The following is a 51,721-nucleotide window of genomic DNA, read 5'->3' as shown; positions in this document are numbered from 1 at the left end:
GCTCTTGGCTCAACTCCCTCACCGGGGACGGCCGCCACCGCGCGGGGCGCGCGGCACCTGCGCGCACAGGTGCAGCCCTCGGCGGCGCTCTGGCGGGCGCTGGGCGGGCGCTGGGCGGGCGCTGGAGCGGCGGGCCGCGGCGATGGGCGGAGCCCGGGCCGCGGCGGGAGGGGCGGGGCCGGGCCGTGGGCGGTGGGCGGGGCCGGGCCCGCGAGCGGCGGGCGGCGGGCGGCGGGGGGCGGGGCCGGGCGGCGGCGCGCAGTGGGCGGGGCGGCGTGACGCGCGCCGACGCCGATCCCGGAAGCGGTGTCAGATGCTGGGGAGCCGGGCGGGCGGGCTGGCGGCGGGCGGCGGGGGGGACTTGTTGTTCTTCGCGAAGTCGGAGCCCCAGCGCGCGGCGGAGGCGGCGGCCGAGGGGAGCGCGAGAGTGAGCGCGAGCGCGAGGAGAGCGCGTGCCCGCGAGGAGCCGCCGCGCGCCCGCGCCCCCCGCGCGACGCCAGGTGAGGAGCGGCCGGGCCGGGCCGGGCCGGGCCGAGTGGGCCGGGGCCGGGGCCGGGCCGGGGCCGGGGCCGGGCCGGCCGGGGGCGGGCCGGGGGCGGGCGGGGCCGCGCGCCGCTGAGTCACGGCGGCCTCGGCGCGGCCGCGAAGTTGGGCGGGACCCGGAGACCCCGGCCCGCGCACCTGCCGTCAGGTGCCGCGCGGGCCGGGACGCCTGCCCCTGGGGCCCCGGAGCGCTCTCCCGATCCCCGGGCCGCCCCGAGCCCGAGCCCGAGCCCGAGCGGGAGGCTGGGGGCCCCGCGGGGGGGAGCCCGGGGCGTGCGGGCGGGCCCGGCGCTCCGCGTCCAGCCCTCTCCGCCGGCGGTGCCTTGGGCCCCGAGATCCGCTCGGAGGCGGGAAGGCGGGGGCGAAAATACAGGCCACGTGCAGGGGAGCGCGTGGTGGCGCGGGGCCGACCCGGCCGGTGCCGCCCTGCCAGGCGGAGGCTGCCCACCCGCGCTGGGGGCGGGGGCGACAGGACGAGGGGACTCATGACCGCTGTCACGTTCGGAGCAGCTGACCTGCCAGGGGTTCCCCGGAGGCAGGCCTTGGGGTGGGAGCTCTGCGTGGGGAGGGGGACACTTCCCCCAAACCCCGCGGCCTCACCTTCCTCGTCTGCGAATGGGGGTCTCCGTCCCTCCCAGGTCCGCCTACCCGCGTCCACTGCCCCCGCCCCCGCCCCCGCCCCGGGAACCTCGGAGGGCTACGGGGTGGGGGAGGGTCCCCCCTACCTGGGTCTACCTTAGGCAGAGCTGATGGCTTTGCCTTGGGCGTCTCGTGCTGTTGTGGCCAGCCACGTGCTGTGGGGTGCTTTCACAAAGCAGAACACAGCCGTGGAGCGTTGATGTTTTGGGGTGCTGGAAGTTCCCTGCTCTGTTCTGCGTTAATGATTATGCTCTTGTTTACGTTTCCCGCTGCTCTCTGGTCGGGCAGCCCTGCTTCCCCGCTGGATGGTTAGTGCGGAAGATCCCTACACGCAGATGGGGTCCGTGGCTTCCTGGGTCGGTGTGACTTGGACGCCCTCCCCTCCCCCCCTCCCCTCCCCTTTATGGGCACTGGAGATTTTGCTGTTACAGCCCTCCCAGCACAGGTATATCTCGGCAGAGTGCCGCTCTCCACCGTGTGCGCTGGGCCTCTCCAAGCACCATGCCTTCTGGGATGGGGCTCCTTAAAGAGTGTCTGTCCACTCGGGTGGGAGGGGTCTGAGAAGTGGAAGGTGGGCTGTGCAGGTGGGTGAGGCACACCTAAACCTCTCTTGCGTTGTGGGTAGTTGACATCTTTTGCAGAACTTCCCTCAGGAGGTAACCCAGTAGCAGTGTTTTGAGTTTGAGCTGGGGGGAGGGGGGGAGGAGGGAGGTCTGCTTTTAGAACTTAACCCCCGTCCTCCTGTGGTTCCAAAATAAAGTTTACTGACCCAGGAACACAAAGCAAGACTTCTCTTTGGAGTGCCTTTGCGTCTGTGTTTGAGCATAGCTGGACTTTAAGGGATGTGGTCCAAGTTCAGCCCCACTCACTTTCAAGGTGGTTGCTAAAAATGGGAGTCGAATTGGGGCTACTGGGGAAGTCACTGCTGTGGCTTGCTTCGTTCCAGCCCTGTCTCCAGGGCCCGGCAGGGCTGCAGTGAGGTGGCTTTCCCAACCCACCTTCGTCCGCCCAAGTGTCTGCTGCCCCATACGCGGGCTCTCTTGGAGCTCCAATAGCTGGAGAGTCTGTTTACTGTCTCAGGAGCCGAGCAGAAGGCCTGCCTGGTCCCGAGTCTAAAGGTTTCTGGAGTGGACTTTCTGGCTTTAGGGTCCAGTCCACACGGGAAATGGAACCCGGGCAGCTGTGAGCGTTCTCTGTGTGGCTGCTCCTCAGAGCAGTAAACAGTGACTCACCCTCCCCTCTGCTCCCCGCCTCCCTGCTCCCTGCCGATGGAAGATGCATTGCTCCCGTGTTTACTTTTGCTTTTTGTAAGTCCCAGACTTGTCATGTTTCCTCTTTCTTGCAGTTTCAGGAAATTGAAAGTGTTGTCTTAAAATCATAGAACTTTAGAACAGGTAGAGATACATGGTAGGGATCATGCAGTCCACGCCCCACCCTCACCCCCTCCCACTTAGATGAGGACCCCAAGCCTGAAGCCTCCTCACCTGGCCTATAGCGCCAGAGTCTGACACCCGGGGTCTGGGGTAGCACCCTGCCTGCTTCTCTGTGTCACGTGGGCTGCCCTGGACGAGGGGTGCCCCAGAGCCCCCTCCCTTCAGTGCACTGCTCATGTGTGGTTAGGCAGCATGCTTCTCACTTGCTGGAAGTTGAGGGGAACAGGTGTAGTTAAGAACATCCCCTGCTCTCCTTCCAGCGAGGGGAGCAAGCCTCGGACAGAGAGACCAGGACCAAGTCTTGGGCTCAGCCCTTGATTTATGCTCACCAGAGGGTGCCCGCCTCTGCCACAGGGAGGGCAGGAGGGGGCTTTCTGGTGCAGTAGGGGTTGAGGGAGGAGGGCAGGAGCACTGATGGTGGGGGCCCTAGAAGGCAGAGCTGGAGGCCTGGAAGGCGACAGGTAGCCAGGGAGCAAGGGGCTCAGGAGGGCCTTTGGGCAGGTGGTTCTTCTTCCTATCCTGGGGCCTACATTGGAGGGACCAAGGTCCAGATGGAAGAAGCCGAGGCCTGAGCCAGGTGCTGCTGGAGGGCTGGAGCATCTGCAGGGAGGCGGGCTGAGGCCAGCAGGTGGACGTGGAAGGAGCAGTGAGGCCTTGGGGACATGAATTGCATGCTGGGACATCACCTGAGCTGGAGACTGGGAAGCAGGGCAGGTGTGGGGACAGGGTGCATCTCTGGGGCTTGTCGGACACACTGGCTCTTTAACCTTGGCTGGACATGGAGGTTGGGGCTGGTTGACCCCCTGGGCAGCTGTGGAGCGAACAGAAGAGCAGAGGGGAGCCTGGAGACAGGACGACCACCCAGAGGGGTACCAGGGCAGCGAGGGGCCAGGGCGTGGTCCAGGAGGCGAGGCATTCGGCCTGCTGTCAGCTTAGCAGCTGCCTGAGTCACCTCTGGACAGAGCCAGGATGACACAGCTTCCTCAAACTGCAAACGCAAGGTGACCAGACGTCCTCCGAGCCAGGCAGACAGTCATGTCTTGCCGGAGGGCGGCCAGCCAGGGCCAGCCTGCAGGCTGGGTGTGGGCCGGGCTGGTGGGGTGCACCCCACATTGAGGGGAGTCCAGCGGGAGGTGTGCGCCCTCCTGGTCCTGGGACCCATCTTCAGTTGGTTGAGGCATCTGCTTGGGGGGCAAGCTGGCTGTGTTAACCTGTGTTCATGGGACAGTTGACTCCTGTGCCCCACTGTGCAGCTGGGAGCTTAGCTTTGGGCCCCCTGTGGGAAGGGCCCCAGCCCTCCAGGACACAGGCAGTCACGTCACGGTGACTTCGGGCTTTGGGGTTTGCAGCCACCCAGGGAGTCAGGTGCTGTTTTGCTGCTCAGAGTGGAGATCTGCTCGAGGACAGAACCCCTTTCCTCCCTCCCTGGACCTGACAGCCACAGAGCCCTGGGAACACAGGCTCAGAACAGCTGGGGTGCTGAATGGGGGCAGGCACGAGGAGCGGCAGTAGCCTTCACTCCACACTGAGCAGGAGCAAGTGTTTTGAGACCCCACTCTGCTGGAGGCCAGAGATTCGGCTTCCTGCACATGAGGCTTACAGTGTAGGTGGGTCTCACCAAGGGGAGCATTAGAACCCTGTGAGACTCCAAAGCCCCAGGCCATTGTGCCCATTAGCCACCCGGCTTTACTGGTGGAGCAAACGTTCCCCTGGGGCCCTGAATCTGGGTCCAGTGCAGAAAGGGCCAGAGCACCCTGGGGCCAGCCTGGACTGCAGTCGCCCCAGGTGAGCAGAATGGGACAGTGGGCAAGCAGTAGACATATGCTGGGGGCATGGAGGGTCTGAGGCCCTGGCCTCCAGCTCACCTGCCCCTGGAAGGGCTGTCCTGGACTGTTGAACCTGGACGACCTGCCTATTCTTGGTGGGGCCCAGAAGGGAGGGCAGGCTCTGGCTCCCTAACTTGTTCCAAACTGCCATCCCCAGACTTGACGTACATCTAGGCTGCTGGTATGTCTGTTTTTGTTTGTTTTAAGGGCAAACGGTCTTTCCCTGGACTTTGTGTAGATAGACACGAGAATAGAGTTTCCGGCTTTGGGTTGAAGACTAAGCTCTTCAGTTAGAAAAGCAGTCACCGGAAAGGTGTTCCAAATTATAATACAGCGCAGCCTTCCTTGACCAGCAGCGTCTCAAGGGCTGCGGGACATGGGCGTCCTTACCCTCACTTGCTGGGCAGGCATGTGCGCCACAGAGGTTCAGACCCGCCTCCCGGGATCCCTGCCTGGCTCTGGCCATTGGGCTGCTCAGGTGACTTTACTGGAATTCAGAAAAGCCTGTGGAGAGAGATGAGCACTCCATCCACTCATGGCGGGTTTTGTTAGTTAGCAGTGACGGGAGATGATGGCCGGAGTGTCATCCTGTGCAGCTGTCAGAGAGTCGTGGGGTGGTCCTGGTCCTGACCTGTTGCTGGTGCGGTGGCACTGGTATCGAGCCTGCTGTGGAAAGGAAGGAGGGCCACCTCACCAGCGCTCCGCCCGGCCTGGCCTATCAGGGCCGAGGTCTCTAACTCTGGCTGGGGTCCAGCCCAAGACCAGAACACAGTCCCTCCTGCGCTCTGGTGGCCATGAGGTTGCCTGAGGTTCAGTCATTTATAAATACATGTTTTAGGGCAGTTGTTTTAAAATCAGTTGTTTTACAAACTTGCACAGGTATGAAACCTCTCTCTGAACCTATTGCCAAAAGCAAACTATTAGGGTTTTTTTTTTGCCTTTTGTGTTTGAAGTGACTTTAGTTCACTACTGCATATATGTTGTATAGCTTGGCAGAGGGGAGTGATGGTGCTTTGTTTGTCTGTATACTGAACTCACGAAAGCAGGGCAGTGCCTGGCCAGCCCTGTGCTCCTGGATCTGGGTCCCTGGCACTGTGGCCCTGAGACTGTGAGGTGCCTCTGGGGGCAGACTGCTGGGTGCTGGCAGGGCAGGCAGACAGTTGTGCTTTCCAGCAGCTGGAGGAGACTTCCAGTCGAGCGGGTGCCTCAGGAGGGGGCGGAGGCCAAGATTTGGTCCTCCTGAGGCAGTGGGGTTGTGTCTGCGAGCAGAAGGCCCTGGACAGTGTTTGCCCTTACCTGGGACTTGCCCACCTGTCCCCAAGTCTCTGGCTTCTCAGGGGTTTCCTGGTATGGACCCTAGCCCCCTGGGGGTTGAATGGAGCCCCCAGTCTCCTTGGCGTCCCCCACTCGGCCCAACTGAGGCCTCAGCGAGCTGGACAGAAGCCTGGGACCCCTGGTTCCGATCCCCTCATTTTCGGAAAAAGAGCCTGAGACCTACAGAGAGAAGAGCTTTACTGGGTTTTCCCCCAACCTTGTCTCAAGGCGATGATCACCTCCGCGTGTACTCTCCCGTTGAACAGGTGGTCTGAAACCAGCAGGGAGTCCCCAGGGGTCAGACCGCAGCGTGGCACCATCCCACAGAGAGGCGTCCCTTCTTGCTTGGACCCCAGGTGGGCTCGGGGCCACTCTTCTCCCACCTCTGCTGAGGCGCTCATCTGTATCCTGTTCCCAGAAGGCCAGGGAGGTGGGTGGGTGGGTTCAGAGCTGGTAGACATGGGGCTTTGCCCAGGTGACCTTGACCTTGCAGACAGCCAAGGGACCCTGAGGGGGCCTGTGCAGACAGAGAGGAGGGGCCGAGCCCTTGGAGCGCCGTGGCCCAGTCCTGTGCCCATCCTGGTTACCTGGACATCCCACCTTGCCTGTCATGGAGGGCAGGTCCCCAGAGGAGGTGTACCTGCCCTGACCAAAGCCCTGTGTGGCCCTGGGTGCTGGCTGAGCTGGCCCCTCACTGATGGTGAGGGAGAGAAGCCCCTGCTGGTCGGGGTCTGAGAGGAGGTGCCTCCTTTTCTGGGGCCTCCCTTTTCTCATCAGGCAGGCTGGGCGGTCCGTGCAGGGTGGGAGGGCTTTAGGTCTGTGGGAATGTGAGCTCCTCACTCTGTAAACAGCTGTGACTCACCGCACAGCTATGCCCTGGCGGCTCCAGGCCCTTGTGCGCTGACGTGTGCTGGAATGGCACCCGGCCACCCCTCCTGTGCCCGTGGAAAAGTTTCTCATGGCTCTCCCAGCTGCCTGGCTTCTGCTGGCCCTCCAGGTGGCTTCTCTAGCTCGGCTTTGACCCCAGCACCTGGAGGGAGGGACACTCGTTGTGCCCCACCCCAACACCACAGATACTGGGGGTCAGGCTGCTGTCAGGAAGCAGCTCCTGTGTCCCTGCCGGGATCACCCCATGCTGCTGTGTCTGCGTATCTGTTTCATGCACACGTGTGGGGGGTGCGGAGGAGCCCGGTGCCCCCAAGGGTGTGCCTGGTCTCAGCCCTGCTGCTGTCCTGCTCTCCATCATCCATTATTAGTGCCCGGGAGAGTGGCTGTGTTGCCAGGGCTGACTGGGGGTCCAGTGGCCTGGGTGCTGAGACCCTCTGGGAGCAGCAGGCAGGAGCAGTGGGGGGACAGGTCTAGGCTGTGCTGCACTCGGGGTCCCAGGGCCATGCGTGAAGGAAGGCGGGGTGGAGTCACCCACCGAGTCCCACTTGCCCTGGAGATGGAGGCTTTGGTGCGGCTCCTTCTCTGGGGCCTGCCCCCTCCCCCGCCATGCATTTTTCTCATGTTCTCTTTGCTCAGTTCACTTTACCTGGCGTTTGGAATGTGGACCCTGGTCCCTAACCCAGCAACAGAGTGTGCTGGCAACTCTAGAACCCCTTCCCCTCATCCTCCCCAGCCAGCCGCCAGGGCACACGGGTTTGTTTACTGTCCCACAACCTGTGATGTCTGCACCCGCCTGCCCAAAGCCATTGTTGCTGTGGGCTTCTCTGTTTCCATGACGACCATCAAGGGTTGGCTACTTCCCAAGGTCGCCATGGCAACTATCAGAGGGGAATCATGCTTGGGATGCTTTGGCTGGCTTTTTCATGAATGATTAGAATGTGTGACACAATGCAGACGCGAAAACTAGAAGGGCGGGCAGCGGTGGGGGCTGGCGGGCGCCGGGGAGGACTCCCGCCAGACAGTCGATGAGCTCGTGCGGTGGCAGCTCCCCACCTCCTGGATCCTGCCCTGGCCAGTGTAGGGAGCCCCGGCCCACCTCATGGGCCTCAGGTCATGGCTGTAGGGCAGCCCAGGTGGGGGTGGTGATGCCACAGCTGCAGTGCTCTCTGCGGAGGTAGGTCTGCTAGGGAGGGCGGGGCCCCGGCGGGTGGGGGCTCCACCCGTCCCTTGGGGTGTGCTCCCCGAAGGAGCCCTTCCTCTCTGGAGCCAGGCTAGGTCAGGGGTACTGGGGGCTCTTGCCAGGGCAGGGTGCCATCCTGGGGGCAGCAGTGCCCTTCAGGTGCTGGGTGTGGCTGTTCCCTGGTGGGAGCTTTGCTGCTGTGCACTTTGGCCCTTAAACGTGCAACCTGTGCATGGTGGGTGCAAGCGTCTCAGCTCAGAGGGAGTGAGGACAGGAAGCAACAGCTGCTCTGGTGCCCCCCGCCCCCAACCCTGGCAGCATAGGCCTGATGGGCAGGGGCGGCACAGGACAGCCGTGTAGCTGCCAGGCGCTGGGCCAAGGTGGGTCTGGGTGACTTGGTGGTCTGATGCTGGAGTGGGGGGTGTGGCCAGGATGCCGACCCTTCGGCAAGCCCCTCAGGCCTGGCTGGCTCCCATCTTTTGGGGTGACTCGGAACGAGGAGCTGAGCCTCCTTGGAGCATCTATACGGTGGGGATGTCCCCACCTCGGGTCACTTATGACGACAGCAGGTCCCATCCCTAGCCTGGCCAGAACCTAACCTTGCTCACTTTTGTGTTCTTATGTGATCTTGTAGTTCCAATTTCCAAGGCCTTCTGTTCGGGTGACGTGCCCAGGTTATGACGACTAATCCCAAACCAAACAAGGGGTTAAAGGTAAGTGGGACTAGGGGTGAGCAGACCCTGTTTCTGTCCTGGCTCAGACCCCAGCAGCCCCTCTTTCCCAGGATTGCCCTGAGTGTGAGGAAGGAAGTCCCACCCCCTGGAATAGAGTGTGTTTGTGGGGGCTGTTGGCTAGAGGAGATGTCACAGAGCGGTGGTGACAGAATTGAGGGTTGTGGCCATGGGAGATGCCAGCTCTGACATCCGGGGGATCACTCCTTGGGAGGGTGAGGTGTAGGAGCGGATCCCCGGATCTCTGTTGGCTTGGATGTGCTCATCACCCCGGCACCCGGGCGTGGGCAGCGTGGCCTCCATCCCCTAGAACCCCTGGCAAGGCAGCACGTGTGAAGGGTGACGCTCCAGCTCCCAGGGCCTGGCTCCGACTGTGCGCAGTGTGTGCTGCCTCCCAGGCCCACCCAGCTTCTGAGGCCGGTAGCCTGTGCTCTTGGTTGGCTGTCTCATCCTGGGAGCAGAGCTGGGTCTGGCACGAGAGGGAACTCTGAGCATTTGTGGTGAGCCGTGCACACCCACACCCCTTTTGAGGTCCCACTAGGTCGGAGGGGTGTGGAAGGATGGGCTGCCGTGCCTTCCTGCCCCTCACCTGCCTGTGTCCATCCCACCCCCCGGCACTGGAGCTTCACAGAGGGCGGCATGCACGTGGGCCATGGCCTTGCAGGGTCTGGGTAGCCAGTGGGAACCAGGTGAGGGTCAGGTGTAGCCAGTGACCCCCATCAGAGAGCCACCTGCATTCTACTGTGTGTGTGGTGTCAGGTGACCCCACAGGGACCACCCCCAATCCATGATGGAGGAGTGAAGGCCAGCCTGGGCGGCAGAGGCGGTGCTGCCAGGTTTTTCTGCTGCCCGGAACCAGGTTTTGTCCCAGCGTAGACACACTGAGCCAGCTCTGGGGGCCCGCTGTGGCAAGTCCTTCCTGCTGCCCCCCTACGGCACCCCGGTGTCCCTGTGCTGACCCCTGTGCTGTGGCCCCTGCAGGTCAAGAAGGAGGCGGGCGAGAACGCCCCGGTGCTCAGCGATGACGAGCTGGTGTCCATGTCGGTGCGGGAGCTGAACCAGCACCTGCGAGGCCTCACCAAGGAGGAGGTGGTCCGCCTGAAGCAGCGCCGGCGCACGCTCAAGAACCGCGGTTACGCCGCCAGCTGCCGCATCAAGCGCGTGACGCAGAAGGAGGAGCTGGAGCGGCAGCGGGTGGAGTTGCAGCAGGAAGTGGAGAAGCTGGCTCGAGAGAACAGCAGCATGAAGCTGGAGCTTGACGCGCTGCGCTCCAAGTACGAGGCCCTGCAGACCTTCGCCCGCACCGTGGCCCGCGGGCCTGTCACCCCCACCAAGGTGGCCACCACCAGCGTCATCACCATCGTCAAGTCTGCCGAGATTTCCTCCACCTCCGTGCCCTTCTCAGCCGCCTCCTAGTGCCTGACCAGGGGTTGGGCCTTGGGGTGCAGCAGCCCGGGTGCTGGGTGGGCAGGCGGACGGGTGGTGGGCATCCCTCTCATGCCCATCAGCGGTTCCCCTAGGGAGCAGACCCCCTAACACCTGAGCCCAAGTAGAGACTCGTGGCGGGGACGAGGGTGCTGGCTAAAGATGGGGTCTTGTGAGACCGTGTGCTGCACGCCTTCCCACATGCACACACATGCACACACGCACACACGCACCCACCTGGCCTTCCTCTGGGCCCTGCCAGCTCTCTCCAGACTGTCCTTTTCCAGGGGTGTGCGTCTTGTGCCACTGGGAGTCGGGGTGTGTGGAGGGAAGGTCCACAAGGTTCCTGGCCCCGTGGCCCTGATGGCAGGGCCTCTGTCTTCCACTGCCCCCAGGAGTGGCCTGCTGTCATCCACCAGCTGGTGCAGGAACCCCCTCGCTGCCCTGACTGAGCTCTGGTGCTCTAGGAGGAACCATTTGTCCCTGGTGACAAAAAGCACCATGACAGTGCTCTAGCCTTACTGGAGACGAAGGGAGGGCTGCGTGAGAGGCTGTGTGTGTGTGTGTGCCCCAGGACAGGCCTGCCATCACACCAGCCGTCACACCAGCACGCCAGCAGCACAAGGGCTGCAGGAGAGCGGCTTGGTGTGGCCTGTCACGTGTACCAGATTTCCGTGGGGGTTGCTGGCTTTCCCTCTGTTGGAGGGACCCCAGGGAGGTCCCTACTGAGGAGTAGTAGCTGCTGGGCGGGGAGCAGCCAGCTGGGGAAGGTGGAGCAGGTGGAGGAAGGGGTGGCGGGGTCTGGGGGTGGATGCGCAGGGGTTCTGTGTGGAATGGGGTGAGGTTGGCAGGGTCCTCGAGGGCAGGCTGTGGTTCTGCAGGAGGGGCTGGATGGTGTGACAAGGGAGTTGACACAGGCATGGGGCCACGTCCCAAGGACCTGGGTGGTGTGTTGGTACAGGGGACAAGGGGACACAGCCACCTTGGTGCTTCATCCTTACCTGGAACCTTCACCTGCTCTTTCTCCCCCCCTTGGCACCCCTCATGACCTTGGTGATCCCTGCTGGGGCTTCCCTCCCCTGCAAACCTCCTCCATTGATCATGGCTTCTGTGCTCCAAACTTGGACCGCCCCTTCCTGCCCCTGCTGGAGCGATGCCAGGGCTGCGGGGTTTGGGGGTGGTCGGTGAGTTCAAGCTCCCAGCTTCCTCCTGGCCCCGCCACCCACCACCTCCCGGAGGAAGAGGACATGTGGCCCCAACGGCTGCATCCTCCTCCTGTGTCTGCTGTCAGGGGCGGCCGGAAGACGTCTGGGGCTCTGCAGCAGCATTGCCTTGCGGCCTTGGCTTGGCCTTGTCCTGGGGGAGGGTGAAGGGTCTTGGGCATGCTGGATCCTGACAGAGCAAAAGGCCCAGTGTATTTAAAAAAAAAAAAAAAAAAAAGCTGTCAATACCATAGCCATGGTAGGTAATCCACATTGGATATCAATAAGGACCATGGGGAAATATTTAAAAGAGAGAAAAGTATATATATATATAAAATTATATACACATTTTATCGTACAGATTTTTCGTAACTTTTTTCCTGTTTTTACTGTAAATCCCTGATAGAGCAGAGCTGCAGTTTGGGTCGGGTGGGGGTGGGAGCCGATCACCCCCACCCCGGCTGCCTGCTGCTCCCCTCCACATCCCGCCTGCCCTGGGGCCCCCTGTGTGCCCGCTCCCCGGGGGGCTGGGGGCCAGGGACGGAAGACCGGAGCATTCTCGCGCTTTTCCTTTCAGCTCACTGAGATTCCATTGTCACACGTTTAATATATGGATTTTTTTTTATTTAAGAGAAAAGGCAAGGACCTCTGTCCCTTGGGTTTGTCCCCTTGTCTCCTGTGCTTCAGACACACGGGTCCTTCCCGAGGGGGGGCAGTGCCTTCATCCATCTGGGTGACAGGGCCTCCTGTGTCCTCGCCTCCGTTGCTCGGCTGTTCCATTTCAATATTTATTTTTGTGCTGCTTTTATGGTATAAATTATTGAGAAGAGACCCCACGTTGTGGTCCTTGTCCGTTTGACACGTGCCCTGCGCCTGCCCTGTCCCCTCACAGCCACCACCTAATTTATTGCTGTACATCTCTGCTGTGATGCTTTTGTACCTTTGCAATAAAGTCTTCTGGTTTCAGACCTGCCTGGTTTTGTGACTGGGGCTTTGGGTCAAGTCCCTGAGTGTGTGTATGTGGGGGGGGCATTGGATGTGCTAGGCCACTGCACCCCCCCTGCCCGTGTCCCGGCCCTCTGACACCATCCCACCTGCGGTGGGTCTCCTAGGTTTGGAGGGGGGTTGTCCATCAGGACAGCCTTGGGATGAGGAGGGGGTCAGGCAGGTGGACGCGGCTGAGCTGGCCTTCTGAATGGTGGGCGTGATTCCCGAGTGTCCCGTCTGCCCTGACCAGGAGCCCCTGGCCCTTGAATGCGGATTGCTCCCCCCACCCCCCGGGCGGTATGTGGCCCAGTCTCAGGTCAGGTCTTGCAGGAGGTGGGAGGAGGGAGAGGGAAGGTTGATCTGGGGTGAATGAGATGCCTAAAGTAAGGGGGCGCTCCTGGAAGCCAGAGCCGAGGGCCTTCCCCACCTACCATCCCTTCAAGGGGCAGATGGGTCAGCCTCTGAAGGATGGGCTTGCAGATGAGGTCTCACGGTTTCCAAGACCTGCTGGCCCTCCTGGCCCACCTCTGCCTAAGCTGATGGGACGGCCCCCGCCCTCCCTGTCCCTGTGGGGCAGGGTGGGGGGGCTTCAGTGCCAGGACCACTCCTGTCCTTGCTGTCCCTGATGGGTGGGAGAGGGGGGGCTTCAGTGGGTGGCGAGCTCTGGGACACCTGTCTCCCGCCTTCCAATCCACAGGTCCCTTGTGTGCAGTCCTGGGAGCAGACTGGCAGCATGGCAGGGTCACCCGGGCCCCCAGCTAAGCCAGACCTCCCCGAAGCCAGGCCTGCTCCACCTGCGAGAGCCCCGCATGGTGGCCCAGTGCCTGGGGCTGGCAGCGAGCCCGCAGGCGTGAGCTCGGGGAGGCATGGCCTCCAGCCTGTCAGGGCCCCTCTGCCCTGCCCCGGCCGTCCACCCCTCTCGGGGCTGCCTCCTTGGGTGCGGATTGCTGGGGCCATTTCCCAGATGAGAGCACGGGGACCTGCCTACCCTACCACTCCTGGCCCCCAGAACTGAGAGCCCACCTTGTCACCATCAATGGCCAGAGGTGCCTCCTCCCCTTCCTTCTCAAGAGTGCCCATGCTCCCCCCCAGAGGGGGGCGGCCAGTGAGGTGGGGGCAGTGACTTGGACCACATGAGGCTCTGTCCTACCTGTGGGTGGCAGGGGCACAGCTTTACTCTGTCGTGTCAGAAGGAGAAGCAGCACCTAGTCCCAGGCGGAGATGTCTGTGGGGGCCCGCATGAGGGCGAGTGGTGGCTTTTGTGGGGCTGATCCAATTCTCGAAAGTGGCTTAACCTCTCTGGGCCTCGGCCAACTTTCCCATAGCTGTGGTGAGGATGGAGTGTATGCCAGGGTCCTGGGCCCACCCTTAGCACACAGTGGACCCCCTGCCCCTGGCCCCAAAGTGCCAGGCTGACAAGGCCATCCCCAGTGCACAGACCTGACCTGAAGGCGCCCTTGCTGCCAGCAGCCCACACTGGGTGTGGCCTTTGGAAGGAGATCCCCATCCACTGACCCTGTGCACACGGCTTTGGGCAGCTGGGGCCTAAGGGGGTGGACATCCCCGGGCAGGGGCCTGCAGGGCAGCACGGCCCCATCACCCACAGTGCGGCTGGCACCGGGTCTTCCTGCGATTTCCATACAACCTTCTGCGGAGGTCGACAGATCTCAGAGGCACTGTGCCCACTCGCAAACCTGCTGACAGACCGCAGGGCCTGCGCGGGGCCAATCATGGCCCGCCAGCTGTGGAGGGCATGATAAGGCGGGTGGGTGGCTTATCTCGCAGGGCAGCCCATGTGGGCTCTTGGAGAGGCTGATGCCTTGAGTCCCAGGTCGCAAGGCCTCAGGGCCACCCTACTCTGGCCAGGACACCGTGGGTCAGTCCCTGCCCTGCTCAGTCTCTCCGAACCTTTGGGTCCTTTCCCCGGTGATGGGGTACAGGTGGCCAGGAGGGGTGGAGGTCATCGCTGGAGGGTGCCCACCAGGCTTTCCTGCCTGCTGCTCCCCACCCCCGCGGGCTCTCGGGCACACAGGCCCCTGCCCTCAGGAGGTGTCCCCATTCGGCTGGCTGCTGCTGGCATCTCTCCCGTGGTCCCATGCCACAAGGCCCCCTTGAAGCTTCTGGAGGGCAAGGTGAGTGTCTGGCATAGCATAGCCTGGCACATAGGCGAGAGGACGGGGAAGGCAGGCTCCAGCTGCGAGCCCCGTCTGCATGCTGTGCGCTCTCTGGGCTTGTGTCCGGGTCCTCCATGGACCCACTGCGGTCGAACCTGGCCAGGGACTCATTTTATGGGGGCAGCTGAGCTCCAAAAGGAAGGGGAGTGCTCTGGGTCTCCTGGGAGCACAGGGCAGGTCTACCTGTGAGCTCTGTGCTCCCTCTGCTTCAAGCGACAACCCAGACCCTTCCCCCAACACCAGACTTAGCATAGTGGGGCTCATCTGACAGCTCCGCTGCAGTCCCTTCCTCCCGGCACTGACCCTGCAGGAACAGAGACCACTGGAGTCACTAGAAAACCCAGGTGTTTATGTATAAATAAGTGTGATTCACCTAGAAGCCCCACAAGCTCCGTGAGCTGCCCGGGGCAAAGGTTCTGTGCAGGTGGCACCTCGGGGTGGGGGCTTTCTGAGAATCTCTACCGCCGGAGGGGGTATGCGGCGGCCCGGCAGGACCCAGCTGAGCTCCCCCGCTGCCTATGGCGCCTGCAGTGCCACACTCTCCCAACACCGTCCTGCCCTGCAGGGGCCCGGCCTGGGTTCCATCCATGCAGTGTGAGCCTGCTGGTGCCCGTCTCACAGCAGCCCCCTGAGCTGATGGCCACGGGAGCCCCGAGGGTCCCAGGCTCATCAGATAAGCTCAGGTGTCCCCTCCTGGGGCCAAGGGCCTGCCGGTGGGAGGGAGACTGGGAGGTGTCTCCACAGGCCTGGCAGGAGGGCTCCCAGGAGGGGCTTTGGCAAGAGGGCTGGTGGGTGAGGAGCCCTGTGCTTTCCCAGAGGCCTGGGCAGGTGGTCACAGCCAGGTGGCTGGTGATCCGTGGCCCTTCTACAGTTCCTCCGAGGGGATCAGCATCCGCTTTTCCACATTCCGACTCTTTCTGATGGCACCAGAGCCTCCTGCCATGCTGGGGTGGGTGCCGGGGCTTGGGGCCTCATGTGTGGCCTGCTGGGTATAGTGCTGGTAGGCAGGGGAGAAGTTGTGCACGGCGTCCTGCACGATGTCCTGTGGGCTCATGGTCTCCTTGAGGCCACTGGAGATGCTGTGCATGGGTGCCTCGGGGGCTGGGGGCAGACAACACGAGTGTGGGGTCGGGGTGTCCTGGACCTGTCCATTCCCCTTCGGACCCCAGCCCCGGGGATACGGCCCTGCTCCCACCCGCCTCCAGGCTGCTCAGGCCCTGGGCTCAGCCAGCAGGGGGTGACTTCCAGCCCTCAGGGCTTCAGAATCCCAGCCTGCTCCTCCCGCTGGGGCTATCCCAGCCCAGGGGACTCCTGGGGCCTACAGGGAGAGGCCGCCTTGGCCAGCTCTGGTCTTTTCTCCAGCTCGGAGTGAGCCCTTCATGCTTGGGGTAACCCAGGCTGCCAGAGCAGGTGCAGGTCATCGCCACCCAAATGAATCATTCACTAGGGATGCCCGGGGCCCCTGGGTGTGGTGGGCAGGGTACCCCAGGCTCGGGAAGCACCCCCCATCCCAGCAGGGGCTGTGGGGCCCAGACATCCAGTCTGGCCCCTCTCACTCAGAGCTCAGAGCCTGGGCCAGATGCAAGTGTGGGCCCTGTCCAGGGTTGGGTCCTCCAGTGTCCATGAGGTTGACATCCCCTGGGCCCATGTATGGGATGGCAGACAGAGCTGTGGTGCTGAGGGTGCCCCAAGGAAGACAGGGCTGGCCTCACTCTCCCAGGCCCCTGGCTGTGATATCGCCGCACACTCCACATGTCCCCACCCCCCACAGGGCCCAGCAGGCACACCTGGTGAATTCTCTTTCTTCTCTGCATACACCTGGCAGGTGAAGGCATAGCGCAGGGCAATGGAGGCAAACAGCATCTCGATGCAGATGATGAAATTTTGGTAGCCAGCAGCCACCGTGCCAGCCCCAACCTTGCTCCCATCGATGACCTGGACCTCAGGGATGACCCCACACTTTTCCAGGATGGCCAGCAGCATCCCTGGGGATGGTGACAGCTGCTCAGGCACCTGCCCTGCACAGGTCTTGTGAGCTGGTGGGGGTCCGCCAGGGAGGATGAGGTTCAGCAGAGTGGGTGCCTCCAAAGCCAGGGTCCCCGCACTGTGGGCACCTGGGAGCTCCTCATGTGTCTGCCCTGACCTCCCTGATCCCAGAGCTTAGGCCCACCCCTCCCCTGCAGGGTGGGGTCTGGAAGCGCTCCCAGCCTGGCCCTGGGGGCCTCTGCCTGTGTACTCCACCCACAACCACCCAGACCTGCTGGAAGGGGACTCGCCATTTCCCCTGCTCCAGGGGCTTTGTGGTGTCCGGCCAACGGGGTGGGGGTTCCGACCTGTGCTCCACCAGGGAAACTGAGGCCAGGCCTGAGGTCACACAGGGCCTGGGGATGGACGTGAGATGGGCTCTGGTCTCTGCCCCAACAACCCACCCACCCTGCCAGAAGGAGAGGAAGATGACGGCCTTGATGGTGAGGAATTTGAGGACGGGTTCAAAGGGCTGCAGGAGCTCCCTGGTGGCGAAGTAGAAGAGGAACAGGGCGTAGAGGGCCAGGCTGACGGAGACGTTGTAGATGAGGGTGACGTAGAGGTAGCCGCTGTGGATGCTGGGGCCAGAGCAGGTGCCGGGGGTTCAGGGCGTGCCCCCCGCCCTCCCCACTGCCCCAGCCTGGGTACCAACAGGGATGTGCACCTGAACCCTTCCCGCAGGGAGCCCTTGTGGGGAGTCCCAACACGGCTGTAAGGATGTAGCCCTTCTCCTGATGAAACCCCACTCCCCCTTCCCTGTCCACCCAGGCACAGCCTGAAGGGATGACCTCTGCATGTAGACACGGGTGGTGTGCGCCCATGTGTGAGCGTGTGGGTGATGTGAGTGAAACCTGTGGGCATGTTCACACATACACGGGAGCGTTGTGCTTGCATGAGCTTGCGAGTGGGTGTCTGTGTGTACGTGCGCATGAAAGCCTGCGTGTGCCTACTTGTGGGCGTGTGCTTGTGTGAGTGAGAATGCACACCTGTGAGCGTGTGTGTGCCCGCACACGCCATGTATTCCTGCGGACCCAGTGCAGGGCTCCCTCCCAGAGTGCCAGGGAGGCGCTGCCCACCTCCCTGTGCCCAATGGCTCCCTGGGCCTGAGTGCCCTCGTCCCCCTCACTCTCCCCCAGGTGGGCTGGCTGCAGGGTGGGGGCTGGGGGAGGGAGCCCCTGGACCTAGAGTGTGCAGCCCCACAACCCACAGACACGGGCCAGCTCTTCTGGGTCTGTTTGCTGCAGCCTCGCCCTGGCAGTCTCCCAAGAGGAGGGGAGGCCTGTTTGGCACCTCTGAGGACTCAGCCCGCTGCCTCTCCTCTCTGCCAGGCCCAGTGCCCACCCCCCAGCTAGCACAGCACCCTGGCCTTACTTGAAGTCTCCATCGTGGTATTTGCCAAATGCCTGCAGGACGATGGTGATCAAGGCCATGATGGGCTTCACGATGCAGAACTGCAGTGTGGCCTGGGGTGAGGGGGAAGCCAGGGGTGGTCAGGGGGTGGCTGCGAGGGGCAGGGCAGGGGCAGGCAAGACCCTTACTGACCTGCTTGCAGAAGCGCAGGAAGCTGATGGAGTAGGACATGCCCTGGAGGCAGCAGGTGCCATAGAAGCAGCTGGACCTGGGGTGTGGAAGTCCCTTAAGCAGGGCCCGGGAGGACATGTCTCCAGACCGGCCCTGACGCCTGGGGTGTGGAGGGGCCCCCGTGGGCTCTGGGGCGAGATGCTTACCGGATGGGCTTTCCCCGAATCTCAGCCATGATGGCGCTCTCACCCCCCAGGTACTGGAAGCAGAGGCTCAGGAAGCTGTAGATGACAAAGGCTGCAGAGCAGAGGGCCGGGATGCGCAGCAGTGAGCCTCGGCTCCCCGAGGACGCCCACACCAAGGACCCTCACACAGCAGAACCCTCCCCTCAGCTTCGCGACCACCCACCATCCCTGGTGACCCCTGGCCGTTGGCAGTCACTGTGGCCACGATGTCCCCACCCCCATTCCGACCAAGCTGGACTCGGCCCTGGAGGGTGGGGTTCCTGAGCTGACAAGTGGCCTCCCTGGATCTTGCTGGGGGTGCTCACCTTCATAGCAGTCACGCACCGAGTCGAAGTAGATGTAGTGCTGGTGGCCCCCCAGGAGGAGGAGGCTGAGCCAGGAGTCAAAGGCGTAGATGGGCACGATGAAGAGTAGGCGGATGATGTAGCGCTGCTCGTTGGGGACCGTGTAGGACCGCAGGTGCAGGTAAATCTGGGCAGGCAGAGCAAGGGCAGGCTTGGGGGGCGGCAGGCCGCATACAGCCCCCGTCGTGCAGGCCAGCGGGCAGTGTGGGAGGCAGTGTGAACTTCCCAGGGTGTGGCAGCCCCGTTCGTAGCAAATACTCTGCAGCGGGAATGCTCGCTCACTCATGTATGTGTTCATTCATTCCGAGAGAATCTTCCTGGGGGTGGGGGTGGGGGTGAGGGGCATCCATGGCCCCCGAGGGGGCATGGCCGCTCTGGAAGGCAGTTTGGCAACTCAATATTGTGGGGGGGCGGGGAGCATCCAAACAGCTGATACCCTCGACCCCTCCTGGGATTTTCCCCACGGAGCAGGTACATTCAGAAAGAAAGGGTTTGGGTATGAGGATGCCCATCACAGCGACCTGTGCGTGGCAGTGGGGCCGGGCTGGTCACGGCAGAGCCACCCCACACGGGAGCGTCCCAAGATGTGCACTTGGGGACCCGCTCTGAAGTAATGTGACATGTAAACATGAGATGACCCCACGCATGTTGGAAACACGGTAAAGAGGAAAAGACATCACTGTCTTATCCCTGGACGGTAGGAAAACACAGCTGATTACAGTTTGCCTAGAACACTTTCTTGATTTTCATGTCTTCTGCGAGGACATGGAGAAGCAGGGAGAGGGTCCAGAAGAGGAAGAGTCATTGGGGAGCCGGGCACACAGCACCCGGCTGTGGTTCACAGCACCTCTGGAGGGCTTCCTGGAGGAGGTGCCTTTAAGCGCAGGTGGAGAGAGGGCCGTGGGAGGGCAGGCTGTGTGTGGAGCTCCGCATGCACCCAGCTTGTAGGGCGCAGTGCAGGGAGTGGCGGGGGCAGGTTGGCGCCCAGAACAGACTCCTTATCTGTCCCTCACTCCCCGACGGTGCAGTGGGAGGGGCCTGGCCTGACCAGTCACTAGGAGACATGGATTCTCTCCTGGGGCTGGCACTGCCTGGCTGGGTGGCCTTGGCAGGCCCTCGCCGTCCTCTCCGGCCTTGCCTTCCCGTCTCTAAAGTGAGAGGCTGAATCCTTCTCTGTCCTTCTGGGCTCAGAGAGGGCAGAGTCTAGTTGCCCTTATGTCCCGGAGGGCCTGGCAGTGGGGGCGGGGGTAGGAGCTGCAGCCCCATCTGGGGGATGGACCCCAGGAGTCACAGACAGACACACACACACACACAGTTGCCGCAACTGCAGAAATTGGGGTCACACAGAGGGGAGTCCGAGACCCCGACTCCAGACTTTGGGGGCCTGCCCCTGTGGGTCCTTGCCCCATAAATCGCAGACAACCCCAGACCTAACACCCGTCCCGTCACCAGGGAGTAGGTGTGGCTGCCACAGAATGCGCATGCACCACACACCTGTTCAGTGGACCTGTCCAGAGGCCCAAGAGCAGCTTGGTAAGACTCTGTGCAAACACTGCCTCCTCCAGACAGCCCTCCCTGATGGCCCTTGCTGCTCTCAGCCGTGTTGTACTCAGCTGGCCCCCCTCACACACTTGTGTCTACCTTACATTGTGGTTGTGTGAGGCCACACAGCCCTCCCTGCCTGCCAGCCCCCTGCCCCAGGCTCACGCCGCCCTCCCCTCAGTGCCAGTTGAACCATCCCAAAGGCCAACTCTGCTCTCAGCTCCCCCCACAGCCGTCCCTCGCTCCCCACACCCTCTGGGGTGTGCTGCACCGACATTCAAGGTCCCTGTTCTATGTCCTGAGCGCCCTGTGCCCGACAGTCCTGTCCCTGGCCTGCACACTCACCTCCCATGGCCAGCATGTCGTCCTGGGCCCCTCTGGGTGTCAGTTCTGCTGCCCATACCCTGGCTCTTCCTTCCCTGGGCCTGGCCATTCCCCCTCTGAGGGGTGGGTCCATTTGCCTAATTGTCACCCCGTGGGGCTGGGGGCTTGTGGGGCTCAGGGCTGAGCATGTCGCTTCTCTCCTCTCCTTCCCTAGATCTGGGGGGCCAGCCCCTCTGGGGCTCCCAGCCAAGCTCTGTCCCTGGCAGAGAACTGCCATCCTCAGGCCTGGCTCCCACAGGCCGTGTTCTGGAGAAAGCCTCCTCTCTTGCCCCTGTGCCCTGGCATCATCCATCCAGGGCTCTGATGGCTGCCCCACAGCCATGGCCTGCGGTCCCAGATCCCAGCAGGGCCAGCCAGGGCCATGTCCCACAGAGAGCAGGGCCCAAAGAGAAGTGCAGAAGGGAGGGCTTACCTGGTGGCAGGTGAGCAACAGGGCAGTCCACACGAAGACCCCTGAGATGCCGCGGGCCAACGGGGTGGTGAGGAAGAGCTGGGAGGCGCCCTGGGAGCTGTTCCCCATGCGGTCCATCTGCGGCCCAGTGGGCACAGAGGGCATGGCAGGCACGGTGGGCATGGCCGGCAGGGGGCTGGGCTGTGGCCAGGTTGCTGACACCAGGGGGCCGCCGGCTGTTCCCAGGAGCCCTGAGACATTAGTCATCTGCAGAGGTGAGGGAGGACATGGGGAGGAGTGAGGGCAAAGGTGCACCCTGGCAGCTGGAAGCAGCCCCAGGGCCAGCAGGGGAGGAGGGAGTGGGGGCGGGGAGGGAGGGGCTCCTCCCCCAGGCCACCAGCAGGCCAGGGCTGCCCTGGGCATACCTCACCGTCCCTTGTGCGGACTTCGAGTCTGACCGTCTTGCCCACTCCCCTGACTCCGGGTGGCCTTGGGCAGCTCCGAGCACAGGAACTCAGCTCCAAGGACAGGGCCTGGGGTGCCCTCCTTCCCCAGGGCTCGGCCACTTGGGCGCAGAATCAGCTACCAGACTCTGAGGTAGGGTGGTCCCCGCCTCTGCTGCTCCGGCTTGCGGAGAACCCACATTTGAGGGGCCAGAGATGCCTGGGAAAGTGGGGGAGCCCCTGGTGCCCTGCCCAACTGGCACTGCCTACAGAGGCTGATGGGGGGGGTGCAGCCCAGCCCCCCCCCTTCCCACCCCCTGGGACCTGCCCAACTGTGTGGATGCCCAGTTCTGCTGCAGGGCCCTCCACCTCCCCAAGCCGCTCACTACCCCAGATGTTGGTTCTTTTCAGCTGCTTGCCAGCAAGCTGGGGCACCGGGCACCTCCCCCGTCCCACACTGGAGGCTTACCCAGCCTCTCCCCTTCCCTCCAGCCCACAGTCGGGACCCAGTGCCTACCTCTCAGGCAGGAAGCGCCGGCCCAGCCCTGGGAGGCCGGGCCTCCAGGGAAGCCTGGCAGGTCATTTGCGTGGCCACGTGGCCCCAGTGGCAGCCCCACGGGGGGTGGGGTAGGGCCGCTATCTGGAGGCTGTACCAGGCTTGGGGAGGGGCGGCCACCACCTCAGCCCCGGTGGCCCACCTGTGCTGCCACCTGCAGGGAGGGGCCGGGAGGAAGGGGAGGAGCCGAGGCTTGTCCCCTCCCGGAGGCTGACATTCTATCTTTGCTCAGCAGCAGCTGGCTCCCAGGTACCTGCTGGCCGCCAGGTGCCCTCACCTGCCTGCGCCAGACGGCCAGGTGGCTTCTACCCAGGCCCCAGGCGGGCAGGAGGGGTCTCGGTGAGCTGGGCTGATGTTTGCTTAGAATTGGGTGAATTTATGTTGTGAAATTCTCAACCACTCCCCAAGAGGTGCATTGGAAACCTTGCTGGGATTGCGGGGTCGGGGGCAGAGGACAGGCAGGTCACCGGGCTCCGCGAGGGGGCCTGACTCATCTTGCCCCTGGTTCAGCCTGATGCCACAGGCCCCTCAGGGAAGAGGCTGTCCCAGCTCCATCTCTGGAGGGGGTGTCAGGGTGGGGCCACGCTCTGGGCACAAATGCATACATGCCGCCACCGTGGGCCCCAGGACGGAGCGTCTGCTCTGTGCCCTTGATGGGACCACACGTCTGTGTCCTTTGTGGCACCTAATACTTCCTGTAGCCCTGGGCCAACGGTTGGAGTGATGGATCCCCTTTTGCTCAGAGAGGGGGAATGTCCCCAGGAGTGTGGGAGGCCCCAGGCCCAGCCCTGGACACGCGGCCCCACTCCTACCCCTCCACCCACACCGTCCACCCCCTGCCTCCTAGAGTCCCCAGCAGGCCTCCTCTGAGCGCTGCTGGGACCTCCCATGCCTTTTCTCCCAGCTGTTTCCTTGTCCTGCCGGCTTAGATGTCTCCTTTAAATCCCCCCTTGTGCCGGGCCCAGCCTGTCCCCCATGCACAGGGCGTGGGCAGCCTCTGTGTGGCCTGCCCTCTGGCCGTGGCTCCCACTCGCTCTGGCAGGGGTGGCAGGGCTGGGCTCTAACTTGTGCAGCCAAAGGCAGTTTTGTCCGTGTGTGCCCTGAGCCTGCCACCTGCCCTTGGTACCAGTGACCTGCAGGTCCGCCGACCAGTGTGTGCACATTGTTGTCATTGTTATGGGCGATTGTGGAGGTAGAACCCATTACTGCCCATGGTGACAACGGCTTGGGGACCCGGAGGGCAAAGACTCAGCTATGGGGACATGGACAGGGCTGGCAGGGCCCAGGGAGCCCACCACCTCCACAGGTGGAGAAAGCAGGCCCAGGTCCTTCCCAGGCTGATGCCAGGATGTCTGAACATGCAGCAGGAAGCACTATGGTTAGATGTTGGAGGGACTTCCCTAGCTGGAGTCAGCGGGGACAGGCCTTTGGGAGTGTGCTGAGGGGCCCTGGCTTTGGGGAGGCGCGAGGCCTGGGGCCTAGACCTAGACCGAGGGATTTCCCAAGCTCTACCCTTTCCTCAAAGGTGGAAACACTGTGGGGAAGGGCCGTGTTCTCTGACAAGGCAGGTTGTACACCAGGGGCAGGCCCGGTGGCCTCCTCGCCCTGCAGCTCTGCCAGTGGCAAGGGGAGCTCCTTCCACCCAGGGCCACCCCTGCTGTGATGCCGGGGGCAGGTCCAGGGTCCCCGCTGGGTTGTTCCCGCAGCTGCCCTACCCTGGAGTCTTGTTCAGCTGTTACTTCCAGGAAGGCCTCCAGGAATCCTTGAAGTCTCCCCACTCCAGGATCTTTTGCACAGGACACAGCTTTGCTCGGGGACCTTCCAGTCAGCACCAGGCCATGTGTGCATGTTAGAGGCCTGGTTCTCTACAAAATGGGGGCCTCCTGCCCTCGCCCCACCTCCTTCTCTGGGTCCTGGTCTGTCGCACCAGAGACAATCTCAGTCCTCAATGCCTTGCTCTGCCCGTGGCCTCTGCTTTCTCGTCTGTACAGATGAGTCTGGAGTTCTCCTGCCATTCTATGGGGTACAGCAGACAGGTCCCTGCCATCACTGGGGGCCTGGGACACCCCCCCTTGCCTTGCCCTGAGCTCAGGGAAAGGCTCCAAGCCACATGGTCCTCCCAGGGCCCTGACCCTGGAGCAAGACCGCAGGCCACCAAGGTACCTGGCAGAGAGCAGCAGAAGCCCCGATTGGGGAGGCATGGGGAGACAGGGAGGGGTCAGGAGCTGGGCCGAGCACCACAAACAGCATGCTGGGGGGGTTCAGTGCGGGGACAAGGAGGGCCGAGAGAGCTGCCTGTGGGGCCATCGGCCCCACCCCGGCAGCGGTGTCATGGCCCATGCACACTCAGGAGAGGTGACCGGGCTGGCCCGGCCTGATTTCCCTGCCTGGGGCTGGATGCTGACCAAGCCTGTCACAGGACAGACCTGCCTGCCCAGATCTGGGTAGCTGGGGCCTCTGACCCCTGTTTATAGTGACCAGGTGACTAGACCCGGGCAGGTCCTGGCTGGGCGGTGGGTGGCCGAGACACTGCTGGCCATTGTCAGACCCTTGTCCTCATTCCCATGCCTGCCTTTCACCACCATGACCCAATGCCTGTGGCTCCTGGCCTCACTGCTGGCCCTGGACCTCCTTCCAGACCTGTCCTGCCATGCCAGTTCCCCTTCTCAGCTGGCCTGCCATCTCAGGACATCTCTGAAGGCCTGTGGCTCCTTCCCTGCCACCAGCCCTGTCTGGTGCTCCCTGGGCAGTCAGACACAGGGTTGCAGGGAGCATCAGGACACCATGATCTCATGGGTCAGCCCCACCAAGGTCCTCTGGCTCTCCCTGGGGGTCCCCCCTGCTGGTGCCCAGGGAGTGGCACACAGGGTTTGCTTCTGAGCTTGTTAAGGCCCCTGGAATGGCCCTGGACTCAATCAATAGCCACCGTGGCCTAGGGCCTGGGGGTGACTGGACCCGGGCCACCGTCAGCGAAGCTCCTGGGTGCTCAGGCCTTTAAGCCACTCTGATGGGACCTGGGAGAAGTAGGGGGCTGCAGTGGCGTCACAGGGCTGTGGAAGGGACCTGCCAGCCTGGGTGCCCTGAACCACTTCTCCCCTCTGGGCCCATGGGGGACTATGGGTCCCCCCGCCAGCTCTACTTCTGGGATCCCTTGCGTGGAGGGCAGGCAGGGAGGTCAGGCCCTGGGTCAGACACACTGGGTTGGGACTCTGACACGCTCTTCACTGTGACCTTCCTGTTTCTGCCGCCATTGGAGCCCTGTATACAGCTGGTCAGCACCCGTCTCCCTGCCACCTGTTTCTCCTAAAGATGGCCATGGGCCACTGTAGCCCAGGACAGCTCTGCTGGGCCTCCCAGCTAGGTCACAGTCTAGCAGCCAGGTCACCGTCCGTGGGCTTCTCTGGGCCTCGAGGCCACTCAGCCCTGGGGGACCCCCACGTGGGATTTTGGGAACCTTCCTCCCTTGCTCCTGGGGCTCTCCTGCCCTTTCTGCACTGTCCCCTGTGCCCTGTCCCTCCCCTAGGCCTGCTGCCTCAGTCCCCAGAGAGAAGTTGTGTGTACCTGGGGCCTGCCTGTACCTGCTTGTTGCCCCGGAGCCAGCCACCAGTCCTGGGTGTGTACCGGGGGGGCACTCTTCCTTGCAGAGCTGGGGCAGGGGTGCCGGCCTGGTCCTGGACTGGCCAGGCTGGCCTGAGACCCTTTGTGGTTACCAGCAGGGCCCTGTCCCCTTGGGTGGAGGGGCGTAGGGCAGAGAGGCTGGGACTCTCAGAATTTCATGGTGGGGGTTTTTTTCTCCAGGAGCCCCCACCCCACTGGAGTGAATGGGACCTTGGCCTGGACAACACAGCCCACCCATGGGTGTGCACAGATGCACACACACATGCATGCCCGCGGCTCACCTCCCCGGTGGCTCCCTCAGCCTTCTGGTCGGGCCCCTTGGGCAGCAGTGTGGCAGGGCTCTAGGCCCGGGGGTGCGCGGCCTCCCGACCTCCAGTGCTCTTCCTCACAGCAGCCTGGGTCGGTCCAAGGTACTGCTGCTCCTGGGGAAGTGCTGTCCTTCCCCGGTACCCAGAAAACGCCTCCCTGCCACCCGCCCACCTTGCCAGGCCGGCTCTGCCAGCCTGGGTGCCGCCCAGGCCACACCCTCTGCCACAGATTCTGGGACCAGCTGTCCCTCCCACCCACTGTCCGGCGGTGGGTACGAGTGGGCCTTAGAGTCTGACATCCGCTGTGGCTCTCGTCTGGGTCACTGGCCAGGTGTGGCTTTGGGGGCCACAGCTCTCCAGTCCGTGTGGACGGGATCGGAAGCCCACCTTCCGAGGTGCAGTGAGGGGTAGATGGGGTGACGCCATGTCTGAGACACGTGGAGTGCGCTGTCCCTCCAGAAGTGGCTCACATGTCCCTCTGCTGCCTTCATCCCTCAGCTGCCCCGCATCAGGGAGCCAGAAGGGGTCTCAGGACAAGTAGCTCCACATGCTTTGACAGTGGCCCCCTCCCACTGTTAATGGGGCTGCAGGGTTTGGGCCCCTGGCCAGCACAGGGGTGGGGGGTGCTGTGGCCTGAATCCTGCTGGCTCCCCCTGCAGGGCCCTGAGCCTTGGTATTCTTGTCTGTGAAGTGGGTTCAGGGGTCCTCATGCTCCTGGGTGGTGTGTGGGTTGAAGGAAGGTAGGAAATGGAGCTTGGTGAGTGCAGAGTGGGCACGTCCCGAGTGCTGGTGCGGGCCGGTGACAGCCTGCGTGAGGGCCACTGCTTCTGGATGTCTGTTTCTCAGACCCCCCCCCCCCCATTTCTCCCAGTATCTCTCCCCCACCTTCCTCCCTGCCTGGAGTGGCCCAGGCGTGGGGGGTGGGCTGCAGGGTCCTCCCCCTCCAGGCCTGCCTGCCTTCCCCAGAGATGGGGTCCTGGCCCTGAGCAGCCTCCTCCAGAGACGCGCAGCCTCTGAGAAGACGGTCAGTCGCCAGCGGCTCCCGCCATCGCTCTTCCATTGGCCATCCTAGTCCTTGTCCACGTCCCAAGTCCTGATTGCGTTTTACTCCAAGGTGCTAAGGCGCCTGCGCTCCGCTGGTCCTGTGTGCAGCTGTCTTAGTCCAGTTCATTGTACCCGGTTTGGGAGGACTGGGGGCTCTGTCAAAGCCCCACTGAGCTGCTCGGGGATTGCCCAGAGCGGCCGCCCTCCCTGGCTTCTCGGGCTTGCCCTTGGCTCTGAGCCCTGTCCCCACGGCCACTGAGGGAAAGGGAGGGCGTGCCAGGGAGGGGGCCTCGGCTTGCAGCTGGGTGGAGAACCGTGCAGGGCAGGTGGCACCGTGGTCAGACAGTGTGGCCTTGACGGAGCAGCCCCTCCAGCAGTCCAGGCTGCGGGCTGATAGCCCCTGTCCCCTGCTTTCACCGGCTGCAAATCGCTGGAAGGCGTGATCACAGTTTGGTCGTTAGGTAAGCGCCGGTCCGTGTAAAGGGGTAGCCGCCTCTTGAGGGGCCCACCCGCCTGTGGGACCTGCGGCCTCAGGACCGCTCTTCCTGAATCCCCGCCAGGGCGCGGAGCGCCTCTCCGCCCATCCCCGCCTGGATGTGTAAGGCAAGACAGTACCAGGCCCTGGTGTAGGTGACAGGAGCATGGACTTTGGGCCGTGATTCCTACCAGCCAGCAGAAGGCTCCTGGCAGCTGCGGAGAAGGCGCCGGGGACCCTGTTCCCCGTCCATGCTAGTTCTGCATCCCCCCGCCCGGCAGGCCGCTGTGGGTCGGGCAGCCACCGCCCCGGTTCTCCGAGCCCCATGGAGCCGGGGTCCTTCACTGCCCACCTGCCTCTTCTGCAGGGCGGCTGCAAGGGGTGGGAGTGTTGCACCTTCGTGCAGTCAGGCCATGAGTGGGCGGCAGTGAGGGGCCCTGTGGCCAGCTCAGGTCCCAGCTCCCCTGTGCCGGGGGTGGCTGCATGACGCTGCCTCGGTATCCCCCTCTGGCACACATGGATGACCAGCGGAGCGATCTCCCCCGCCTGAGTGAGGACTGCTAGCATGTGTACGACCCGGGCTGTCCGCGGAGCCTGGTCACCGTGATAGGCAGGTGTGCTCGTCCCACAACAGCAAAGGCTGCAAATCTGAACCCGGACTCAGACGGGCACCCTGCCCGTGCCTCAGGTCCCCTGCTTGTTAAATGGGAAAAGTGGTAACCCCATGGCACAAACATCTAATCTTTAGATGACAAGCGTTGAGTAAGTACTGCTCTCAAGTATTAATCTGAGGATACCGCGCCTCTGCTTCTGGTGTGGGGGCACTGCTTCTCCAGCAGGCAGCTCCTCCCCTCCCGCTGAGGTCTCGCTGGCCTGCCTCCCAGCAGTCTCCCCATTCCAGCCCTGACCTTACTCCCCACCCGTCCTGACAGCCCAATCCCTGGGGGTCCTCGTGGGTGCGGTTCTCCCTTCACTTCCTTGGTCAGCTCTGGTGTCCTTGGAACTTGTGCTGGTCCTGGTCCCCTGAGAGGTCCACCAAGTGGGGCTCAGGGTGCAGGACTTTACTGGAGGAACGCCAGGGTGAATGCAGGTGGGGTGGGACCAACCAGGCTGAGAATGTGTCTGCCCGAGGGGTCAGGCAGTGGATGGGAACCACTGGCTGGGATGGTGCCGCAAAGCTGGCCACAAAGGAGTCCTGTGCCTCTTGGGGATGGGCCTCAGTTTCCCTTGGCATCTCCAAAGCATGCAGGTCCAGCGGGGGCAGCCTGGTCACTCAAGCTCCCTGCAGCAGCAGTGGTGGCAGCACAAGGTGCCTTCCTCTCTCCTGTGTTGGCACCTCCTCCAGGAAGTCTATCAGGATTCCCAAGCACAACTACCTGGTCACCATCAGTCAGTCTGTGGCTTGGGTGGGACAGGGCTGACAGTGACCCTGCACAGGCAGTGTCTGAAGGAATGAGCCCCTGAAGAGTTTCCCTCTGTCCTACCTTCAGCAAACTCACACCCACCTCCAAACTGGACCAGCGGCTTGAATTATTTTCGTTGCCAGCTGGAGAGCAGTTTCTAGTCAAGAACCTGTCTCAGAAGCCGTCGGTTCTAAGGGAAACTGAATAAAAACTCCTCCTGATCTCATAAGGACATGGACGCCACCCAAGATATTTCATCACACAGATGGTTTTTTTTTTAAGATTTTATTTTTTAAGTCCTCTCTGTGCCCACTGTGGGGCCTGAACTCACAAGTCCCAAATCAAGAATCGCATGCTCCACTGAGCCGGCCAGGCACCCCTTTATACAAATCTCAAAAAAAAAAAAAAAAAAAATCCCATTCCCAGGGAAGGCTACTCTCAGAACACAGGGGCACCAGCTGGTCCCTGCTTCCCAGACCCCATGCCCACATTGTCTCTGATCTTCTGTGGGGTGGACTCGATAGCACACTTAACCTCCCAGTTTCTGGTGTGGCTGGTGATGTTCCACTGTGGCTACACGGAGATGAAGATGTGCCTGGGGCGGGGGGGGGGTTCCCAATGGTTGTCTGCCAGAGGCCTGAGCAGGCACAGGCTGCCTTGGGGTAGACATGCCTCACGGGAACTGTCAAGCAGCAAGACGGTAAGAAATGTGTTCGGAGTGGAAGTTAACAGCTGTCTGGCAACCCAAACCCGCTCAGGGATGTCAGAGGAGGAGCGAGAGGTGTGTGCAGAGTGTGTGAACCATGTAAGGCTTTCTCCCACCTACCGTGCACCCAACGGAACCCACACCGTGGGACAGAAGCTTCTCAGCACTGTTAGGAGGGATGGTGAAGTATTTGGGGACAGGTGTTTATTCTTAACATCAAACATTTCCTCCAACAACGGATGCTGCTCATGGAGTGCCGGGATTCACACCTGAGGACTCATCTTTCAATTCTCAAATACATGCAAGTATCTGGACCCTGGTAAGAACCACCACAACCCCGGCAGACACTCTCCGCAGCTCTCCTCCATCCGTGGATAAGTTAGCGCCCCTGAGATGTGTGTATCTCTGCTGGCTTCTAGGGCTAGAGCCAGACAGCTCCTCCTCCTGCCTGAGCCACAGACGGTCTCCAAGTGGACAGGGCGTCCAGTCTCCGCGGCTGCTGGCTCTGGGGTCACCAGACCTGGCACGCCTGGATCACCTCCTTCACAGCCTTCAGCCCCTCTGCGTTCCTGTCCTTCATGGCCAGGGCTAGCAGGACCGCTCTGTTTCCAGCTTCCTGAGACACGAAGGTCACCAGGTTTTTCGCAAAGACGTGGGTGAGAGGCTGGAGAAGGGAAGGAGAGAGACCACTTTAAAGGAGACAAATCCGGTTTTCCTTAGCGCCTTTGTGGAGGATTCCCCGACTGCCTTCCTGCACCCCAATAACCACCTACCCCTCCCTGTAAGTTCAAGGCAACAGCGGTTCAGAGTTCAACTGGACTCCGGAGCTCGAATCCTGAACAACACGCTGAACAGGCGCTGTTACACTAGCCTTCCTGCTGCGTCCTGATCCTGGGTGTCTCCGGGCTGTCTGCAACCCAGAAGGATCTGCGGAGGCTGGGCGGGGGTCCATCACATCCCATGGGCCATCTATTCAGAGCTCGGGCTCCAAGCTACCCCACGAGGGTCAAACCCTACAAAATCCATCCGCCCACCTGCCTGCTGGACAAAACCCGCTGGGCTGGGAAACGGTGCCGGCGGGCAGGCAGGTGCCCCCACTGCTGCTGAGGTGGCTGCGTGCGGGGGCCCCCCCCTCCACCCACTCTACCTCATCCTGCCCCAGAAGCACTCTGGTGGTGAGCACGGGCTTCCCGACGTCACTGGCAACGGCGCTGGGCTCCAGGGAGACCAGGGTGCCCATCTTCCCGAACTGGGTCACCACCACCAGGATGTGGCTGCTGAAGGCGGTGCACACCACCTGCGTGGGGACCCCGCACACCACCTCCGTCCTCTGCTTGGATGTCAGCAGGGGCCTGCCTTCCATGGCCGGGTCTCTTCAACCGCACTGCTACGGTTAAGAAGAGAAAAGGAGCCGATCAGACCGCGTCGGACGTGCCCCGGGTCTGCCCCGCCGGCACTGAACGGAAGCGTCCGCACGCCCAGGCTTCGGCAGGCACCTCGGGAGCCGCTCCCGGCGGCAGGGGTCGGCGGGCGGGGTCCCGGTCCCCGCGTCCCGGGCTCCCGCCCTCCTGCCCCCGCTCCCGCGGCCGCTCCGGGTCCCGCTCCCACCCGCCATGCCGCCCGCGCTCACCGCGCCGCGCCCGGAAGTGACGCCTTTGGGCGACGCGAGCCCGCCTCCGCCCTGCACCCCTCCCCCGCCGGAAGTGCGGCTGTTGGCTTCCGGTCCCGGCAGGGCCTCCTGGGCCCTCAGCGGCGGGTTCCGCGCTCCCGGGAGGGTCGGGTGTTCCGGGCCAAGGGCTGCAGCCTCCAGCTCCGGGCCGCGGCCTCGGTCTCCGGCTGCTCCCCGGGTGTCCTCGGCGGTCCTGGCGGGAGCCCTGCTCCCTGGCTGTGGGTTCCCGCCCCGCCGTGCCGCTGTCGCCGCCGGGCAGCGGGCCACGGGGCCCGGTGCGGCCGGAGGGAGGACCCCGGAGCGGGGCCGCGGGGCGTCCTGCGGACAAGCCGGGGCAGGGGAGGGCGGGGCCGAGGCCCACGGGGAGGTCGGGGCTGGGGCGGGGCAGGGCGGGGCGAGCCTCGGCCTCCCTGCCCGGGTCCCCAGGCCTTGGGGGTCAGTCGCGGGGCGAGCCTCGGCCTCCCTGCCCGGGTCCCCAGCCCTTGGGGGTCAGTCCGCGGGGCGAGCCTCGGCCTCCCTGCCCGGGTCCCCAGCTCTTGGGGGGCGATCTGCGGGGTTGAGCCCTGGGTCCCACTATCCCGGGGTCCCCAGCTCTCCAGGAATCCATCTGGGCCACCCTTCCTGCCCACATCCATCAGACTATCAGGCCCTTGGTGGGTGCCAGGCATTGTGCGAAGTGCTGTGCGCAGTTGCTCCTGCAGTCTTAGCCCCGTGGGGTAGCAGCATCGTTACCCACTCCCACCCCCACCCCATGCTGGCTTCTCGGGCTCTTGAGAGCTTGCCCGAGGTCGTCAGGCTGGTAAGGGCTGGATGTGGGCTTCAGATGCTCGCCCTGGATTACTAGGCTTCGGGCTCTGGCACCCAGGTCCCTGGGTACAGGCCGGGGGGTGCGGTGGGGGTGGTGACCAGCATGGCCCCTTGCAGCAGGATGATTTCTGCTCCCTCCTGGGACCTGAGAGCTCCTCCAACGGCTCATCCTCTCTCCAAGCTGGAAGTGTTGCTGGCGAGGTGGGGGGAGTCTCGCGCTGATCCTGCAGTAGTCTGAGCCTGCAGGTGCCTCCTTAGGGGAGTCACAGCCTTGAGAACCCCGCACTGGAGACCTTGCCTCAGCCCCTGCAGGGCGCATTGCCTGCCCCTTGCCTGGTCTGCCCGCCCCACTGAGCCCCTTAGGAAGCCTTGGCCTCACCAATCTTTGCTCCATTTTCTCGTGATTTAATGATTCCTTAGTGCGCGTCAAGTCTCATGAAGCATGCACCCTCCAAAATGATTTCTGGCGGCTTAAAAGGCATGTATACAGAACATCAAAATAGAAATAAAAATCAAAAGGAAACCTGTTTTTGAGCTTTCTTGCAGTGGACTTCACAGAGAGAAAGATTATGACTTTCATGGTTTTGATACTCCAGAAGAAAGAAGGGTATCACTTTCTGAGGAGAGTGTTTTTGTTGGGTCTAAATTTAAACCCACCTCCACCCACATCCACCCAAAAGTGAATTGCCAGTGCCTTGCTTTGAGATGGGAAACCTTCCAAAGGTTCATTCACTGCTATTCACCTACCCATGCATTCTCTCCACCTAGACAAATAGATACAAATTTGACACACACACCCCTAAAAATACCTCAACTCTGAAATAAAGTTCTCATTTTTATAAAGGATGTGGAAGTGACGTGGCTGACATGTGGGTGACACCGTTAAGCAAATCTGTAAGTGCTTGTCCGTTGGCTGTCTTTTGGTCTAGATCTTGGGCAGAGACTGCGTATGAAGGGAGGTGGGAAGTCCAGGGAGGAGCTTCCTGCCACCCAAGTGGTCATATGTGGAGAGTGCCATGCTCATTGCCTACTGTTGACTGTTCTCCAGCGCAAGGGGATCATAAATCTCTTGAATTTGCCTTACATTCAGGGAATTGGGGGTTGTGAATACCCTTGTACGTTAATTTGGAGAACCAACAAAGAATCAAACGTTGATTTGGCAGGGCCATAATTTTTTCAACAAATCGCACCAGTGTGGTTTTCCCAGCTCCGTAACCAGGAGGACGGGTTTGCCACTCCATGCAAGGGCACCATCAGTTTTCCCAAATTGATGGTGATCCTTTGATAGGCACATCTGTCCTCGTCATCCTCTCACCAGTCTGCCTGTTGCCTGCGTGTCTGGCACCGCCGGGCCCTCCCCAAGCTTGCCGACAGCTTCGTCCAACAGAACACCCCCCAGAATTAACAACCTTCACAGGCTTTCCGAAATCTTGCACCTTTCATGAGATTTACAACTCACTTTGCGATTGATTTGCGCCGTACACCCACAGCCTCATGGCACAGGGCCAGGACTTCCACGGTCCTGCGTGTGTGTGAGAGAGAGTGTGGGAGAAGGAGGGGCATTTAAGGGGAGCCCGATTTCCTAAACGGTTGATGCCTTAGGGAAACCTTTGGTGTTCAGGTGACTCTACTGCCCTCTGCAAGCTCATGCTGCCAGCACCCAGGTACTGGAAACGTCAGCACTAGGGACCTGGAAGTGGAAGCAGTAGGACATCAGGCTCCAGAATCTACCTCCATGGCCCTTACTAATTGTGCTGTTGGGAAGCTTTCCCTGTTGGCCTCAGCTTCTCTTAAAAATAGAGTACGCTTGTGCCGGCCTCCCAGGAGTGAGCAGGGGTCCATGCACCCCGACTTCCCGGAGTTTTATGAAGTTAGCTATATGATTTTATGTATTTCCATAACTTACTCCTACATTTACATATTATTGATTACCTTTATCATTAACCACCATCCTCAGGTGAGTAAAATCCTGCTGTCCTATGCTAGATGAGGAACGGCCTGAACACCAGTCCATCTTGGGGACTCAGAGGCCCCTGACCTCGAGGCCAGCCTTCAAGCTCCACGCCGCTCGGAAGGCTTTTCAAGCTGCTGCCCTAGGGTCTGCCTGGGTGAGGATCTCAGAGACACCTGGAGCATTCCCTCCAGGTTTCGGTGAGATGTTGTAATAGGTGGAGCTGTGTTATTTGTAGAAACACTTGTCCCTCTCACATGTCCCGGCCAGTCTCCTAAGAGGACCCAGGTACGCAGAGAGCTGGAGCTGGAGATTGCATTTGTGATGAGGGCCTGAGACACGGCATCAGATAAGCAATTTTGTCCTATTTAGACAGTGAGATACTTAGGACTGGATGACAGGAGGTGTGTCCGCCTCCTTAGGGTTCTTCTAGGCATTGGTGACACACACTGTGTGAAACCGTCCTTTGCCTCGAAGGAGAACAGATGGGCTCACTGGACAGCTGAGAAGTCCTGGACACTCTGGCGAGTCTTCTCCATCTCTCGCCTCTGAGATTGCTGTCCTGCCTTCCCGTAAAATCACCAGCTGCTGGGTCCATTACTTTGCTTCCCAGGATCCCCTGGGGATAGTCCAGGATGATCTCCCTAGACAAGCCTGGTCGCCTGCCTGTCCTCAAACCAATCACTACTTGAAAACTAGTTCATGTAAAGGCAGCTGCCCCTGCACTTGCAAGTTAGCAAGCACTGGTCAGTGATATACATGTGTCAAAGACGAAATCTTAATGGAAATGAGGAAATACCCAGCATGTCCCGCCTGTCTTTCCACAGATTTGCCCATTTGGACATTGCCAGCAACAGGGACTCCTATACCATGTGGCCTTCCATGACTGGCTCCTTCTGCTCCACATCGTTTTGACGAGATTCATGCATGAACACTGGGGCTCTATTCCTTCCCGACGGACCAGTTTTTTTTTTTTTTTTAAATTCATGAGAGACACACACAGGCAGAGACACAGGCAGAGGGAGAAGCAGGCTCCATGCAGGAAGCCCAATGCAGGACTCCATCCTGGGTCTCCAGGATCATGCCCTGAGCCAAAGGCAGACATTTAACCACTGAGCCACCCAGGCGTTCCACCAACAGACAAGTTCTTGATTACTCAGTAACTGGGAAGATTAAATGAGGTCACACTGCCAAAGGGCCTGGTTCAGGGCCTGCCACATACAGGTAGGTGTACGACAAGGCTGCCTTCCCATCACAGGTCACTGGGATCCCCTGACGGTACCACACAGAAGGGACCTCGTGTGATCAGTGACTCCAAGCTCTCTGCACTGCTGGTGTTTGGGGGAGCTGATGTCGAGGGATAGCAATGTTAACCCATCTACCTGGTCCCTAATGTCATCATTCCCACCCCCCCATCCCCCACCCCCGCCCGAGACGGGTCTGGAGGTATCCAAGCAGGCCTCAATGACGCCAAGGTCTTGAGGTCATAATTCCACAATCCTGTCCCTGGAGAAAGGCTATGGTGGTATGGAAGCTGCCGGTGCCCCGTTATGACATTTGTAGGCACGAGAAGCAGAACCGTCAGGGGCAGTGAGGCCAGGCACAACAGGCATGGCCATTTTTGCAGCCGTCTGCAGATCTTTCTCTGTGCGGCAGCCCTGCAGCTGAAGCTGGGGATGCTCTGCCCCGGGGGCCTTCCTTGCCCTTTTGTGCCCCAGTTGGGAGGAATTCAGTCTGGTGGCCTGATGGCATGCTGGTACTGCTACCTGTGCGGCGGCACAGTGTCCCCATGCACGATGGTCACAGACACCCTTGAACAAATAGCAGCATGAAATTAGAAGTGATTCTAATTAGGGTTCTCCATAAGACAGAAATTACCTTTCGCAGCACCCGGTTATCTAGAAAAACAATGAACAATTAATTTTTTCCAAACCAGGATTATCCAAGCGGAGGGAGAAGGGGGGCAGGATGTAAGACACATAAGCCGCTGAGGTTTTTGGAGAAAAAAAGATTAAAGGCAACCAATTGAAAATCGCATATATTTTATTACAAAAACAAAACCCCAGGTCTATGTGAAATTCAAATTTTCCCCAAGGGAAATTAATGAATACCATTAAAACTGAGTCCAGTTTATAAGGATCCAGGGAGTAGTTCATCTGGAAAGGGAATAAATCTTCTTCCTGGGGAGCATTTAAAGATCGTTTCTGGAAGGCCTGCAGCACAGGGTGAGAAGTAAATTCATCACTTTCCCACAGAGGCTGGTGGTATTCCCCATTGGGTGTAGCCTCAGCTCAGCCGAGGCGGGCCAGGGCTTCACAGCTTAACTGGGTCCCGAGCTTCAGAGTTTTAGGTCAGTGGGAGTGTTTTCACTTAACGCCACACAGTAAACACAAAGAAAAGCCCTTGACTTTGGATTCAGTTCCTCCCCCGCACAGAACCAGGAGTCTAATACGCCACTTTGATTTCTGCCGGACTCGGTCAGGCTTGGAGGTTATAACGTCTCCTTCCCAGAGCGAGGATTTCTGTGCTCGTTAGAATTACGGACAGCTGCCTTGCACCCACATATTTGTTTAGTTTCTTAATAAATGGAACCTAATCCCTGTACAATTTCTGGAAGCCTTTCTTTCAATATTTTAAGAAGTGATTTCCCCCGGTGAGGAAGCGGTCCCGCTGCGAGGGCCGAACCCGTGGCAACGCTGCCAGTCCGCATGGAGGCTCATCCCTGCTCCTGCTTTGTTTCTCTCAAGGAGGGGAAAGCCAGTGACTCAAAATGTGCTGGTTGAACTGGGCCGAATTCTAGTTGGCTTACCAAGTGGTAGGTCAAGGGGCTGGGGTGGCTGTGGGAGTGGGGAGGATGGGGCTGAGGGAACCCGACACTCCCTGGGCAGGCTCACTTGTGACCTTGGACAACTCCTTCTCCTCCCTGGGCCTCGTTCTGCAAACCTCCATCTGTAAAATGGGCACATTGGCCAGGTGGCCTTCCAGGTGCAGCCCGGGGAAGGGGGGTGGGGAGGGGGGCAGCCCCAGAGGAAGAGGCAGCCCAGACAAGTGGCTGGTAGGATGGATGAGGAGTCTATGCTGTCCCCGCAGGGGCAGGGTGGAGACGGCTGGGAAGGCAGGAGGCGGCCTCACTGTTCTGAGGCCTATTCCGTGTCTGTTCTGGGCCGTGCCAAGTAGAAGCTGTCAGAGGGCAGACCGGTCATGGCTCGAGGACTTTCTGACCAGTAACACCAGGGCCTCGCAGGGGAGGTGGTGCATACGCTCCCTTTGGGGGAGTGCAGAGCGGGTGGTCATCTGGGGTAGGGACTTGTGTGGGGGGATATCTGTGCTTGGGGGCTGGACTCAGAGAGTTTTGGAGGATATTTGAATACAAATGCCTATGGTTCTGTGCATCCGGGCAGAACTGATAATGTAGTGAGATATTACGTCCTGCCACAGGGTTCAAGACAAAACAAGACACGGAACACAACGGAGCAAGAACCGGCCACACTCAGTGCTGGCGAGGACGCGGCACATCTGGGAGCGCAGAGTGGCACAGGCACTCGGGAGGCTGGTGAGCGGTTCCTTACGAAGGTGAGCACCCCCTGCCACCCGCCGCAGCAGGGTGTCACTGGGTGTTCAGCTGGCGGCGGTGGGGGGGGGAGAATTCGGGTTCACACAGAATCTGCCCATGGACATTGATAGTGGCTTCCTACAGAGCAGCCCCCACTGGATAGACCCCAAATGATCGCAGCTGCTGAGTGCTACGTCCATGGGATGAGGTGCTGCTCTGTACTTTAAGGGGGGGTAAAGTACGTATTCGTTCATGCAACAGCATGGGGGGACCCCGGACACAGTGCGTTGAGTGAAAGAGGCCAAGTGCAAAGTCTTCGTGATGCTTGACTCCATGCCTCTGGAGCGCCGGGAAAGGCAGCTTATAGGGACAGGCCGCAGATCAGTGGTGCAGAGTGGGGTCAGGCTTTGATGGTAGATGGGTGGCATGAGACATTTTTGGGAGGATGGACCTTCTGTATCTTTTTTTTTTTTTTTTAAGATTTTATTATCCATTTGATAGAGAGCATGAGCAGGGGCAGAAGCAGAGGGGGAAGCAGACTCCTCGCTAAGCAGGGAGCCCCATGCAGGACTTGATCCCGGGGCCCTGAGATCGTGACCTGAGCTGAAGGCAGATGCTTCACCAATGGAGTCCCCCCAGGCACCCTTGGACCTTCTGTGTCTTGATTGTGGTGGTCCTGACGTGACTGTGTGCACGTGTCTGCACTCATGACACCATACCTAGTGAGTGGACTTCAGAGCCTGCACATAAAAAGAAGAGTGAACGCAGAGTTGGAGTAAACAGACAGTGCCACTGACAGAACTGATGGGAAACCCCACCTCTGACCCAGAGCAGATCCCATCTGGAGAGCTTGGAGGCCTCATGCACCCCGCTTCCACCCGCAGCCGGTCCTGCTCAGAGCTGAGAGGTGCTGCAGTCACCTGTCCGTCTATCCGTCTGTCCATCCATCCTTCCAGGAGAGAAAGGTCTTTTGGTCACCCAGGGAGCTGGCGCGAGGGCTCTCAGATGCAGAGATAAGACAGAGGATGAACCGGTGGCCGTGGGTCCAGGCACAGTGAGGTCAGCCTGGGAATATCCCCACGGCTACCGAGGAGGAGGAAGACTCTCTAGGAATGCAGCCGTGAGGGAGGACGTGGTGGGGGGACTCGGGGGGTGCACAGAGTCTGCGGCACTGTGCCATGGATGTTAGTTGGGGTGGCAGCAGGTGCAGCTCCAGTGGCACTTCCGGTTTCTGTGCTCACACGTCTGCATTGTATTTTTACAGCCAGTGTATTTTATTCTTAAAACCAGGGAAGAACACAGGGAAGGCAGCACACCTATGACCATTGTGGATGGGGAGCTTTGCACTTCGAGGACGCAGCCACAGCCCCGGGGGGTGAATGAAGGCTGGGGTCTTGGTAGGGAACCAGGTAGTAGGAGAGCTGGGCCGGGAGAGCCTGTGTTACCAGCAAACACCTCTGGGAGGCGGCAGAGGCCATAGAATGCTCCAGCCTGCAGCGCCCTGTGGATGGAGGGACCAGGTGTCCAGGTGTCCAGCGGTCCTCACTCCCCACATTCCCCATGGGGAAAAGGGGCCCCTGCTTCCCTTAGGCGCTTCCTACCCTCCTGACCCTGGAGCCCGCCTCCTCCCGGGAGCCCAAGAGCCCATTCCCTCTCTTACTGTCTGTCTGTCTCTCTGTGTCTGTTCTGATCTCAAGCTCCGGCTTTGCTTTCTCTCTCCATCTCCATCTCCATCTCTGCCTTATCTGGGGTCTCTCCCTCATACCCCCAAGGTACAGTCACCTAACCACAAAGATCTTGAAGGTGTCATGTCTCGGGAACCTGCTGAGCCAGCCCATCCTGAGGGCCAGGCCCCTGTGGCACCATGCAGTAAGGGGAGTGAGAAGGTGCAGGCCCTGTACAAGTCTTTTTGGGGGCTGGCAGGCACATGCAGAGGTAGGGATGTACGGCAGCCCAAAGTGTGGGCACTCGAAGTTGGGAGTAGGACTTGTGAGCTGCACTAGACGGTCAAGGCCGTGATGAAAACACAAAGTGGGTGTGCACCGGCCTCTGTGTCCCCCATACTTGGTATTCCTGGGCCTTGGGTTTGGCTTTGACCTTCCTGGTGGCCACAGAGAACAGGGAGCAGGACCAGGTACACAGGTGTGTGGGTGCTGGCTCAGAGGACCCAGTGCTGTAGGGGTCGGACTCATTCCACCAGAAGTTCCCTGCTCCATGCACCCTTGTCACTGCCAGCCCTGCCTCTCTGGAGCCCTGCTCTCAGCATCAGCCCAGGAGGTCCCCTCCCCATGGCCACTCCGGTGCCTTCCTTCCCCTGAGGAGAAGCCCCAGGGACTCATGCCTGCCGCTGCCTGCATGCTTTCTGACCTGACTTTCTGGGCTCACAGGCCACATATTTCTTTTTTTTTTTTTTTTTTAATAATTTTTAATTAGATAATTTTTAATAATTTGGTAAAATAAATGCAAAACCTACCACTTTAACCATTTCTCAGTGTCTAGTTGGGGGGCACCGAGGGCATTCCTGCTGCTGCACTACCGTCTCCCCATCCAGCTCCAGAACGTTCCATCCCCATGACACACTGACCCCCACTCGCTCCCACAGCCCCACCCCACCATCTATTCTGTGTCTGTGAGTCTGACACCGCCAGGACCTCATGTGCATGGGGTCCCCGCATGTGTCCTGCGTCTGGCTTGTGTCACTCAGCCTCACATCCTCAGGGTGTGTCCCCATGGTGGCAGGTGTCCTTCCTTCCTTTCTGAGGCTGAACAGTGACCTACCGTGTGGACAGACCCCACTGTGTCTATCCATTCCTCCAGCTCTGAGGGCGGAGTGGTGGTGTCAGGCGTTCACAGGCAGGCTCTTTGCTTGCGTGGGCCACTGGCCTTCCCAGCTCCTGCCTCTCCTGGAGGCCCGGGGTACCTGGGCAGACCTTCAGTCAGTGGAAGGAGCAAGGGCTAGCAGCCCGGTCCTGCTCTGAGAGCAGAGACTCCCCCCGCCCCAGATGTTTTTTGTTCTACAAACTGTTTTGATCTGGGTGGGCCTGGGGCTGCTGGGAGACGAGGGCGGGTGGTGGGCGATGTCTGTGCTTATTACGATTGATGAAGTCCTGGGCCCCACATCACTGTGGCGCGCATTGGGGCGGCTTCCCCATCCCCAGGGGGGAGACCCCCGCCCCTGTGCATGGCGCTGGGGGTAGGGGCTGAGCTCAGGTGGCAGAAACACCATGCCAGGGCTTGGTCCTGGGGTCGGCCTGGGGGGTGCCAAATGCAGGTGGATGTCATGGTGGTGCCACCGGGCGTGGGGGGGCCGTTTCGCTGGGGGTGGGGCGACGGTGCTGTCGGGGGTGAGGGCCGAAAGGACAGCCCTGCATCTGCCGCCAGCACCTGCACATCTCCTGGGAAATCAGGCTTGGCTCTGTCACCATCACCGGGAAACAGTCAGGCAACAGCCTCCTGCACACGAGGGGGTGTCCCCCTCTTCCTCTCCCTGCCGTGCGTCTGGTTTCCCTCTGCAGCCCCCCAGGGGCCGCGGCCCCCCAAAGGCTGCACTCTGGGAGCAGAGTGCCCTGAAACCAGAGAAAAGAACACCGGGGATTTGGCTTAAACTCGTTAAACCCAATGAACCCTCCCGCCGAATGATCCCAGTCTGCGCCAGGCCTTTTAATCTTGTTCGGGCCTCGGGATAATTTGTTTAGCTGTGCTGATCAGTTGAAGGTTAATTCAATTGGACTTGGGTTATTTATTTGTGCCCGGATTTGCTAAGTGTCATTGGAGGTACATGAGGTCTTCATTATGGCGGCAAGATGGCTTCATTAGGGGTCGGCCGCTCCTGCCGGGCCCCCTCTGGCCTTCTCAGAGCACCCAGGCTCCTTCCTGCCCAGGGTGGCGGGGGTGGCAGCCTTGGGGGCTGGGGGCACTGGGAGGCGGCCTGGCCTGGGGGGAGGGGCATCGCGCCGAGCAGGGTCCGGAGACCTGGCTCTAGTCTCAGCTCCGATGGTGGCCCTCCTGTGCTCAAATAACCAGTCCTCCGTGAGTTTGGGGGACGTGGAGGACCTGCTTTCCTGGACTCATCTGTTGGGATGAACCTAGAGGCCCCCACCTCCCTGAGCAATCGTCTTTCCTCTCGCTGCCCCTCCTGGGGTGGGCATCGCGGGCTGCGCAGCTCAGCGAGTGTGCAGTACCCATCGAGAGCTGGTGCACAGGGATGCCGGGGTCACAGGAAGGGCAGGCCGGGTCGCTACCCAGACCTGGGCTCTCTTTCTGGGCAGCTGTGAGCTATGGATGGGGCTGTGGTGCCCGCCCAGGACGCGTAGGGCCTGGGCAGTTTGTTTCCTGGTTGGGATCAGATGCCCCAACTGGTTCCTCTTCCCAATTCTGTGACCCTCTGGCAGGTCCCAGGGTGTTGACTGTCCAGGCATGGGGGCTTACACCTGGGGTGGTGGGAAGATAGGAGAGTTCTGGGTGCAGCTGGAGGGCCCAGGCCCCTGGTAGTAGCAACAGAGGTCACAGGAGATGAGCATGAGCTGGGGGAGGAGGTGGCAGGTGCCCCCACAGAGCGCACCCCCTGGAGGTTGCGGGTTGGGCTGAGTGCTGACAGCCAGGACATGCTCTATCTCGGATGTAGGTGCCCAGAGCAGGGCAAGGTGGGGGAAGGTCTAGGGCAAAGATGCCCACCCACGTTCCTCTACTCCAGGGACCCCCAGAACTGGAGGGCTGGCCCTTCCATACCCCCCAGAAGAAAAACCGGATCCTTGGTAGAGGCATTCCTCGGAGCCTGATTCCCAAGCAAACACCCTGTGTGCCAAGAGCTCAAGAGGTCTTGGAGATTTAGAACAATCCCTTAGCTGGATAGTGGAGGAACCAGGGAGGAGAAGTGCCGTGTGCACCTGGGGCAGAGCGGGGATCAGTGGTGAGACCCACACAGGGAGATCCTGCTAGGAACCCAGGAGCCAAGCCCTCCATGATGACATCAATGTACTAACAGCTCATAATGACCCTGTGAGGGACGTGAATGACTGGTGCTCAGGGGAGGACATGGAGGCTCAGAGAGGTTGGGTGACTGGTCTACGCTCTAGGGTGGACTGTAGACCTGCTTGCTTCTACCTACAACCCTGTGCCTGCCTGAGCTGGGCAGGTGTTGGGGCCATTCTGGAGAAGACTTAGGGGGTTCCCAGACACAGACCCCAAGAGCAAGGTCTGGGAGGTGACCTCTGGGAACCTCAGTGAGGAGGCATCGAGGCAGGCGAGGGGTGAGTGCCATGAAGGTGTCTTCATGCAATTCCCTCCACCCAGGGTGGGGTCCCTCATCTGGGCCTCTGTGCAGCTCCAGGGACATTGTGTGATCATTGCTCTACCTGCGTGTGACCCCACAGGGCAGGGCATGTTGCTGACTCTCCCAGCATGCTGTGGGGACAGGGGGAAGGTCAGTACCTTGGCACCCTGTCTACCATATGTGCTGGGCATCCACGCTGTGTAACAAACCACCCCAACATGGTTTTGTGAGTCCAGGATTTGGGCTGGGCTTGGCCTGGCGGTTCTTCTGCTCCACGTGACATTGACAAGAGGCTGCCAGGTGATACTCAGGTCTGGTGGGTCTCTCACATGCCTGGCACCTTGGTGGGGACCGCTGGGCTCAGCAGTCCACTGGATCTCACCTGTGGCCTCTCCAGGATGGCCGGATTTCCCAGAGCCGGCGTCCCGAGAGGCAGGAAGTGGAAGTAGCCAGTTCCCTGAAGCCAGGACCACAGCATCTGTTACCTACCCTCTCACTGTTCTAATTGTGATAAAATACAGAGCATAATATTTACCAGTTTAACCTTTTTTTTTTTAAGATTTTATTTATTCATTCATGAAAGACACACAGAGAGAGGGGCAGAGACACAGGCAGAGGGAGAAGCAGCCTCCATGCAGGGAGCTTGATGTGGGACTTGATCCCAGGACCCCAGGATCACAACCTGAGCCAAAGGCAGATGCTCAACCACTGAGACACCCAGGTGACCCCCAGTTTAACTATTTTTATGTGTACAATCTTGTGGGTCAAATACACTCACAGTGTGTGTAACCATCAGCGCTATCTGTACCTGGAAGGTTTCCCTCGTCTCCAGGAGCTCCCCCCGCCGTGTCCTCATGGTCTACCCTGTCTCTATGAGCTGATGCCCAGGACCCCACAGCAGTGGCATCCTACAGCTTGTCCTTTCATGTCTGCCTTATTCATGCAGCACGGTGTCCTGGGGCTCTTCCACACTAGTGGGTGTCGGGGTCCTTTCCTTCATGAGGCTGGTGAGATTCTGCCGAGATGCATGGGCCATTGTGTTCACATGTCCATGGACACTGGGGTCGCCTCCACCTCTTGGCTGCTGTGTCCGAGAGTCCCTGATGCTCTCGCTCAGCAGATTCAGAGGGGGGAGCGTAGGCTCCCTGTCACTGGGAGGGCATCAGGAGTTGACAGCTGCCTGCAGTCCATGACGTCACACTGTGCAGAGAGGGAGGATGCCTGGAAATTTTGGCCACACAGCCCTCGAGAGGCAGAGGCAGAGATGGGCAGGGGATGGGGCCAACGGGAGGCAGGAGAGACCAGGCCGGGTCTGGGAGGGTAGACGGGAGGCAAGGCACCTATCAGGGGTGCCCTGGAAGGGAAAGCAGGCCTAGAGACCTCTGGAAAGCGCTGGGGCCCGCCTTCCTGGCCGAGCTGGGGTGTGGCTTCCAGGGAAACCCCAAGTAGGCAAATTTCAGGCTCTCAGTTCAGGGGAGGCAAGGAGGGGCCCTGCGGAGAGTTGCCTTCTTGGTTCCGAGGCAGATCAAGACTGTGCTCATGAAAGTCGGGAGGCCTCAGGAGGGTGATTACAGACAAGCGCGCATGGAGGCAGGGCTTGGGGTTTGGGCGGTCTGGGCGAGAGCTATCTGGGAGACGGCGTCCGGGGCTGGGGTTCTGCAGGTGGTTATGCGGTTGGCGGGGTGGTTCCCCACTGGTGCAGCTGGGCCCACACACTGCACAGCAGCATCCAGTGGCTGCCCCGTGGGCCAGTCTGGGGCCTCCATGGGGCCTCTGCCTGCAGGAGGCTGGACTGGCTCCCTTGTAGGGCTGTCATGGGGCAGCCTTCCAGGGGACACAGGACAGAAGCCATGGGGCTTCTTGAGGTCAAACTAGGGACACAGGGAGCCATGGGCTGGCTGTGACCTTGGGGCTTGGGGGAGAGACCCTAACTCTTGATGGGGAATGGCCACTGTGTCCACCTTTGAAGACAGTTTGCGACCTGGAGTCCAGGCCTGCCAGTGTGCGGTGGCACTGGGCATGGGGCATATAGCCACGGTGGGGAGGCAGATGGTCAGGAGTGCCCACTCAGTGGAGGGGGGCGGGCAGAAATCCAGACACACCAGCTGGAGCCACCACGCAGGGTTCCTCACGGGCTACAGGAGCATTCCATGGGCAGCTAGAGTATACCAACTGCTCAAGGAATCAGGAGTGGAGGACCCAGCCCGGCCAGACCCTGGGCAGGCACAGCTCTGGGCTTGGGACCCTCCTGGCTGTCGCCCCAGGGCCAGTGGCTGGCAGTGGGCATCCTTCCCACATCTGTGAAGCCATGGGGCCCCTCCTGGTGGGTCACCCCCATGCACGTCTCCTACCCCCTCTGCCCTCCCAGCCCGGGTCTTCCCGGCACGTCAGCCAAACACGCTTCCCCTGGCGGCCTCATCCACAAGGGCGAGGTGCACCTGGGGTTCTAGCTGGCTGGCGGCTCAACCTCCCTGCGTCTGGCTCACCCACCTCTGCGGTTCTGGGCCAGGGGCAGTGCAGGAACCCTTCCCTGCCTTGTGTGCGGTGGAGGGTCACGGTTCCCCTGGGAACCCTGCAGGGCTCTTTGCTGGTGGGTGAGGCTGTGTCCTCAGCCGTTGGGCCCTCTGTCCACTTTCCAGGCACAGCGGACACAGCCTTCCCTCTAGGAAGAAGGGAGGCCCTTGGTGTGCCTGGTGTTCTCTGCACACATCAGCGACGTTATCTCATTGAACATGAAGGTTCACCCTTGCCCTTGTGGCCTCCATTTTGTCCCCAGATAACTGAGGCTCAAGGGGGTACACAATGGACCCCAGATCACCAGGACAGGGTTGAGCATAGGGGTGGCTAGAAACTAGGCCTCTCGGGTTTCAGTTTTGTTTAGAAGAGAAGTCATGCTGGCAGGGAGCTGCAGTACGCCATGGATCGTGGTGTTGGGACGGTGTCCCGGGGGCACCCGCTTGCTGCACAGAGGTCGGCACCAGGGTGGTGGAAGTGCTGTGCTGGGCCAGCCACTGTGAGGCTGAGCAAGGAGCCCTCAGGAGACTGGAGTGAAGCCAGAGCCCAGCCCAGATTGGATGTCATGGGACCTGGGGAAGCTGTCCCCCGAGTGGGGCTGGCGGGAAGCCTCCCAGGAGAGAAGGCCTGACTGCCTGCAGACCCCAAGCCCAGAAGCATCTGTGCTCACAGCTCCCCAGCTCCCTGCCTTTCTGAGTTGCTCCCAAGGCCCCGCCAGTGACAGGGTCAGAGCCCAGGCCTGGGATGCCACCCCTCCCTCTTGCAGGCCTGCCTCCTTCCATCCATCCCTCCTCTGTCAGGACCCGGGGGGCTGAGCCAGGCACTGGAGACACTGTGGTGAGAAATCACAGAGGTCCTGTGTGGCAGAGCCACTGTGGGGTGGGAGAGGGAAAATGCAAGGAAACCAAGCATCCACAGTAGCTGCTGAGCCTCATGGGGAGTAATGGGGCTGCTTCGGACATGGAGGGATGCACTCAGGGCGTGTGGGGAGGTGGAGGGTCCTTCTGGAGCTAGATCAGTGTGGAGGGGATGACTGCACAGGATGGAGACCAGGCCCCCTTCCCTGAGCTGCTGGTTAATAAGCGCGTGGGTACTCGGTTGTCCTGGCCCAGCAGTGGATGGTGGCGGGGAGCCAGTCAGGAGGAGGGTGTGAAGGTAAAGACAAGGCCCCTCCCCAGAAGATGATGTCAGCCCCCCAATGTCACCTCCTTTCTCAGCAGGAAGTGTCTCTCTGGTTTCTCACCCTGGCCTTGGAGCAGGGTTGGTCTCTCCTGAGTGTTTCCAACCCATTATGCAGATTGTTCTTTTGCTTGTGAAAGTCACGCAGTGGGGACTGCAGGGCTTTCATCTATGGAAGGCCTTGCAACCATCCATCACAGAAAGTTAATTAAAGCATTTTAATCTCCAAATGCCTCCAGGCTGCAATATTCCCTTCCCGTGTCAGCCAAGAGAAAAACAGCCCCGTTTGCGGGAAAGCTCCTGGAGCTGTGCGTGCGGGTGCGCCAAGCCTGGGACCGTAGCTCTGTGCTTTACGCGTGGGACCATTCAGGAGGAGCTGCAGGCTCGGCTCCGTCCCCAGGGCTCAGATGGCAGAGAGCAGGGCGTCTGGCTGTAAGGCCCGGGGGCCAATTGCGTGTCTCTGCTTCCCGGGACTCAGAACCCAGTCGTGTCTCTGCTCCTCTCCAAGGACGGCGCTGAGGAAGGTGGTAACGCATGAGGCAGAGCAGGTGGCTCCCACACGTGGCGCGGCTCTTCCTGCAAAGCCTGAAAGCTGCTCCCCGCCCGCGAGGGCCTTCCGCTTGGTTCGCATGATCCACACTGTTTATGGGGCACACGCTCTGCCTGGCACGTGTGGGCTCAGGACTACGTGGGGACAGACGGGGCACAGCCTTCACGGACTCCATCTTCTAGGGGGGCAGGTGGTAAGCTGGCCCGTTAGAGATGGGGGTCCCACCACAAGGGGCCCACACGGAGGCTGGAGATGGTGTCGGGGGTGGTGGGAGGAGGAGGTGGCACGTCAGCTGAGACCTGAAGGTCGAGCAGAAGTCAGCCGGGTGCAGGCTGGAAGAGCCTTCCGGGCAGAGGGAACAGCGTGTGCAAAGGCTCTGAGGCAGCCATGAAGTAGTTCTCAGGGGCTGCTGGAAGAATGAGCACAAACCAGGTAGCTTAACACAGCAGGAGTTTGCACCCTCCCGGTTCTGGAGGCCAGAGGGCTGACCAAGATGTGGGCAGGGGTGGATCCCCACAGGGGCTCAGCAGGAAAGTCTGCTCTAGGGCTGTCTCCCAGCGTCTGCTGCCCCTCGCCACCCTGGGCTGTCGGGGGATGCACCTCCCCGACCTCCCCTGCTGGGGTCATGTGGTTACCTTCTCCCCGTGTCTCTGTTGCGGGGCTGCCTCTGTCCTTCTCTTGTAAGGTGCACCCTAAACCCAGAATGACTCATCTTGAGATCCTTCACTTAATCACATTTGCAAAGACTCTTTTTTTTTTTTCCAAATAAGGTCTCTTCATAGGTTCTGGAGTTCTGTGGTTGGATGTATGTTCTGGGGAGACACCCCTGGGCTCCCTGCAGGCAGTGTGTGGTTGGTGCATCAGAAGGACAAAGGGATGGGCATCTTGACCAGATGAACAAGTGCGGGGGGTTCGCCTATGTCCACGTGCGGCTAGCAGCTGGTGTGGGGATTTGCAAGGGATTGACCCTGTCTGAGCCCCCAAGACAAACTGACCTGGCTGGAGCATGCAGAGCAGACAGTGGGGACAGGAGCAGCAAGCTGACTGGGGATGAGGCTGGGGACCTGGGCAGGGGGTATGGCAGAAAAAGGGCTGGATCCCAGACTCAGCTTGGAGGGAGAGCCAGGAGGATTCGCTGAAGGAGTGGGTGTGGCTAGGGGAGAGAGAGGATTGGGTTTGTTTTCAAGGCCTCCGTGGAGATGGGGGGTCGGGGCCTCTCCCTGTGGCTTTTGGGAAAATAGTGGTGATGAGCAAGAAGGCCCATGGGAAACACAGATACTCGAGCCCCCGGCTGGCAGGGGCGGGACCCAGATGAGATTGGCAGGAGGCTCAGGAGAAGAAACAAGTATCCGGAGGCCTGTGGCTGGATGGAATGTTATGCTGCCTTAATACCTTCACTAAAAAATAAAACACCTCGCCGACTCTGAGGGACCATGTCACTCTGCTTCTACCCTATTCTGGGGTGGTGGGGGGACTTGAGGAGCAGAGACTGGTGGGGGGCATACTCACTTTGTGACCCCAAGGAGCACCTGCTCCCCTGGGGTCTCCTCTCTCCCCCATCTCATGGTCTCTAGGACTCCTCCTACCCTCAGACCCCGTGGTGCTCCCCACATTCGAGAGAGGCTTCTGGCACACTGCTGCCTCACCAGGTTTGCTCTCTGGTGTAAACTCTGCTCCAGCTAGAAGGTTGAACTAATAATGAAGGTTCTGAGGATTCATTATGCTCTCCAGGTTACTCTCCCTGGTGGGACCATCAATGTCAAACATAGCCTTTGGGAAATAGGATGGCTGGCCCAGGCCTTCTGGGGGCTGGCCGTGGCAGGCTCAGTGGGTATCAGAAGAAAAGAGTAGGTATGTGGGGGGAGCTAGGGGTCTCCTGGCTGGGGGGCCACACACATGGTGTGTGCATGGCCTCCACAACCCAAGATTCAGAAAGCCAGTGTTGTCCCAGCCACCAGAGCCCAGCGGGTGCTCTGGGACTGGCATACACATGCCTAAATACGGTATATCCAGACGGACTCCTCATTAATGTACAAGGAGAAGTAACAGTGCCTGGTACTTGGGACTGTTGGAAGAACATTCAGGAAGCACTGTTTTTGCATGCCCTAGGTTGGAGAGAGCCTTCCTGGCTATACCTGACCCAGCAGAGAGCAGCAGGTGGGGCTGTTGGGTGGGTCAGGAACATTCAACCAGGTGTCAGGCTGCTCTGACGTCTGGGGTGGGGTGGGGTGGCAAGACTGCAGTGTACTTCTGGTAAGCCCAAGTCCAAGGTCAAGGGTCTCCCATGGGAGTCCAGTGTGAGGCCAGGGTGACTCAGAACCCCAGATAGGGGCTCTGATGATGGTGCTACCACCCTAGTAGTGACCAGCGATTATCTGTGTGCAAGTCTGTGGGTGTGTGGATTGGGCTTCTGGGGAGCAGCTATGAGGAAGAGAGGCTCTGGAGTGATGCCAGAACAGCCATGGGAAACCGGATCCCAGGGTGGGGAGCCAGGAACCGGAGCCATGGTGACGTGCTGCAGTGCTGAGTCTAGGGGTGAGGGAAGCTGGGCCTTCAGTCCTGCCATGGCCTCTAGGAGCTGTGCAACCACAGGCAGGTCACTCATGGTCTCTGCGCAGCACTGTGCTTATTGGCAAAGCTGTACCTGGGGGTGCTCTGAGAGTTAGAAATCCTGTGGGTACACTACCAGCCCAAGCAGGGGTGCAGCCCATCAGAGGACTCAGTGTCCCATCATTGACATGTGTTTATTTGCACATGGACCATGGGGTGGGCCCTCTCTTGAGCTGAGGGAGGTGGGCAAGGTCACCTTCAAGGAGCTTACCTCCTCGTTGGAGGGACAGACACTCCAACAAGCAGTTTGAATCTCGTGATGGGGAAAGAGCCTGGGGCACCTTAGGCAGGGGGTGGGGGTTCCCAGGGGAAAGTCCCATGAAGAGCTTTCCCAGCATAGACCTAATGATGGACTAGATTTTCTGCAGGTGAAGGTGCTCAGAGAGTTCTGGAAAGGGAGACACTATATGCATAGACCTAGAGGTGGGAGAGAGAGTATGCTCAGAGGGTGATGATAGTGGTGATGATGGTGATGGTGGTGGCGATGATGATGGTGATGATGGTAGTGGTGATAGTGATGGTAGTGATGATGTTGGTGGTGTTGGTGATGGTGGTAGTGGTGATGGTGATGGTGGTGATGGTGATGGCAATGGTAGTGATGGCAATGGTGATGGTGGTGGTGGTGGTGATGCTGGTGATGCTGGTGATGGTAATGGTGGTGGTGGTGCTAATGACACTGATGATGGTGATGGTGATGAAGATGAAGGTGATGGTGATGATGGTGTTGAAGGTGATGATAGTGACATGATGATGGCAGTGATGATGATGAAGAAGCTGCTGCTGCTCACAGGGAATATGGTGGGGGTGATAATGATGCCAGAGCATCAGCCTCCTCTGCCCTGGTCTAGGTCAACTGAGGAGCTAGAACAAAAGGCAGAGACTTGGCCAGTCCCTAGGTCTAAGCTTTCCTCTCTGGATCCCTCTGCCTTTTCCATGGTCCAACATGTACTACATGCCCTGGGGTACCCCTGTCTGTGTTCAGGCAGGGCCTTAGTGTGTGCTGTGGTCCCATCCCAGGAACGAGGCCCATCCAGGCTCCAGTGCCCCTCGGCTGGATCTTAAGTTCAGTGGACTCCTCCACTGAGGGTCCTTCCCAGTCTGGTCAGTTGAGGGAGGGGATTTTCCATCTTGGAGGGTCTGGCCACCTCTCTCCAGTCCTCTCTTGGCCCAGCCCTTGCAGTGAGGTGACAGCTAGCAGCTGCTGGACCATGTCTCCAAGGCTGGAGGCGACAAGGGCCTTTGCAGACAGAGCTGACCCCACCAACGGTTCTCCAACACATTCCCCTGGACCTGGCTACATCTTCCTAACTTCTTCCTGAAGGGTAATTGGGATTTGAAAATACCATCAATTTGGAGATGCCAGGAGTCTTGAAGTCATCCCATGCAGCCAGGGCACAGCTTCCATAGGGAGTGAACTTTGAGCTTCTGCCTCTAACTGACCCTGTTTGCCCATGTGGGTCCTGGCTGGGGAGGCCATGCTGCTTCCGCCTGTGACACGAGCTGGCTGAGAACACAGGACACAATCCCCTGCCTGAGAGGTTGTCTTGGTCATTACCCCCACCACTCCTAGCTTCCTTGGGACTCTCTCGGGCTGTCCGGGCCCCGTGCCACGCTCACCTCTCTCACATGCTGTGTCCAGCACTCCGTGGGCACCAGACAGGGTCTCAATTATAAGATGCCTCTGAGGTTGGGTGCATATGATCACCTCCCTATGGATGAGAAAACTGAGGCCTGCAGAGGCAGACCTCCCACACTCTGACCTCAGATGCTTCCCCATGACGTCATGGATGCTCCAGCTCACCTTACTCCCACTCATGAGTGATGGGGTATATGCTGACATTGTCAAGACAATTGTGCTTTTGTGTCCCCTTGACATCTCCACGTCTAGGGCTGAACCCCGAGCCTTGAGGCCCTGGGGTGGAGGAGCTCATGTCCTAGAGTCCTGTTGAGAAGTCAGGACCACTCCGCACTTTGAAAGCCGGGATCCAAGGCACTTTAGGAGCATCTATCTGGGTGTGGGGTCATGTGAGAACATGGGAAGGGAGGGGCCTCTTCCCTGGTGCAGCGTGGGGAGACCCAGGGCCCCTTGGTGATGCCCTGCCCCCTTCCAACAGGACGTGGTATGGAGGGTCTGCGGGAAGAAGCCAGGGAGATGGGCCAGATGGGGTCCTGGCTCCGCATGCCCCGCGTGGGTGTTCAGCGCATTCCGAAGTCCCCGAGAGGCTGACAGAGCAGCAGAAGCAGGCTGTCAGGGTGAAGAGGCCACGGC

At 60.6% G+C, this 51,721-nt stretch overlaps 3 protein-coding genes across 8 annotated transcripts; 1 reads left to right on the top strand and 2 right to left on the bottom strand.

Annotated features, from left to right (window-relative positions):
- The first annotated feature begins 318 nt into the window (after positions 1 to 318).
- Positions 319 to 12,147, top strand: MAFK (MAF bZIP transcription factor K). Of its 2 annotated transcripts, none has more exons than XM_072753330.1 (3): positions 319 to 500; positions 8,458 to 8,536; positions 9,536 to 12,147. In XM_072753330.1, the coding sequence occupies exons 2-3, from the start codon at positions 8,501 to 8,503 to the stop codon at positions 9,968 to 9,970; spliced, it is 471 nt and encodes a 156-aa protein (XP_072609431.1). In that variant the 5' UTR covers positions 319 to 500; positions 8,458 to 8,500; the 3' UTR covers positions 9,971 to 12,147. The 2 variants fall into 2 exon arrangements, with proteins under 2 accessions (XP_072609431.1, XP_072609432.1); XM_072753331.1 differs by lacking the exon at positions 319 to 500 and adding an exon at positions 7,619 to 7,817.
- A 2,523-nt stretch (positions 12,148 to 14,670) lies between these two features.
- On the bottom strand, positions 14,671 to 25,835 carry TMEM184A (transmembrane protein 184A). 3 transcript variants are annotated; one of them, XM_026011300.2, is made up of 11 exons: positions 25,693 to 25,835; positions 21,755 to 21,947; positions 21,220 to 21,457; positions 20,816 to 21,061; positions 18,439 to 18,604; positions 18,095 to 18,185; positions 17,910 to 17,985; positions 17,739 to 17,830; positions 16,776 to 16,945; positions 16,130 to 16,327; positions 14,671 to 15,443 (listed from the first exon to the last, which is right to left on the bottom strand). In XM_026011300.2, the coding sequence occupies exons 4-11, from the start codon at positions 21,059 to 21,061 to the stop codon at positions 15,208 to 15,210; spliced, it is 1,275 nt and encodes a 424-aa protein (XP_025867085.1). In that variant the 5' UTR covers positions 21,220 to 21,457; positions 21,755 to 21,947; positions 25,693 to 25,835; the 3' UTR covers positions 14,671 to 15,207. The 3 variants fall into 3 exon arrangements, with proteins under 3 accessions (XP_025867085.1, XP_072609430.1, XP_025867086.1); XM_072753329.1 differs by lacking the exon at positions 25,693 to 25,835 and having other exon boundaries at positions 21,220 to 21,421; positions 21,755 to 21,874; XM_026011301.2 differs by lacking the exons at positions 21,220 to 21,457; positions 25,693 to 25,835 and having other exon boundaries at positions 21,755 to 21,942.
- Positions 25,836 to 29,253: 3,418 nt separating this feature from the next.
- Positions 29,254 to 31,116, bottom strand: PSMG3 (proteasome assembly chaperone 3). 3 transcript variants are annotated; one of them, XM_026011303.2, is made up of 3 exons: positions 30,978 to 31,116; positions 30,495 to 30,734; positions 29,254 to 30,011 (listed from the first exon to the last, which is right to left on the bottom strand). In XM_026011303.2, exons 2-3 carry the CDS (start codon positions 30,708 to 30,710, stop codon positions 29,859 to 29,861), a joined length of 369 nt encoding a protein of 122 aa, XP_025867088.1. In that variant the 5' UTR covers positions 30,711 to 30,734; positions 30,978 to 31,116; the 3' UTR covers positions 29,254 to 29,858. The 3 variants fall into 3 exon arrangements, with proteins under 3 accessions (XP_025867088.1, XP_025867089.1, XP_025867087.1); XM_026011304.2 differs by lacking the exon at positions 30,978 to 31,116 and adding an exon at positions 30,844 to 30,948; XM_026011302.2 differs by lacking the exon at positions 30,978 to 31,116 and having other exon boundaries at positions 30,495 to 30,949.
- Positions 31,117 to 51,721: the final 20,605 nt, after the last annotated feature.

This window comes from Vulpes vulpes, chromosome 3 (assembly GCF_048418805.1).
Source record: "Vulpes vulpes isolate BD-2025 chromosome 3, VulVul3, whole genome shotgun sequence".
NCBI classification, from domain to species: Eukaryota; Metazoa; Chordata; class Mammalia; order Carnivora; family Canidae; genus Vulpes; species Vulpes vulpes.
This window is presented reverse-complemented; position numbering and strand designations above follow the sequence as displayed.

Bases quoted from the DNA above. Each gene is read 5' to 3' on its own strand.
- MAFK (XM_072753330.1), top strand. From the start codon at position 8,501: ATGACGACTAATCCCAAACCAAACAAGGGGTTAAAG. The intron at 8,537-9,535 runs GTAAGTGGGACT...TGGCCCCTGCAG, and splicing joins AACCAAACAAGGGGTTAAAG to GTCAAGAAGGAGGCGGGCGA.
- TMEM184A (XM_026011300.2), bottom strand. From the start codon at position 21,061: ATGACTAATGTCTCAGGGCTCCTGGGAACAGCCGGCGGCCCCCTGGTG. The intron at 18,186-18,438 runs GTGAGCACCCCC...TCTGCTCTGCAG, and splicing joins GGTGCGTGACTGCTATGAAG to CCTTTGTCATCTACAGCTTC. The intron at 16,328-16,775 runs GTGGGTGGGTTG...CACCATCCCCAG, and splicing joins CTTCCTCTCCTTCTGGCAGG to GGATGCTGCTGGCCATCCTG.
- PSMG3 (XM_026011303.2), bottom strand. From the start codon at position 30,710: ATGGAAGGCAGGCCCCTGCTGACATCCAAGCAGAGGACGGAGGTGGTG. The intron at 30,012-30,494 runs GTAGAGTGGGTG...TCCCTTCTCCAG, and splicing joins TGCTTCTGGGGCAGGATGAG to CCTCTCACCCACGTCTTTGC.